Source organism: Xiphophorus hellerii, chromosome 3 (genome assembly GCF_003331165.1).
Source record: "Xiphophorus hellerii strain 12219 chromosome 3, Xiphophorus_hellerii-4.1, whole genome shotgun sequence".
Classification (NCBI taxonomy): domain Eukaryota; kingdom Metazoa; phylum Chordata; class Actinopteri; order Cyprinodontiformes; family Poeciliidae; genus Xiphophorus; species Xiphophorus hellerii.
Window position 1 is genome coordinate 31,353,908 of NC_045674.1, and position 72,089 is coordinate 31,425,996.

Below are 72,089 nucleotides of genomic sequence, written 5' to 3' on the forward strand. Positions count from 1 at the left end.
TGGATCAAATGATGGCTCATTAGAGCAATAAGAAGAACGTTGACATGCGGAGAAGGTTGTTACTACCACCAGGGAGAGAACTAAAACATGCCGAACCCCGAGGACCGGCTTTGGTCTCCACTGATCTAAGGGTTTATGTCGTGGTTTGTTCACTTGTTAAAACAACCTGTGGCTTCACGCTCTCTGTGATCAGCTCAGTGTGGTTCATAAAAATACATTTTGGGTTCAGTGTGGATAATATCTGTTGTGTAAGGTCAACATGGCTGGAACCTGATGATGGTTCCCTCCACAGTAGGGAGGAAACTGATTGTTGAGGTGCAGATAGAATATTTAAAATGCAGTCATGCTTTTCTTCACACATAAACAGTGGCATAGCAATAAGAGCAGTCAAACAGTACAAATGTACTTGGTGTTACCAGAATGTTTGGCCTGGATGTTTGAATCACTGAGATTTCTCCAGGATAGAAAGTCTTTATCAGTCTGTTTGTTTTACACTTCACACTACTGAATCTGTACCTGAGGGTGAAAAGGTTCTATTTGACCTGAGCCTGATCACAGGTGATGAAGCTGCTACCATTGATTTCCTCAGTAAATGTATTACTAATATTTCTTATGTTTACACCACATGCCAGTAATAACCTAAGCTATCAACTCAGACATAGAAATCAAAGCAAATGCCCCCATAAATGACATCATGTTTAAAAACATGTAATGATGTAAAACAGACACAATGAAACCAGTTGAAAACTGTTTAGAAAATGTTTCTATTCAAATCAATATTATGAGGTTTGAGGTTAACTGATCTATTGATCAGTTAATGTTAATGCTTTGTCATAACCAAGTATGGCACAATTACTGCTTCAAAACATAATAATAGTAAAGGTTAAATAGGCATCTCTAAACTTCTAAATTGTTTTATTTTTATTGTTTTTATTGTATGAGATATCTGTTGTTAATTGGCCCCATGTAAATAAACTGGACTGGACTAAATGTTATGGAAGACCGCTGACCAGGAGGCTAAACAACATTTTGCTTTGGAAACTTTTAAAATTTGGTTAAAATACATACATATTAAAGTTTTCATAGTGAGTGTAAACATGTCATTTTAGAACACTGATCATTTTGCATTAAGATAAAATTCAAGCTACAGTGATTATCAGTCCAATTAGCTTTGAGCAGTGTTTTAATGAGGACCTGTTGTCTCTGTGTATGTGTGTGAACTGTGTGTGTGATGGCTTTTGTTTCCACAGCGTGAAAGGAAACCAGCTCTCTGAGGAGGAACAGAAGCGGTTTGAGTCAGAGAAACGACTCCTGTTCCACTGACAGGACGACTGTGCTCTTCATGGGTCAGAAACACAAACACGTTTTCTGCTGCGCTTCAACCAACTCAACAACATCACTTCCTGTTGTCCACGAGTTGAGCAGGATGGACTCTGTGTTCACAGAAACAAGCACTGGGATTCAGTTGGGATGTAGTTTCTGATGTGAACCAAGACGCATCAGAAACATCAGTTCACTCTGAAAATGATGTTCTGGAATCAAAATGTCTGCATGTCAGTCGTCATCAACTCTGGTAAAGGGATCGACTTGAACTTGTTGGCCAAAATATGTTGTAATTTTCCTGAAAGCGTTGTGGTATGTAAAATCTCATAATTACTTAAAAAAATTGTATATCTAGTTCTATTTTTCACCTATGTAGCTTGTCATTTTTTCAGCTGCGCTATGCATGCTGGGCCGATGATGTGGGCAGGTTATATGGAGTTGAGCCTTAAACTAAACACAAGTCAAGGTGATGGAGGCTGACAAGGGCAGAAAACACCTGGGTTGGGGCAAACTGTCTCAAAGTTTTGATGTGCAGCTACACACAAGATATCTGTTGAAACTAATACACATGATTGGCTTGTGCTATACTGTTTACTATGTTAGCTAGAGCTAACCCCGTTAGCAGGAGTTGGCATGAAATCAAAAATGGGAAGATAATGAATGATAAAATTGAACTCTTTCTCACAGCCTCCTGAAAACCTTAAATACAAATTAGTGAAAAATCTTCATACAAACTTCTAATCCTTTAATATAAACTAGAAAAACTATTTTATGAATATTCATTAGTTACTGATACGAACTCCTTGACACGGACAATAACAAGTATATAGTCACCATACACCTTATGATTTTGAAGGTTTACTTCAAAAATAATTAATTGAATATGTCCTACTGAATTGGACATATTTATTTGAAACAGTAAATCCAAACAATTTCACATGTTACATTTTAATGGGTTTTTTTGTGTGAAATTGATTGTTTATACTTTTCCTACAACAAAGTTAAGTTACAATACAAGGATTTTATTATATTTTTTCAGAGTAAATGCTACATTATGAAAAACCCCAATACAGCTCAATTCATGGTTGAACCGCAAATCCATCTTGGGAACTCAGAAAGGATTACCTACAGCTTCCTGTTTAAATGAAACCACTTTTTGTTTAACTGAAGTGGCTTCCTTTCCAACTGAAACCATCAGAAAATATTTCACTAGTCTGTATGAGAGTTCTTCATTAATCTCTGTTTAAGGTTTTCAGTGTGCTATGTTCAATTTCATTTGTGTCTGTTTTAGCTAATTCTGATTAATGTCCCCATAGCAAAGTATTTGTATTAGCCTAGTGATTTCCTTTGTCACATGTTGCAGACACAGACTCAGTCCATCTGCTGGAAATTCTCCAGGATTACAGTTTTTCTTTGGTCTTAATTTGTCATTTTTCATGTGAGAGAAATTTCTTGTGAGTTTCATCCCATGTCTGACTTTTACATGAAATAGGAACTGGTCACAGTGGAAAAAAACCCCAAAACAAAACAAGAAACATGCCAACTTCCCTGTAGAATATACATTTTGGTTTTGTTTGAATACAGTTACATCTGACAGAAAATAATTCCCTTCATAATTACTGGTATTGCTCATACTTTTACATAAAAATGCTGGTTGGTTCACAATTGTGCACATCCTTTACCTGGCCAAATCACATTTGGTTCAGTTCAAAGCTTTCTGTCTTCTTTGGCCTGGAACATCTTCACCCACTGTTTACCTCAAAGGTTCTCACAGTCAGGATAGTGAGGATGACTCTGGTCCAGGTCGCCCCACAGACACAAGTTTAGTTTACATCCATCCTCATGTTAAAGCAAAGTCTATAGTAATGGCAGAACCAGAGCAGCAGAGTAGCTTCCCTAATGCATATGAAAATGATTTTAATAATGTAAGCAAGTTCACAAAGGAAGATTTACCAACTGATTGTTTACTGATTCCTTGTCAGGTTGGTTGCTTGATTACTCCAGGAGGATCAGTATCGGAGGATAGTTTTTGTCATACTGAACATCACACATTTTGTTATCACTCTGTACCATTCATGTATTTATTTGTGATTTTGTACACAATAAAAAAATATTAAAGTAAATGTTACTGGAGTTGTCTGGTTGCTTCATGCCTTTTGTGTTTATGGTCCAAGAAAATGAAATTCACTCCCATAAATTAGAAAGACCCCATGTTTAGGTATTTTCAACTGTAGTTTTGACAATTAGTAGATCAGATCACAGAAAGGCAACAGTAGCTCTAATAATCAGACTCACCAAGATATACATTCCATCACTGAACACCCAACACATTTAGCCAACCTTAATATTGATGATGATCATGTCTTTCCCTTTATAACAGTATACCCATATTCTGTAGACTTCTTCCAACAAGGAAAAATTCCACATCATGAAGCTTAGCGCGTCTCAAACTGGTTTCTTGAACATGACAATGATTCACTGTCCTCTAATGGCCTCCACAGTCACCAGATCTCAGTCCAACAGAACATCATTAGGAGGTGGTGAAATAGAAGATTTACGTAACTGATGTGTCAATGTGGACCAGAATCTCTGAGAAAAGTTCCTGACACCATTATTGAATCTGTGCCACTAAGAATTAAGCCAGTTCTGATGGCAAAAACCCAACAGGAGCTAGATGTACCTATAGGTAGAAAGTGTTTTAGCAACTGGAATAAGAACCTGAACTTGACTGCATTGTCTAATAACTACAATGAATGGAATTATAGATGTACATTTATGTATATCAATTTGAATTAAATTAATAAAGTGACTGCTGCTTGGAAACACCTTACAAACAATCAAACTTGACTGCTACATGCTGGCAGTTATCAGTAAAGTAGGAGTCCTCACTCCATAAACCAATGTATCGTGGATGGAAACATAGCAATTACAAAACACACAGAGAGACACATGATATGTTATCGGCACATCTATTAAGGCCTGTTGAACACTTCTGCTTCAATTCACAGAAAGAAATAAAAAATACAGAGTAAAATCTATCAACAAAACTCAACTGTTTGATCAGATGTGGACAGAAAAGATCAGTAGGAATCAGTAGTGTAGCTGTCACATTATAGAGACATGGAGGAACACGTGGATCTCTGAGATGTCCATTAACTCAACAGAAAGTGGAAGAGGAGACGCCACTGCAGGGAGGAGCTGGAGCACCACTGTGTGGTCGGACGGTGTATTACAGGACTCTGTTAATTTGTGTGGCATTCAGGCTTTACACGGTGAGCATGAAAAACAGAAAAACAGCAGCCCTGTTTATCCCAAGGTGGATCCCAAAACTCCACAGTTCTCTCCATTTCTTCTTCAGGAATCAAACCAGGTTGACACATTCAAAAACAGAAAAGGTCCTGTGACAGTCAAAGTGCCTTCAAGTGACTCCAGTACCTCACACGTGGCCCCAAAATCCTGGATCCACAACTGATATGTATGGAGACTGAAAAAGGGACAGTTATCAGGGGAAATACCTGAACTAGTTCATTTTGGTTGCAAACAGTTCCTCTTCCATTTCCTGTTGTGAGATTGAAGTGGGACCAGTCTTGTTTCAGTTACAATGTTTCCTGTGGTGACAGTTTGATCTTTTCAAACTGTCACGACATGGTGACAGTTTTAACAAATATGATTAAAAAAAACCCAGTTCTTACAAAATTACCTTAAATCAACTCTGTTAAGCCAAAAGTGCACGTGTTGTTTCATGTTCAGGGTTCTGCTGCATGTGCAGTTCTGAGTTTAAAAAAAAGGTCATTACTTACATTAACTGACATGCTTTAGAGAAAAAGAAAGAGGAACAAAACGTGGGGCGGGGAGTTCATCATGTTTCTCAGCAGCAACATGTGGCAACATTCACCATAAGAGAACAACTTTTAAAGTTCCTGTTGAAGAAGTTGAGAAACAGAAATACATTTTCAAAGTTTTTTTTATGGGGACAAAACAGGGGAAAGAAGGAGAGAGCTGGATTATGTACTGGAGTCACAGAAAAGACAAAAAAAAAAAAAGTTTCTATATAGTTATGGAGCTTTGGGATCAGGTGGTTCCCTTTGTCTCCAGATTCAGGAGGAGTTTGTTCATCAATGATGAGGTCTTCAGACAACCTGCGCTCCTGCAGGCTGAACGCTCAACAGTCTGATCCAGGTAGAAAAGAGCTCAATGTTTTAGCTCACTTATCTGAGCTTATTGCTGTCCAGCTCTAGAAGACAGCAGCTTATCTGCAGCTACAGCAGCTGAAGCAGCAGCTTCTCTACCAGATAGAGGAAATGTTTGCAGAAAGCAGAAGAACAGACAGGTCCAGTGTGTAACAATTACCAAAGACCCAAACGTACCTGAACTCAAGCATGTAGAGGAAAGTGTTTATGGGCTGGTAAAACCGTGTTCCAGTTGGTGTCTTAAGTTGCTTAATGAGTTCGGTTTTATTAGGAGTATTTACAACCGTTTGGTTTTTCACATCTTCTTACTGACTGAAACCAAAAATAATCTGTATAAAGCAATCATGGCACAGTAAAAAAAAAAAAAAAAAGGATTTTAGACTTTGTTTTCAATGCCATCACCTTCATAAAATAGTGGCATTAGTCATTTTTTTGCCAAAAGGTACCAGGCTCATCCACCCATATCCTCCTCCCCCTTGCTCTCTGCTGTGCTGCAGCTAGCATAGCCTGTCATGAGAGCTAAGGCTAGTTTGCACAGCCAATGATGATGGCAGACAAATGGTTATTGTTTAATGGTATGTTGTTTCTCTGCCATTAGGACATTTATCAGCAAGTACTTGAGATTGATTGACAGTAAGACCCTCCTCCTGGCTCTGATTGGTTGTTTGGGGTCAGGAGCGGTGCATTTCTTCAAATTTCAATATGAGCATAGGGAGGAGATGATCGATCTTTTCAGATTATCTGTCTCAAAACTGTCACGACATGGTGACAGCTTTAACAAATGTAATGTAAAATGCCATTTTTAAAAATAAAATTACATACAGCGCCTTTAAACATAACTGATGCATAAGTACTCACACCCAAAAGGTGATACTTTGGTTTACACTGCTATATTTCTGGCAGCCAGAGGTTCCAAACTTCTTTTGTTTGGTAATAATGGAAACCACTGAGCTTTCTGGGACCTTCCAGACTGTTGGAATGTTTTATGTATCCTTCTGTAGATGTGTTTGACTTCATTGCTTGGTTTCTGATCTGATTTGCTCTGTCAGCTTCTATAAGCATGTGACCCACTCCAGATGATGTTGGGTCAACCAGCTGGACTGTAGAAACACCTCAAGGATGACCGATCAGATATAAAACGGGTGTGAATATTTTTGCATGTATTATGTTTAAATGTTTACATTTATTGTATTTTTTTAATATGTGAAAATATGGATGTCATTATGGGCTGTTTACTATGGCTCATACTGAATGAGCCTTTCATCCTACAACATGTGGAGAAAGGTAAGGGGTGCTAATACTTTCTGCTGGCAGTGTAAATAAGGGAGGGGGGATTTTATACATCATATCAGGACAATATGAAACCTTTGTGAAGGGATGGCATCTGGGTGCAGTGTGTTGCTTCTACCACAATTCGTACCAAACTCCAGAACATGAGAGCCAGCCAGCTGACTGGTTGGTCAGAGGGAAGCTGTGGACTGGATCTTAAGGAGCTGGAAGACGTTCTGACGCATTCACACTTCGTCCCTTCCTTCTGCCATTTTGAACCGGTAGAACCTTTTTTGTCTCACCTTGGTATTCTACATTTATTTCTCATTTTAGTTAAATAATCACAACTTAATCAGATACATTTTCCTAAAAGCCCTGAAATCTTAATTCACAGTATTATCTCACAACTTTGTCTCACTCTATTACTCTTTTGCTTAGGTTGTTCTGATCCTCAATCAGGTTTTTTGACTCAAAATATGACACATTATGAACCCTGAATACAACAAAAATAACTCTGTGACCTCCTGCTGGTAAATATTATTTATTGGAGTCATCTATTCATATCTTCTGACAGAGACTATGAGCAGAACATGGAAAATGACTTTTGATCTCTGGTAGTCAAAGCGGGTTAAGAAGATTCCTCTGGTTGGAACCAAACACCCAGGGACCTGTGAAACTGAACTACCTGAGAAACCCCAACTACAGCAAAACCCGGCCGTACTGATCCACCGGACCGGAGGAAAACCAAGGAACACACAACTCTTTCCCACCAGACATGGTGGTTTCAGCTGAGCATGGGGTCGATCGGTTTTAAACCAAAATATGCAATAAATGCAAAGATTAGCCTTAGTTATGATCAATTTCAGAACAGTCTTGTGTCAAAGTGCTTAGATGTTCTTCAGTCAGGAACATAGAAGGCCTTCTGATGGAGGGCTCCCATGTTTGGGAAACGTTTCACTCGTCCCGTCTGGTCGGCCAACACCGGCTGTCAGTAATTGTTGCACACTGTTTCTTTAAAAAGTAGACCACAAACAAAGTATAAAAGACAGAAACAAAAACACATGGTCCTCTAAAACCTTTAGAAACTGCTCCTGTTGTGTTGTCTTGATGCACCAGAGCGACACGTCATCGCCGTGGCAACAGGAACTCCATTTGTTTCCAGTTAAAAATAAAAGCATTCGTCACATTATTCTCTAATGTGACAGAAAAGGTGACCACTGACGTTAGTTTATGTTGTAAATTAGGAACTTTTCTTTTTCAAGCGTCTCGTTGTGAATGCCTCAATATTTTACCTAGTGATCAGTTTCACTTTTTGAAAAAAAAAGTCTAAATAAAAGTTCATTCATTTGTTCTCTAAGTGTTTATTCCCTCCAGAGCGCTGGGAGGCGAGTGATGACAGAAACTCAGATCAGGAAACGAAGGAGCTTTTCATGTCCAGCAGCTCTAACCAGATCGTCTCTGTTTCAGGCAGAAATATTTCTACATGGTAGCAGCAGTAGAGAAATAGAAAACCAACAGAAGCAGCAGTTCTGACATGCATGCTGCAGAATCATTCTGGGAATGAAAGAACACGGAGAGAACATGTAGAGAAATGCAGCAGCATTTAGAAGCTCATTTGTTCCTGTTGAGCTCGCAGAGAGTTTGACACAAAGTGAAGCACAGCGGTGCTGGCATCATGCTGCGGGGAGGTTTCTCATACTGCCAGGTGGATCGGTTTAAAAATAATTAGAGGCCATGTTGTTTAAGTCTCTGTTAAAAATAAAACTTGTTTTCAGTGGATTTTGACCCAATGTGAGTTTGTTGATTTCTATTTAATTCTGTTACATTTTTAAGTATGTCTTATTCTGCTTTTAATGTTTTCTTATATTATTATTGTCTCTGTTTTATCTCCCTGTTGTACAGCACTTTAGGTAAACAAGCAATTTTTTTTTTTATAAATAAAATGGACTGGTTCAGAACAAGACAATCCCAGAAGTGACGGAGTGGCCGTCCATGGACTGCTTGATCCAAAAGAACGCATCAAACTGTGGCTTCTGTTAACTGGATTCCTGCCGAAATAGTGACTGATCTGGTCAGTGGTTCTGTTTCGGAACCAGCGGTCCGGTTCCCAGGTGAGCAGCAGGTCCGCTCCACGCAGCACAGGTGTGAAGCAGCTCTCTCAAACATTTGTTCAGTGATTCAGCTCTGCAGAAACACTAAACCTTACAGAGTATTTTTGGTCCTGCTTCTACTGCAAATGTTTAAGTCCACCTGAAATATAACAAAACTAACTGAAAATGATCTCAGCAAGATAAAGAGTTTGTTTTCAGTTAATAATTCCTTAAAATAATACTAAAAAAAAATGAAGCGCTAGTTCCGCTAGCAGATTATTTCACTTATAACCTGGAACAATTTCTTTTTAAGGAGTTATTGACCAAAACAAGCTGCTATGTCACTACAAGTGCATTAAAATATTAGAACTAGGCAGTAGACAATAATACTTTGTAAGATTTAGTGTTTTTGTAGTGAAAGCAGAGAGAAATGTTTTTACAGTTTCTACAGTAAACGTTGGAAAAAAAAGCTGATCCATTTCTGTCTAGGGAGAACAATTCAGCTACATGTTTTTCCCCGTTTTGCTCTGGAGCGACGCACTTCCCCAAAGTTGTTTTGTTTTGTCTCATTTTACTCACTCTTTTAAAACACTCCGCTATAATCCCTAACTCAGCTATAAATTAAAGTATCTGTAAGTCAATGCTAAAGAGAAGCCTCTTGCCAAGGTAGAGAAAGTGCTGTTGTAAAACATCTTGAAATGGAAGAATAAAATGAGCTTTTTGCTTTTCTCCTGCTGGCACCAGCAGCCTGCAGAGGCCTGAGGCTGGTAACTGATGCAGTGGGTGTTGCGCCTGCAGAGTCCTGCTGCACAGTTAGGGGTTAAAAAGCACTCATGAGACGTGTGACGGACGGTTTTCACAGTTGATTGGCACCGTTTGGCGACAGCTGCCGGCGCAGATGGGGGCCGCCCGGCTCCCGGCTGCTTTAATGGCAGTTATGGTGAGATGATCCTGCAGCAGAGAGCTCCTGTCCCACCCTGCTCGGTGCTCAGCATCGCTGCAAACAAGGCACTGGGAGAAAAAATCCGACGTTGACGGAGGAGGAGGGCAGCGGAGCTGAGCTACAGCAGCAGCAGCAGCAGCAGCAGCACCCTCCTCCTGTCCTGATGGAATGTCAGGCCTGACTGAGCAGATGTGTCCATTCACTTGGAGAAAAAAGAAAGAAAGTGCAACTCAAACATAAAAACAAAAACAAAACACACACACACAAAAACACACACAAAGTTTATATCCCTGAAGATTCCTCCAAAGAGATTTGGCATACTGCGGTTCTACACCGTGCGGTTGGCTGTTTGGGAGGGGGTGGGATGGGTCAGCCAATCACAGTGTTGGCGGGGTCCGACAGTCTGGCTGGATCCGAGCTTCATTCTGTCAGAGTGGGTTACCTGGGATCACATGACACAGAACAAAGACACAGAGTCAGAAACGACCCGCTGACTTCTTCAGATACACATCAGTTCAAACATTGGACGGTGTGCTTCTACTGCAGGACGCTGTTCCACAGAGCAGAGGAGAGTTTGGACTGTAAGAACATTTCCCCCCAGAACTCTCTGACCTTCACACTGAACTGAAAACCTGTTCCCTCCCTCAACCGTGGTGGCACTGCACCAGAAATGGAAGGAATCGGCACAAAAACCACTGAAGAAGAGACTGAATTCAACTTCCTTCTTCAAGGAATGTAAAGACAAGTGGAGCAGCATCAGATTTTAGAGGTTGGAGAATTCCTCTTTTCAGATCACGTCTTTTCTCTCACTAATGCTAGATAAGTTTGTTTTGTTTTTATTTACCCATAATGCCCTGCACTAGTTCATTTGTGTTCACATAACGCACTGAACTGCAGCAAAGTTCACTTCAACCGAACCGACGCTAGAGATGCTTTAAGGTCAAAATAAATTATTAGATTAATCTGCATTATGTAATATTATGTGGTAAATGTTTCTTATTAATTGCATGAGTTAACATTCACAGCCCTAAAACATAAACATACATTCACATGATCAGTGGAAACAGCTCAGTTCTGAACTTCATCAACAAAGTAAAGGCTGCAGAATTTTGGAAAATTTACAATAAGGGTGTAACATAACAAAAGGTGGAAATGCAATGAACTTTTATTTTGCCGACAGGAGTCACACTGAGCCGCTGAACACGACAGCAGCCAATCCTGCTGCAGTAGGCGGAGCCACAGCTCAGCATCTGTTCTGGACTCCACAGTGGAAACGCTCACAGAAACGGCCGAGATAAGAGAACGTTCCGGGAACAGAACGGACTGCACAGGACCTCCTGGTGGGTCAGTGCTTCCGCTCTGGGTAGAAGGTTACCTGTGCAAAGGAAGCTTTAATCTGCCGGGTGCTCCGGACACGATCTGTTCACCTCAAACCACTCGTCGATACAGCTGGAACACAATCAGAGCAGAACAGTCACTCAGAGCATGTTCTGCCATTAAACCTAGCAGAGACACATGGTGTGAGCTGTTAGAGGATTCTGCACCGTATGGAGCCACATGTCAACTTTTACATTTTACGATGTGTAATGAAGCGTTATGTGTCGTTTCTGGAGTCTGGTAACTTTCATGTGAAGAGCAAGGACTAAAAACGAGCTTCCCACCCTTTGTGATAGATGCAGAGGCAGGGCAGGCGGGCGATGGTGTTTCCCTGCTGCAGCTCCTCCAGGCAGATTGCACATTCTCCTGCATCCTTAGACAGGACGTCCTCTAGTGGCCAGAACACACACAACAGCACAGGCATGAGAAAGACTGATGGCACCATTTCTAATGCCATCCATACTGAAGAAGTAAAATGGACACTGCTGAATTAAAGGGACAATGCAACAGTTCATTCCATATCATTATGAAAGGTAGACCATCATAAACCAGGCAATATGAACCTGCAGGCACCTTGAATGAAAGTTGTAGTTTCTTCATATGCAGTCAGTGAAGTAACCACAGCCTGCCTGCTGCTGGCAGAGGGAGCAGGTTACTGCACAACGTTTTCCACTGATTAAATGGAGGTATTCATCATTTTAAAAAACTGATAAATTAGTCTTATATTAGGAATGTGTCTGATGAATGTCAGTATAGTTCATCCAACTTGATCCTTGGTATGTGCAGACTATGTATCAACTGGCAGTAGTGCGATGAATCGATTGCGATGAATCAATTATAGAAATAACCATCAACTAATTTAGTAATTGAATAATTGCTAACTAGAGTATACAGACTAACACATGCAATTTGCTAAAATAACACACGGAGCAGCAGTTAAGACAAAACTTTACAAATATATACATATATGAAAAGTATGCACAGCGTGCCATCCCCTCACAATTACTCAATTGATCACCAGAATAATTGATAAAATAATCGATTACTAAAATAATTGTTGGTTGCAGGCCTAAGTGGGATACATACAACACTTTGGCTTCATTAAACCCTTTGTGTGGCCTTTGTTCATTAGAAGTTGGACAGGAAGTCGGGGACAGAAAGCAGGGAAATGGTTCAGGTCCAGGAATCAAACTCACAACTGTAGCCTGGTATTCCTGCTCTGCCAGCGGGCCACAGGGCACCCAGACCAACACTGGGCAGGACAAATCTTGTTTGTTTTCAGCAAGTTTTAAGGTAACACATTTAAAAAAATTTTTTTAACCAAATAAATGAAAAGTATCATTTATAGTAGTAGAAACTACAGCCAGCTTTAGCCCCACTGTCATTGTGAAGTGACTGACGGCAAACTGCATCATTCCTTCACATTTAACATGGCATGTTGTTAGGAATAACATTTTATTGAATCATAACAATTTATTGATTGTCTGTTACTGCTGGATGATAGAGCGTGGACACTGCTAAAACAAATAAAATGATTTGGAACTGGTTTATTCACTAGCCATTACACTAACTAGTTCAATACTCAACAGTAACCCCCATGTTGCTCGCTGCTACTCATTATGCATGCTTTAACTGCCCACAAAAGTCAGTGAAGGTCTCACTGATTTACCAGGATGGGTTTAAATGTTCTCACAAATGTGTTCATACTCTGAGTTTAATATTGTGGCTTTGAAGGCCACAGGAACCCCCTAGCCCTGTTTCCAATCAGAGTGGTAACTCTGCGTGTGTGTGTGTGTGTGTGTGTGTGTTCCTATGAGTGAACCCCTCCCACTATGAATAGCACTGGTCTGGCTCTTAAGTGGAAGTCAGCATGTGCACCATTAAACCCATCACCTGCAGCAAAACACACAGAGTCATTAGGGCTGATCTTATGTAACCGTGGATTAACCCACATAGGCCGGCAAAAGCTTGTTATTATGGGCTGGAGCACATGGCATCCAGCTCACTGAGGCCAAAAGCATCTATAATACACAGACAGTCTGCTGCGAGTGGACGAGACTGTGGGTAAACACAGACTGAAACCAACTTGTTGTGTTTACTACGTACAGGTGTGTGTTGACTTAATGCCAGAACAGAAACATTACCTTAGATGACTCCATTTTTACCACACATCAATCTGAGAAGGGCCATACAGGCCGGTTCAGAGTCCATCAATCTACGACAAAAGTGATTTAAAAAAAAAAAAACACCTCGGACTAGGAGTGGATGTCCCAGCAAATTCAATCATACATTGATCAGAGTAACACAAGAGCTCCAGGTCAGACTCTGCATGCCTCAGGTAGCATGCTCAAGGGTCAAACTCATGACCAAATGAGTACGGCTGATTTGGAAGACTGGCCAGGAGAACGTCTCTTCTTTTTAAAAAGAACATGGCAACAAAACATTGGTTTGCCTAAATCATAGTTAAAAAACACCAATATTCAATTTGCTCTGCGTCCAATGGACCTGAACAAGGACCTGGACAAAAACCTGGACAAGGACCTACCATCATCTCTTCTGCATATTCTCTAGCAAAATGTGAAGCAACCTGATGCTTGTCCATTTAATAAGACAATGATTCCAAACATATTGTGAAACTTAAGACTTATCAAATGACCTTCATTCACCCTTAATTTATTCACACCAGGCCCGGACCAAAAGAGGACATTAGTTTTTCTCTGGTCGATCATTCTAAAACGGAGCAGGATGGTCTTGTTCATGTTCTGAAGACTCAGAACCAGAAACATGAAAAACAACACTGGAGATACACACCTTCTTCATGAACTGAAATCTGAAATCCTCCTGAAGGCCTTTTTTCAGCTTCACCAGTGAACATTTAACTGTCATCCACAGGAAAACTCTCTGTGTCACCTGAGGCAGACCACTTCATGGTGCAGCTCATTAAAGCGCAAGATGCAGTAAGACCAAACTTGAGTTCTTTGGTCGAGAACACTGCCTGCTGTGTTAGGAAATGACCCAAAATCAATCACCAAGGCAACAATGCAGCTTTTATAGAAGAATGACAGAAAGTCTTTGAAGTGACCGAGCCAGTGTCCAGACATCTATACTGCTGAGGATTCTGAGACCGAGGAGAATTTTAATGTTTGATTGCATAAGACAACATTTCATTTGTTTTTCATTATTTAAAGAAAACAAAAAAACACCTCACTGCATATTACTGTTGATGTCAATGTACTGTAAAGGTCTCACTAAATCACTGAAGGAATAAATATGGACCAAGGTTAAATGAACCATCAAATATTGTCTGTGTAATGAGTGCAAAAATGTTGATCTGTTATTTAAGAGCTTCCTCATTAACATGGGTAACATCAGTTCTAAAAGGTAAATTCACTAATCTGCTGATCAACACGCTGACCTCCACACCATCCATTCTGTATCATGGCTGTTTTAATAGAAATAGATGAGTGTGTTTCTGAGCAGGCTAGAAATAAGTCCGGAAAACATCTCTGCTGTTACGTTCGCCTGGCAGCTGCTGTGTGTGCCTGCTATGAACCACCAGTGGATATATTTAGGGACCAGAAGGTGCTCTCTCTGTTTGTGCGTGTGTGTATGTGTGTGAAAACAAAACATTATTTGAGAGTCCATGCTGCAGTTTTTGTTGACATGAGATGTGGCGAATTTGTATCTTCATCAGTTCCTGTTTCTGTATGAATCTGCTAGAGACCCACATTGACTGCTGAAGGCAGCAACTGCTCAGATTAGACAACACTGTGAAAAACAAATGACCACTTTGCAGATTTCTTCTGTTCTTGTTTTCGTCCCACTTAAATGTTTCCTATTTATGAAGAGGAAAACCATCTATCAAAAACTACCTGGCCACATGTGAAGAAGTCATTACCCACTAAACCCAGTAACAGGTGGTTCTATCCTTGTCAGGAACAGCTCTGTGATAACTGGCAATGAGTCTTTTTCATCACTGTGAAGGAATTTTGGCCCACTCAGCTTTGCAGAATTATTTTAATTCAGGCACATTGCAAATAGTTCCATCATTTTCAACCTGTTTAAGGTCATGCCATAGCACCTCTATCAGCCTGCCAGCAGTCTGGGTTTTTACCGGGCCACCTTAATACTTTCTGTTTTTGCCGTTCAGGATTTTCTGGTGCAGAGCTAATGTCATGATTACAGGTCTTAGAGTAGTGCAGGAGCAGTCACTGACCACCACACTAGGTTAGTCCCAAAGCCTTAGAAATGGTTTACTTACCATTTCCAGACTGACTTAGTTTCTTATCCGTTCTTAGATTTCTTTCAATCAGGGCATGATGTGTTGCCATTTCAGATGGCTTAGCCTACAAGATTAGGTCATGTTTTCAGAGTATTGTGCAAAGTTCGAGTCAAAGTTGTATTGATTCAGTAGCAGTGATGGACTTCTACAGTATGCATGATATGTGACTGCTGCAGCAAGCATGATAAAAATTTTCAACATGCCCAAAGAATTTTTGGCAGCCTGATTAAACCGTTTATGCTCCAGAGTTAGACGTGCAGCATGGCAACGGCAGAACTTATTATCCTATGACACCAAGTCAGCCAAATATGTAAACGTGTGACATGGGTATTAGTGTTGATTCAAAGGTTAACATGCTAACAGATGGGGAGTTTATGTTATACTCTGAGCCTTGAAACTGGTGCTTTATCAGCACCGCTGCTGGTCCAATGGATAGAACCATTTACACCAGGAGCTAGGGGCGGGCTCATGGTGATCAGCAGTCAATCAAAATGTTCCGAGTCCCACGTTTAAAACTCTGCAGCTTATGTCTAGTTCACTTGGCAAGACTTTGAAACAAAGACTGAAACAAAATCTCAGACATGTTGGACTGTCTTAGCTCCATATGGTAGCATACGGTGAGTTCCCCGAGGACAAACGAAAACACAGCTCGTTGAATGTGATGCATCAGAGAGTGAGGTGACGGAGACATGGGAGTAAATTCTGAATAAAGAAGACAAAACAACAGCCACGGCGCACCAGAGAGTCCAGTGGACATCAGAGACGTTTTGCATCTTTTTTTTCTCTGATAAACATAGCCCACAAACTATCGGCATTGCTTATTCCCAGTCGGCAATGTTCGTTAACACTGAGTTCACGTTTGGTCTTCAGACTTTTTGCAAGATTTCCCATCTGACATCAGATGAATGTTGGTGACAAAAAACGATTTGTGTGTGGTGTGTTGCTGCGGCCAAACCTGTTATATCTATGATGTTTTTATTGTCACGTGTAGGGTCTCAGGTTTTGAAAATAGGCCGACAATTCTAAAGTCTTGCCAAGTGATCCAGGAATTAGTTTGGTTTTTCATAGGTCAAATTTAAAACACAGTAACAGAGGGTAGGTAGGTCAATATGCAGGTTACAACTGATTATTTCCCCCTGAATCCATGAAAATGATCATTTATATAAATGTAATTTCCAACTCAGTTTAGCACTGTTAATTTTTTAATAACCATTGCTCTAAAAGCTGGGTTTAACGCCCAGATCAGAGATCATCTTATCAGGACTGTCAAGCATTCACAAGCACTGCCAGTTGTTTATAATGTTGAGATGTTTATAATGTGGCTGTGATGTGGATCTCTGGTTTTGGAAAAGTGGAACCAGTTAAGACCAGGACTGCTTAAGAACTGGAACTGGTAGAAAAACCAGAACAGCAGCCATCCGCCCCCTCAACACTGCTCCATCACCTACTACATTAATGGCTGCCTCTCCTTCTGCTGAGGCTCCAAGTGTGGCATTTTCCTCACCTTCTCCTCCATGCAGAAGCAAGCTAATAACACCACAATTATCATATGACTGACACAGGAAGACACAGAGGAATCTGTGTCAGCTGAACAGGAAACCCGTTTTTTTTTGTTTTTCAAACAGGAACTAGACTTGGCCCCGAAAGTGTTCAGCTCTTTTGTGCAAGTACAGTGGAAATGTGGAATGATTACGGTTTCAGAAAGGAACAGTTTCACAAGTTTACAAGCTCATGTTCATGTTGAACAAAAGGCGACAAAGCAACTAAACCCCAGGAAGAAAGCAGAGTAATGAGAAAGGCGTGCAGGGCACATTAATCGTGATTCTGCCGTCCTTAAGTACACAACAGTGAGAATAACAAGGAGAAGCTGCCCTCAGGCAACCACAGCATTAGTCTCTGCTTTTGGAAACATTACAGGCAGATTACACAAGATTTCACAGGGAAGCGGGTTGGAAAAGGAGCCTGCTGTTACATAACCAAAGAGCTGGGAGCGCTTCATTTTCACACAGACTCAGTCACTTTTTGAACATTAGAACCTCTTGGTGTTATTAGCTCATACGTTATGCTCGTCTGCCTTCAATAAATGTTTTTTTCCTCTTGTTTCAGTAAAACAACTCTTCTGGTTTAAAAAAAAAGCAGCATTTCTGGTATGCTTGATGTAGCTTGATGTTGAACTGATGTAAGAGAACGGAGTAAATTATCAGCCACTACAGAGGATGTCAAATCAGCCAGGAAAAAAAAAAAACTGCATCTGATCAGTCTCACTGATAGTTATTCAAATTTATTTCATACAGTTGAATTAACCTTAATGGAGAAAAATAAGGAAATCTTTATAAGCAAATATAACAGTTTATTAAAGATATTCAGAAATGGAGCTGCACCTAATAATTATTTTGTAGTTGATTATGCCATCGATTATTCTGACGTTAATTATAAAAAAATTGGCAGGTTCTGCAAGTTTTTCATTTAAACACTAAGACCTTTTTATATAATATTGGAAATTTATTTAAATATGCAAAGAAATAATTCAAATTCAAGAAAGTATTGAGATTTAAAGATCTGTTTGTTCTGAAATATTCCCACCAGACTGTCAGAGATGCACGGATGTTAATGCCCAAAACCCGGGTATTATGAGAAGAAGTGATGTTTTCTGGTTAAGGGTTGGGTTTAGGACTAAGGGTCTGAGGCATGTCCTTGTAATGGGTAGCTGCAGGGTAAAGGTCAGGGTGTCAGACATGTGCATGACAGAGAACTGAGAGATGGCGTGTGTGTCTGTGAGGAAGTGAAAGGAGAAAGAGAAGAAAAAAAATGGGTGCCAGGGAGACACACATATCAAAATTACAAACAGTCACATGTTAACGATAAAGTTATTAAATGGCAATAAACTACACCTATCATCTTATCAGTGTTTGCCATTTAAAGTCATGGGATAATCTGCTGAACCTGGAACATTTACTAAAGATCCAACCTTGGACCACAGCACGTTTCCTCCACAATGAGCTTCTTTACCGGAAACATCCCACATATTATACTTGAACAATCAAACATGTTATTATTTCTAAACCAGTAATCAGATTAAAAGTAGTTAACCAAGTCACTTTTTGTCATTTTACATAGTAAAAAGATACACTGTAGCTTTCCTCCTGCGTCTTGGCCACTGACGTCTGCTTTATCAGAGAACTCAGTCATATTAGCATGAGGGCAATTGGTCATTATTTACAGAAACATGTAATTAATGGACGGAAAAGAGAGATGCACATTTTGTAGCTGGAAATACAGGCAATATTATGAGTTAGTGAGTTGAAGTTGATTGGACAGTTGAGGAATTTCCTCAAAGATGTTGGCTGTCATTTTTATATTGAGGAGATGGTAGCTCTAGTAGGCAGCGGCTGAAAGTAAGTAATAAATTAACTTGTAATCTAACCTAGTTACTTTAAAATCAAGCAATTAGTAAAGCTACAAAACTACTCTTTTCAGAGGTCAACTAAGTTACCTTTTTAAGGTAACTATGCCACTAACTTGTATATGCAGACAGATAAAATTTATGACCTTTTGCCTGATGATGGTGAGCTGAAGCAGCAGGCGAGGTGAGACGGGTCGATAATCTTCACACCTTGGTTCAGAAAGTCGGTGTTGTGCGGCTCGTTAATGCTTAGATAAGTTTAGATACTGCTCTGATAACTCTAATCAGAGTTGGACAATAAATACATAACAATATACATCATAAATATCAATAGATTATACATCTGATAGAATTTTCAATATACAATATAAAGAATATTCACGTAACGCAGGTCGAGAACCGCACAGTATTCTGGGGTTTGTTGGTAAAGCATACCGTGGAAGAAAGTCACATCTCTATCAGCGCTCTATAGAAGCGCAGCATGCCAGTAGCTAGTAGTTTAACTCTAATTAAAAAGGAGGCCTCATTCTTACCGTTATACGTGACGCGTGGTTTGGTTAAACACAAAACCAGGTGAAGATCCATTTCATCCGAGGACACATACTTGGAGCACACTGGACACTTGAACCCTGACAATAACAGAGAAGTAAATATAGCAACAGTGAATGATAGGTGGGAGGTGGAATGAGAAGAAACTGTGAAAAAACAGAATTAGAAATAAACTGATAAATGTGACAGTTCTTCCTGTGGATTTGAATTAGGCGTTTTTACATTTCCTTTCTAGTTTTCACATCTCAATTTATCTGATGACTTCATGTTATGGTAAATAATAATAATAAAAAAAGAATTTTAATGCTAAATGCACATGTGGACACCCTCACCCTTTTGTCTTTTCAACCTATAGAACTCTGAACTATAATGAGATCTTCAACCATAAAAATGTTTTATGGAAAACTAATAAAAATAGGTTGCTATTCCACATATTGCTTCGAAATGTAAACAATAATTGCGAACTGGAAAGGGAAAAAGCTTTTAAATTATTACATACAATATAACATAAATACCCTACAAATATAATCAACATCAACATAATAAGAGCTGCCAGTCAGTGTTTGTACAGCAACAGCTCTAATCAGTCATCATGCACAGCAGATCTCAGGAAACTATAAATTTCTATTATTAATAGAAGGGAAGAGCAATAAAGGAGGAGAGACTCATCCATCATTTATGAAGCTATTACCTGCATCAGCTATGTCTAAAGGAAATATGGAAAATTAAACCAAAACCTAACATGTTACAGACATTTCTGTTGCTCATCTGAGGGGGGGGAAAAACCAGAAATCACACATTTGACCCCGAGGTGTTTAATCTTTTGATCAGCTAAGCTAGGCGGCCACAGATTTCTTTGGCCATTTTGAAAATTTCTGCAGCATTAGTGCCGCAATTGTAACACGTATAGCTATGCACCACTGAAGAGCATTTACGCAACGGCAACTCTGATCGCTTGGCAATGACACAAGGCAACTTTTTGGTTTATAACTATAACTGGAATTTTATCCCTTTTCATTGACAGCTCTACAAACCAACAAAAAACATTCTGTCAATCGACCAGATGGTGGTCTGTTGACAAAATTCAATCATGGTGATGATGATGGTAGGAGTTTGTAGCGCAATCAGTAGGTTGCTGGTTCGATTCCCATACCGTCCACCTCTGTCATTGTGTCCTTTGGCAAGACGCTTCACGACGCTGCCAAAGGTGAAGTGAGGACCTGACAGACTGCCCAGGGCAGATGTGGCTACTATCCAGAAGCTTACACCAGTAATGCGTTTTTGAACATGCAAACACACAGAGCAGGGTAAGAAACACTGACAGCAGCTTTAAAATGATCCATCCATCCATTTTCTGTACACCCTTGTCCCTAGTGGGGTCAGGAGGGGTGCTGGTGCCTACAGCCCGAAGCTAACGTTTCGGGCAAGAGGCGGGGTCACCCTGGACAGGTAGGCAGTCTGTTGCAGGGCAACACAGGGACAGACAGAGCAAACAACCATGCACACACACACACACACTCATACCTAGGGAGAATTTGGAGAGACCAATTTACCTGACAATCATGTGTTTGGACTGTGGGAGGAAGCAGGAGTACCTGGAGAGAACCCACGCATGCACAGGGAGAACATGCAAACTCCAGCTTTAAAATGATTCAGTTTATTTTTTTGCCATTATTTTAAGCTTATTTTAAGCTTTAAAATTATTCCGTTTAAATAAGCTTAAAATAATGGCACCCAGGTAAGATGCTGGCATCAAAACCACTGCACTGCTCACGTGTTGTACATTAAATTTTAGAGGGAGTGTGTGCTTGCAGAGGAACGTATGAACTGTAAAGAAGAAATAAAAGGTTCAGGGAGATTCACAGGCAAGAAGTCTCCTGTTCCAGGGATGTAACCAACACTGGATTTCACTCAGCATCTTAAATATGCTCTTTACCTTCAGAGTGATGCAAATCAGACAAAATTTGTATGCATTGTGTGCAGGGCTTACAAAAATAAAAAAATAAAAAAATCAGCTATCCTGCTGTTACTGATGGACTGAATAGATTAGGGCTACCAGCAGCGGGCTCTCTGCTGATTGTCCGACCTATTTAAGTAAATCACAACGAGCACAGACATGCACAGCAGTGTCTAACAAGATTTCCCAGCCATCTGCTAATAATCAGGAATGTTCTGAACATGGTAGGTGTGTTTATTTGAAAGCTTGCTGAGGTTGAACTGCAGCCCTGCACCACTTCTCCTTTAGGCTTCCTGATCACAGAGCTGTGTCCCCCCTGCCAGGCTGGGATGACTCATTCAGTCCACTGAATGGGACAGTCTCCGGAGGAAAACAGATCTGCCACGCGTCTCCATGCACGTCTATCGCAGGTCATACCTGCAGCTGGATCTAGTGGATTTGTCCTTGAGAAACTCACATTCAGGCTGGAATATGGTCATTAATGACGTTCCTATAATTATTTAACCTGGGGCGATTTTAGTTTTTACTCCATTGCTACTCTTCAACATAAAATAGTGCAGTGAATTGAGCTGAAGACCTAATAATAAAATGGTCTTATTAAGTCTTGGGGATTCCTTCTTTTTGACAGTTCTCTGACTTGTTAGTTTTGCTTTTAGAAAAAGCACAAACAAATACATATATACAGTATATATACACACACAAACTGAGGCCTGGAATGGTCAAAAACTGGCAGAAGTCCTATTAAGCCTGTCATGATAAGTAATAGATCAATTAATTGCATTCATGAAAATGATCTTGACAACTTTCATTTGGACAACTATATCTAAAAAGATGCTTAATATTGTTAAAAAGTCAGGATTTTGAAAATTGTTGTGAGCATTTGAGTTAGTTAGTTAGCACTTTTTATTTATTTCTTCATTTTCTTTTTACAAAAGTTCTAACTGGCATTTTGCCTTTTTTCCTGTCTAAGCTGAATGATTAATATTTTTTTCAACAAGTTTGGCAACAAAAATAATCATAATACATTTTAATTAATGTTGTTTTGGTTGTTTGTTTACTTTTTATGGAAAACAAACCATAAACAGATATGGAGAGGGTTAGATGATGGACCAGAGTCAGTGTTGGATAGGTCTAAGTGCTGCACTGACAGCAACAACAAGCCGAGTCCATCAGCAATCATCTTAACGTTCAGTCAGAATAAAGCTAATCATGATGACTGACCACCACACCAAACAAAAGACTGATGCAATAACTGTGTGCTTGTTTACATTCAGAATTGTATTCAACTAAACTGATAACTACATACAGTACATTGTAGTAAATTAATTTGGTTGCAAAAGTATGCAACTTTGCAGTACAAGAGAGGACAAAAGAAAAAATAGAAGAAAGAATAAAAAGGTTCTGCTTTCTGCAAGCATGGGGCATAAAGTGAACAAACCGAAGGCTCCAGACTAGCTCTGCATAAACAGAGCTTCTTAGGTCAATCTGTGTGGAGGCGTTATCCAAAATGTCACATAGCAGCAATTGAAGAGCCAAACAGAAAGTGTTTCTGCATGAAAGTCTGGGAGAATTTAATAATATGCGACTGTATTCCTGATCTAGCAGCTCTTTGTTCTCTCAAAAGAGCAGACAGTCTGTTGATGAAAAGGCTACAAAATGTGAAACTGTCAGAAGGATTTTTTATAGACCAATGGCATGCATTGTTTCTTTTCTCATATCCCAAAGCAAAGTCACACTCTTCCTGAAACTCAGAGTGTTTCTTTCTAAGCATGGTGGTTTCAACCCACGTTCCAAAATTGAAGAAGTCATTCGGATGAGACCAGAGACAACATCAAGTAAGGAGAAGTCTAGTTACCCAAAAACTCAGCGACTGGGATTCTAATAGGCAATGGATTCTTTACCCAGACTATGTGTTAAGAACCAGAATTCCTGAACTCTTCTAGCTTTTATACAAGTCTTTATTCTCTTGATTGTCAGTCAAAAATGTATATTTATATTTAAGAGGTTTGGTACTCTTTTGTTCCAAAACAGACTCAAATCGTCAACTTAGACAATTTACTCTGTCATCTACTGCAGGGTCCTAGAAGATTCATGAGAGTTTGCCCAACAAGTCTACATGTGTTTTGTGGACTTAGAGAAGACGTTTGACCATCCCCCTTGGGGAGTCCTGTGGAGTATTGGGTACCAGATCCTTTGATATGGACTGTTAGGTCCTTGTGTGACCAGTGTCAGAGCTTGGGTTGCAATGCCAGCAGTAAGTCTGGCTCGTTTCCAGTGAGAGTTGGAGTCCGAAAAGGTTGCCCTTTGTCACCGAATCAGTTCATATCATTTATGGAAGAAATTCAAGGCATCCGAGGTGTTGATAGGAACTGATTTGGTGGCCTTAGGATCACATCTCTGCTATTTGCAGATGAAGTGGTTCTATTAGCTTCATCAGGTCGGCATCTCCAGTTTTTGCTGGAGCAGTTCACAGCCGAGTGTTAAGTGGCCGGGATGAGGATCAGTGCCTCCAAATCTTGAGTCAGTCTTGAGCCAGAAAAGGGCAGAGTGCCTTCTCTGGATAGGAGAAAAGTCCTACATCTGCTGGATGTAGGACTTTCTTGGAGACTTGTTTACAAATGAGGGGAAAATGGAGAGGGAGATTGATAGGCGGATTGTCTGTCGTGGTAAGGAGAGAGCTGAGTCAAGAGCAAAGCTCTCGATTTACCGGTTGATCGACTTTCCTATCATCCTATAAGGTCATGAGCTTTGGTGACCAAAGGCAACCAGCTGTAGTGACTTCTCATCCTTAGTTATAGGGTAAGAAGATCAGTCATCTGGAAGTGACTCAGCCACTGCTTCTCCATGTTGAGAGAAGCCAGTTCAGGTCCCTCAGATGCCTCCCTGGTGAGGTGTTCGAGGCACATCCCACTGGAAGGAAACCCAGAGAGAGACCCAGGACATGCTGGAGAGTCCACATAGGATGGAAGACCTGAAGCCAAACCTCCATCTACCTACCAACTTTTTTTAAATAACCCTGGGAATGCCAAGGTGCTCCAAGACTAAAAGGGATTTAAAGTGTCTCCAGTGAGTTCTGGAAGTGTAGGAGAGACTCTAAAATAAACAACTTTCGGCTTAGTTCCATTTTCACCATGAGGGACCAGGGCAGCCGACATAGGTTGTAGACATGACAACAAGATAACGGTACTCCTTTTCCTGAGCAAGAGACTGATCTCGACCTGGAGGGGAAGTTGTTCTGTTTTAAGCCTGAGAACTGACCAATCGCATCACAGGATCTCCAGTCAGAACTGGAGAGGACAACCATATGAGCTGCCTCATGACTCAGCTGCAAACGCCTACAATGCAGACTGAAGATCTTGGCATGGAGAGCCCAATAGGTCAAATATGACTGTGAATTTGTGGGATACGTGAATGAAGTGAGTAAGCAGGATCATGGGGCTGGAGCATTTTGTTTTAAAGCATGACAAGACAACTGAACGTGAAAAACTCCCAGCTGACAAAAATGATAATTTTTCTCCTTCAGTGATTACAAACTTCACACTATTACCCAGACTATTACCCAGACTTCCACCTGTTTATGACCGCTCAGCATTTAATCTGCAGCTTGGAGAGCATCCCAGGGCTCCATGTTTATTACCCACAGTCCTTTACTGTGGGTACTGCTGCAGCTCCTGAATCAGCACATCTTCCACTTCATGCTATTAAATGGGATTTATGAATTACTATCGTATTGATCAGTTCACTGACCATCCACACTGCATGGCAGCCCTTCATTCTATAACTCAGGGAAGCACACACAGACATCAGGAGGAGCTGAACGACTCCCGATCCTTTCTGTATGAACTTTAGTTTTCCTCATGGCTAGGCAGAATCTCGGAGTGAAAAGTAGCTGGAGCAAGGAGCAGGTCACCCTCCTGGGCCAATTAAATCACCTCGTTTCTCTGCAGTCGGCCTGCAGTTTGGAAGAGCTCGACTCACAAAAAGATGGAAGACACTATCTTTTCTTCCTTTCTTTAATACAGTTGTATTAGGCTGTATTAAAACAGTTTTAAACAGATGCTTAATATAAGCTGTATTAAACAGCTTTAAAATCAAGACCCAGTTACCTTTTTTAAATAATTTTATTACAAACAGAAGTCACACCTTTCAATTGCTAGTTATTAAAATTTTATACAAAAGTTAAAAAAAATAAAAAAAAGCAAAAAACACACAACGAAATTGGTTAATGGGCTAACTCCGAGTATGGGTCATACTTTCCTTCCCTGCAGTATTAATAAACATGTGTGGGTGTGATTTAATGCACACCCACAAGTAATCTGCGAATACGTGAGACCACCTCTAGAAATGCTTAAAACTGCCTAATTCAACAATTCAAATATCAAATATTCCTTAATATGCATAAATATATTCCAAACCAAGTACAGCCAATCAGTGCCAAGGAAAATAAATGGTGTTCCAGAATCGTCTCCTTTACAAAAGGCCAACCGATAGCAAGTCAAGCAGCACTGTTAATATGTATTTTGACTCTGTTACTTTTGAATGACACTCAAGAGGTGGTGTTTCAATGTTACGATCTTTCTCGTTTAAACAAGAACACATTTTGGTTTAAATGAAATATATATCCATTTATACTGAGTCTTATATTTCCTTAAAATGACAAGGTTTCTCGTTTTAACAACATACGGGTCCCTGAATTTATTTCTTCGATCTGCCTGTTAAACTCCTCTGTACTTTAACATTGCACCCTGTTAACATTCAGAAATATATCAGTCCGATATGAACATTTTAACTTTGATTGGTTAAAACTGCTTAAATCAGCTGAAACAGAAGCTGAATGTCTGACAAGCTGTGAATTTATTTACCTTTCCAACAATCTGACAGTGAGAGGAGATCTGTCTACTATAGAGAAGGAAACTGCACAGAAAGTCAGTCCAAAATAACTGGTATTACCTTATTAATACTGTACCTTAGTACAGCAGAGGGTTACTGTGCTGATATTAGAGCAGACAATCATTCACATATAATTGATATTACTGGCACCTGCACTTCAGGGGGAAGTGTGAAAGAGTAAGTAGAATGTGGGGAGAGGTTTGAATAAATGTGCTCTCAGCCACATGAACAAGGCATGTCTACCTAATGTGGCCCAGCCCAGATGCCTACCTGAGTCAGGATCTTTGTCTCCTCTCAGTAAATATTAGCATCATACACAAACACAGCACTGGGAGACTAAAATACACCTCCTGGTTAATGGAAAAACACATTCCAAAAAGTGGACCCAAAACATGACCTTCATCACTGTTAAGCCCCGATTTAAAACAATGACGACAACAAGTTTGTCTTCTCATTTAGTGACGCAAGTTATTAAGAGAGGGACAGCATAAAATCAGTTACAAGACAAACTCTTAAGCCCTGAAATACAGTAAGAACAGAATATATCAAAGTAATTCCACTAACTTTAGTTTTTTTTAATTCTCATCAACTGAACTCAAGTCTTAAAAAGATTCTGACTGGGGGTGCTGTGGTGGCGCAGGTTTAAAGCACAGCCCACATATGGAGGCCTTAGTCCTTGACGCAGACATCACAGGTTCAATTCCCGGCCTGGTGACTGTTGTCACATGTCTTCATCTTCTCTCATTACCCACTTTCCTGTCAATTCACTAACAAATTAAGGCCACTAGAGCCAATAAACCCTTAAAAAAAATTCGGACTAACAATCTAGTTTTCCAGTATAAAAGTGTTCTGAAACACTGACATTTTCAACTGTATCATTTCTGTGCTTTAAATTCCTCATAATAATAACCACTTATTTATATTTGCTGATGTCTCATGCAGATTTAAATCTTCACTAGTAAAGTAGTTCTGGCACTATGCACCTCGTTTAAGCTGCAAATAAGAGGCAAGCCTTCTAATCACGCCACTGTCTCCCAGATAAGGTCACAACTCCCACCTTCAGCTGATGGAACACTAAAGGTGAACAGCAAAACATGAGGAAAAACTAAAAGCAGTCATGTGACTGCATGAGATCATGTGACTTCTTTATTTGTGTGAATGTTGCAGAGGGCCCAGCATGGTCAGACCGAAGTCCAACCGTCACATAATTGCAGGACACTGGTTTTTGAACACACCCATCACGGTCCACAAGTTCCGCTACATCGGACCAGAATCAAGAGGGCTGTTCAGTGTTGGTGTCAAACAATTGTACTTCCTTATGGCTTCGGACAATTGCGCCTCAAAACTATGGAGCTGGTTTCCACATAACTAACCACGATTCTGACTAATCATATAATAGTTTTGCATGCAGATGGGGGTGAAAAGTTATGCAGAAAGGCTGCGGTAAAAAGAGGTGGAAGACATGAGGCTGAGATCAAAATTACGTGATTTTCGTCATGCAACTTGGACACTGCAAACCGATTTAGGCAGTTTTGCTCGAACATGTAGTTCATGATTGCTCTTAAGACAGATGACCACAACTGATTGGACAAACTTTCCAACAGCATTGCAGAAGAGGATCTCATTCAAAAACATAACAAATTCAACAGCTCAAACGTGGAAGTTGTCTCTACCGAACCTTTCCAGATGGCTGGATGCCACAGTGGAAGGAGAAAAGGTGCAATTTTGTAACTTTCAATTTAGGGAGCAAACTGGAAACAAATACGTAAGAAATGAGCCTTTGGTGTCCAGCTAAAGGCCCTTAGCAGGAGATACTAGGAAGTCAGGTTAAGCTGCCACAAGCTTATCTCATCAGGACAGATTGCAGCTAACTAATACTGACTCCACCATAGCTCATCATTCCCAACAGGCCTCACACTGACCTGCAGGGCTTTTCCCAAGCAGGACACTGTTGATTCCCCACTCTGTTAGACACATGGGCAATAATGACACCAAGAAACTTAATAGAATAAAGTTAACTTTAAAAACATGCATATATAAATCAGGCATTGTTTTACCTCCTCACTGGTTTTTAATAACTGGTCTGGTCTGGAGAGGGAAGAGACGGTCCCTTCTGCTAAAAATAATGATTCAAAACAGGAAATAGGACTGTTACCTCTCTAACAAAACAATGAAAAAACAATTACATCACAGAAAGAGTAGAACAATATTATTGATAGTATTTTTATTTAAATATAGTAAAACAAAAGTTCCCAATAATCAAAAGAAAAAACCTTTATCCATATCATAGTGATCAAATCTTCTACTTGGTGATCAGCTCTATGTAATGATCGCCAAGTCTTGGTCTGGAATCAGCCAGGATCTCCAAGTACTACATCGTCATTAAAGTTATCAGATCGCGCTCTGTGTGACAAAAAAATGGGTGAGATTTTTTTGTCAGCCTGGACAAAAAAGGCCCTGGACAATGCTTTTCTAAAGTTCTCAGGGGTCAGGGGTCATGGTTATTAAGACTGTAACATTAATAGTTGCAGCATAACTTCAAGTTATCACTGCACAAACACACAGATATTATAGATTGTGTGGATGATTCTTTCCGACTGCATCAGCCCAGAAATCCAAGAACACAAAGCACCATGCCAAGTTCAAATTACTCCAACACTTTCTCCAACATGGGCCTCCATGTTCCATCAGTTTGCACAGGATAGAGTTGGAACAAAGTCGTAACCTTTTCATGATGAAGACTGAAACTTTACTAGATTCTGGTGTTTTACAAGTGAAAAAGCTTTGCTGCTTTATACAACTCACAAATTAAAATGTTTATCAGGTTATTGAAGTTTGATTGTTCTTGGTAATGTAGGCGGTTTGGAACAATACCATGACTGAATCACATGCTGAATGTTAGGTTAGATCAGTGGTTCCCAAAGTGTGGGGCGCGCAGTGAAATTGTTGGGGGGGTGCGGGAAGCGGTATGGATAAATGAAAAAAAAAAAAAAAAAGTTACATAAAAGTGTTTCACTGTAAAGATGGTTTGTAGTGTGTTTTGTTGCAACCTGAAGGGTGAAATAAACTTCAGTGGAGTTTGAAAACAAAATATGTGTATAGGTTTATGTCTGGTTGAACGATGTGTGTACCGAGTTGATTTTCTTTTTCTTTTTATGGGGGAATTTTATTGTAATCCATAGGGGGGCCCAGAAAATCCTTGGGAACCACTGGGGGGGCCCAGAAGAAAATCTTTGGGAACCACTGAGTTGGATGAAGAAAACTGACCAGATGCATATAAACTAAGGTGCACTGAGAGATTATACAGTTCAGAAAGACAGCTGTGTTTGTAGAAGTGAGTGAAAGCTCAAGATTCTTAGAACGGTGTTTATTCCCACAGTAATTGGGCACACTGTATTCTTTATTTCTACTCAAAACAAGAACATGTTCTCATTCTACAGACAGTAAGAAACACACAGCAGCACCTGCAGTTTTCTTTCTAAACTCCAACATTTACTGTGGAAACTGAAAAATGCCTACAGACTGATCTTCGCTGATAACTGAACTGAGGTTTGGTCATGTTCCACTTATTGATTACTCATGGCCATGCTAAGAGGGCTAGTTGAGGCACAACGCAAAATAAAAGTATACTTTCCACGCAGAATATGCCAACAGAATACAAAAAAACAATCCAACTGCTATACTGTTTTTGTGATCATATCCCATTCACACAACTGTGGAATGAAACCTCTCTGTGGACAGAAGAAATGCAAATAGCACTGCATATGCCAGGCCTGTAGGGGGCGGTGAAACTTTGTGTACATTTATATCCAGAGCTGTGTTATTGTAACCCTTCTGAGGTTACACATGTGATCTTGCTTATGTAATCTATGTCTATGTTCAAACAGCAAGTGCTAATGCTCAATTCAGATTGAGAATTTTAGCAAAAAAATTGCTAAAATCCTTTTTTTTTTTTTTTGCATTTTTGTTCATCCGTCATTCAGGCTTGTGTGAAAGGTTTATGACCCCTCATGCGAGGAACAAAAACATTGATGTTACACATCAGCAAACTATTTATGGAAGTAATAATGGATGCCATCATCTACAGATCGCTTTTAGATAATAAAAAGAAAACATAACGACTAGTAATGGCCATTTGAGGAGAACTGAAGTCTGGTGAATGTGTCGTCAGAACCAAGAGTAATGGGATTGTGATGTGATGTGCTTCACTGTCACAGTCTTCGTTCATAATTTCATAATCATATTTTCAGCCACTGCTTATGTCTTCTGGTCTCACGTCAGTGATGTAAAAGTTGGATAAATTGTCACATGACCATTCAGACTGCAGACGCTTTGAAAAGTATTGGGTATATAACCAATTTAGTACCATATGGAAGCGGCACAGATTGGATTATTTTTCTGGGTTTTTTGGTTATTCAGACTGCCACGATAAAGTTGAATATGGGTCAAAATTGAGCAAAAAAATCTGATTTGGGTGGAATTGCCTGCTGTATGAATGTAACTTGTGTCTTTGTGCACAAAGACACAGGCTACAAATTAATATTGAGCAATATTAATTTGCTCAATATTCCACAATGAGCAAATTTTGCTTTAATAACAGAATAATAACTACCTTGTACTGCTGTTTGTGCAGCAGTACAAACAGAAAGTAGAGGTCCGCCATTGTTATTATGCTATGTGCAAGTGAAAATCGGGTAAGCACAATATGACGTAACTGTTTCCAGATGTTTTTGGTTTGCGTACGGACACGATTCACGTGAAGTTTCTAAAAACGTCCAACATAGAGCCTCTTGTCAATTGTTTGTGGATCCGGCCAAAACGGATCAAAACATTACTGTCCTCTTGCTCACATGTTGTGAACACAGAACCTGGGGCTGTAGAGTCTGAAAAGGACTCCTTGGGTTCTTTTAAAGTTCTCTGAACCTTGAACAGTTGGATCCCTTGCCTGAATTTGTAAGGAATCTTCACTCCTTGGTCTCTTGGCAGCTGTCCTAAATGCTTTTGGCTTGTGGATAATCTCATTTGTTTGGAAATGGCCTCATGAGGTCGAGGAGAAGCAACAATTGCTTGTGTAAGGTCATTGGTGATTTCTTTCCTTCTTGGGATTGTGCTAACACACACAGCTGAACAATCGGCAAATGGCCAAATCTGCTTTTGAGTCGCACGTTACCTGAATTCCTCTGAACGCAGCAAAGCTAGCCTATTTGCACAACGCTTTTTCTTTTTAGTTTGGCCTGCTTATTGAAACAAATTATGACATAATGCAATATGTTATTCATTATGTAAGGGAAAAGGTGATTATATCATAATATCTGTATGCTCAGGGGTAAATGTCTTTAGAGCCATTTTAGAATAAATTATTTATTAAATTTATTTAAATTATTTATTTAAATTTGTTTTAGAATAAATTTTGAAAAGTGTTCATCAGGTGCTCCTTGAGTGGTTTTTAAGTAAGATCCTTTATTCTTACTGGACATAAAGAGATAAATCTGCAAACATGTTTAACTGCATGAGTGTACATCACTGATTTAGTCATAAAACCTTTTATAGAAGACCGAAACTTAGCAGTTTATGTTAATTATTGAGCTCTCAGCTGCTGAGTCATGCCCAACCTGTTTGGTTTGTTGGATACGGCCAGTTCAAACCAAAAGATGGAAAGAGATAATAAAAAGAATTTAAAAAATACTTTGCCCTGGTGTGACAGGGTGCTGAGAAACCTCTGACTGAATGCATGCCTATTTAAATGTGCAGGAAATTCAAAGGTGTTGCTCATATCAAAGGTCACACACCCACACACACACACGCACCTGAAGCCTGAGTTTAAGGTCCACTTAAACTCATGTCCTTCCTGATCAGCTCTGTCTCTAAACTAAACATTTCTCTTACCACAGTATGACTGAAAGTAAGGCTCACTGAATCAATAAAACCACCAAAGAATGAATTTGGGTTTCATTTATCTTTTTTTTTTACATGTGAAAATAAATGCTGAAACATTAAAACAGAACTGAAGTTAGGCTCCATCTGATTCTCACTGACAGCAAAACTTGCAACCTTTCACATTCGGTCCTGTTACAACCACAAACTTTAATGTCCTTTACTGGGTGAAAAAAGATCAACATGAAGCTGTGAGGTGGAAGGAAAATGGTTCATTGCCTTAATTTATTTTTTTTATGTAGACAAACAAAACATGATTTTACTCTCAGGCCCTTTGTACTCTGATGTCCTAACAGAATATCCAGTCATTTAACTTCCTTCACTCAGCTGTTCTGTCTCTGGAGATCAAGGAACACCGTGGGGAGAAAGTTGTGGAGAAGTTAAAAGCAGCATTAAGTTCTAAAACTTTGAACATCTCCCAGAGCTCTGATCAATCCATCATCTGAACGTGGAAAGGATAAAACTACAGACCATTATAAAACACTGGAGCAAGTTGGTTAACAAATAGATAATCAAGTCTCCTGGTGGTACTAAACTACAGGTTGTCAAATCATCACTCTGCAATAAACTTACAACCGCCTGCAATGTATACTTCACATCATACCAGTCCATGTAGTGAGAACCTTTCAGAGCATGCAGCTCGGATTGCAGAACAAAGGGGGAGGAGCTTACAATTCCTTTACTTGTTTTTGCTCTGGGTTGATCCTCACAGGCAGTCCAAACACTATGAGTGTTCTAAACGCAAGCAAGGTTGTAGCATGATGTTCTCAGCTCATTATTAGCAACCTAGCTAGTGACTAAGTCATCAGTATGTTCATATATTGAATCCCTGTTGTTCTAATACTGAGTTCAGTTTGAGTTGGTGAACATGGAGTCTATTCTTTAAAAAAAAAAAACAAAGGCAAATTCTTCTTTTCGTTTCTACGCTCGAATTTAATGCAATCTCCATTTAACCTGTTTTACATTTTGACATGAAAGAAAGAGGTTTCTTGTTAAAATGAAGTTCTAAGGGTGCCTTGACACAGATACGAGCTCTTCACCCTTTTTTTTGTTTTTGTTTGAAAAAAACAAAAGCAAAAGACTCCACATTTAAAAATGCAAACTAAATGCGGTGTCAGAACAACAGGGATTAATTTTTATTTTGGTGTGGCAATACATGAACATATTTTTACTGTGGCTGGATTGATTCTGCTCTTCCCTTCAGCGTCTTGCCACACTGTCTCTGCTGGTGAGCGCTGACCAGGAATTGTAACTTTGTGCCGACCAATAGAAATGCTCACACTTGCTCCACACTAACCAATAGTAGTAGTTGCGAGACCTGTTGTGGCTCAATATTGGTCCATATATAAGGCGCACCGGATTATATGGCGCACTGTCGGCTTTTGAGAAAATTGAAGGTTTTTAGGTGCGCCTTATAGTGTGGAAAATACAGTAATTATTTTTCACATTAAAATTTTTTTAATTTAGTTTTTGCTTGCAATATTATTGGAAGAAATTTCTCACCCCAGTTCCGAAGTCTGTCCACAGAGAATAGACTTTAAAATACTTCGTTAGTTTGGAAATCACTGAACGGTTTAGTGCCACAATACATTAAAGATGTACTGTTGTTTCAACCTTCCTCTGCATCCCAAACATAGAGAAGTCAGCATTCAGTTTTTATGCTCAACTATTCTCGAACAAACTTCCAGAAAACTACAAAACTACTGAAACACTGAGATCCTCTAAACAAAGGCTAAAAAATGTTTAGTCGACTTTGATTATTAACAGACATCATTACAAATCATATCCAGATATTTTCTCAGATACAGGGAACAGTTACTTAAAATATTTCACCTCAAATAAACTTTTTTCTTTGATCATCAACAAGATTTATCCTTAGCACTACAGAAATGTGGTGCCACCGGTGCAGAGCTTGCTCAAGCTTGGCAGGAGGATCGTCTTTCCTGTGGTCTGAATATCTGGGAAAACTTTTTCCTGACGGACAAAGGACAGAGCTTGAATCTAGGAAGACTATGTACACACCAGAAGCAGTGAAGGAGACAGCTGCCATGACTCCTGTGTGGCCCCAGCTGTGAAGCATCCACATAAAATCCATGTGTGGCCCTCTTCATAATCCAGGTTGGCGATTATGTGTGGGTTGTTCAGCATGATGCATGCTGAGGCTCAAGAATCAAAATGCTATGGACCTGTGGCACTCCTCAGATCTGGACCACACTGAGAATCTGTGGTCAGGTGGAGGAACAGGTCAACTCCGAGCACCGACAGGACAACAGCTGCAGTTACAACCATTAGAGGTGACCGACTGCGGTTTTCTGGCCAATTGGCCAATTCTGATTTTGTTTGGTCCGAAAAGTCACTTAATATAGCGACAAAGTTCATAAGTAGACAACAGCGGGGGTAACCTTTAACAGCACACACATGCATATGTGACCTGGTGGGCAGGTCTGTCAGTCAGCTCTCTCTCTCACAGCAGAGAAAGAGGAGACAGAGGCTGATTTTCAGATCTTTTAGGAACCAGATAAAACCTGAACTAAACAGTTGAACAGTCAGGGGAGCAGCACAGCGCCGTGTCCTCCTTCTGCTCACAGCCAAACACTGGGCGCCCCATCCTGGTCATTCAGACATTTGTTATGTATTAAATGTTATGATAACCTGAAACTTTCTCATCTCTTTTTTTTTATTCCTCTAGGTTTGAGTAAACGTTCTGGGATGTTTGGTTCTTTTGGAGAACATTTATGAAGTTTCACTGATATCACTGTTGTAAACCTCCAACACATCCTGCCTGTTGGAAGAGCCTCCACTGCTCATAGGTTCACTTAAGAACAAAAAATACTTAGAATATGACAGTACATAATTCCTAACTGTACAGATGTTTACTTGTAAAGTTGTTGTCGAGTTTCTACAACAATTACAGACTAGGGTATTTTCTGAAGTCCCTCATCATTATTTGTCATTCTGACGGGCTTAATTAAGGTAATTATTTTTGGAATATGAACTGAATAGAAGCCTTTAAACTGTAATGGTCTAGAAAACGCTTTAAAATTAGCTTTTTTTATTCTACAGATTAAAACAAAGAAGAAAAACTTTAAACATACAGGCCCTCTAAAGGCAGCAAAATCTGGTTTAAAATAAGGTGGCTTCAGTTTGCAGGTCTGGTAAAGAAAGGCTTTTGTTTGGGCAGAACTTTAGTCTTAATTTTGGAAACACAGAACCGAACGGAACTTGGACCTCGGATAAGAACCTGGGCAAGCCTAGCTGTGTAAAATGATCTGCGGGACACTTGTTGGGTGTCCTCCTCTGTGGACATGTAAATTAAACTACACCTGACCGAACCGCTCGGCCTGTAAACAGAGTCACCGCAGGTCACTGAGCCGTCAACAGAGCACACCACTTACCTCCGAACAGGTGAGGCGACAGGTGAGCGGGTAATGATCCTATCACCAGCCGATGACCATCGTTCCCTCTTCGGTCCCTGTCCGCCGCCTCCTCCGGGCTGCTGCCACCGGACTCCGGTGAGCTGTAGACGCCGCCGCTGCTCGGTATGCTGATGCCGGACTGGGCTCTGGCGACGGGACCCCCGGCGACCCCCGCGGACCTGGGCCTGGCTCCGTGTGGGTGACCGGAGTTGGACGCGGCTCCACTGGCTCTGGACACGCCGTGTGCTCGGTACCGTCCCCCCGCCCCCGCTGCGGCGGTCCTGCCGCCGCTGCTGGAAGTAGAGGACGGAAGGTCCGAGCCGGAGTAGGCTCTGGTTCGTCCGTTAGCGGCAGAGTTGGGCGAGGGGCTGCTCTGCTTCGCCCCCATGTTAACCTCCGCTGTTTGGCTGTGATATTTAAAGAGGCAGTCTACGAGCCGCAGCGGGACAGTGCGCCAGATTTCCGCCCGGGACAGATATCTATACCGGGACAAAGGTGTTGGAAGAAAACAAAAGAAACAAAACTGTCCGTTGCTAAGATCCCATCAGCCAGGGAGAAGTTCGATCAGCCATCCGTTACTCCAGCTGGTGATGCGTGGGAAAGTTTAGACGCCGTGACCATTGTTGCTCTCGTGCTGCAGGTACCGTGAGTCCCCTCCTGGTCTGAGCTGGCCAAGCGCTCCTCACTGCCCGCTGCAGCATCGCACTTGAGCGGCCGGCTCCTCGCAGCTCGCCCCCCGGCAGCACATTGCTGCCCAGGAGGAAGTGATGGAGGAGAAAGTCTGAAGCAAACCGTTTCTCAGCGGCACCAAGGAGACTTGTGCTGACAAAGCTCGAGGTACTCACGTCAACGTCCGTCGAGACACTTCAAAATAAATGCAATGTCACATTATGTTACAGGTTATGCACAAATAGTTGTTAAATTACCAGGGTTTTGGGTGTAAAACCAAGACAATGTGACATTTGTTCTATTTCATATGAAAACCTCTGAAACTTTGTTTAACCACATTTTGGTTCACTTTCAATAAGGTAGAGAATCTGATAAAGTTCAGTCGTCCCGGTAAGATCTTCAGGAATTCTTTCATTAACATCCCTTAGATACAGCTATACAGATACATAAAATAAATTAAAATATTAATAATAATAAAAAACATGTATTTCTATAACTCCATCACCAGGTGAAACACATTATATAGACACAAAGAATGAGGAATTTTATACCTTTATTTTTCTTATGATGATCTTTCTGCTAACAGCTAATGAAAACAGGGCATTTAAAATGAGAGTATTGAATCAGATAAGTAAAACTATTTTAAAAAACAGAAATGTGGGCTTAGTGAAAAGCATGTTTAAGACCTGCTTATAGGTTGTTATTTTAAAAAGGTACTTTTAATTGATCAAACGAGACTCACCAGGGTGTCAACAATTTGAGAGATTTGAGGAACATTTGTAAAATGGAAAATTTCAAAGAAGAAAGACCAAAAGGTTGTTCAACAAACCACATACCTAACTGTGTGTAGGTTATTAGTTTTCACATTTTTTCCTCAAACAAATTAGTTTGTTGTTGCTTACATTTTACAGGATATCAATTTTTTAAGATTAAATGATGAAGAGGCTAAGTTTTCTTTTAAAGAGTTCAACATGTTCTGAAACAATGAAATCGATCCATCCATCCATACATACATCCATCATCTGAGCACATGTAAGGTTTGGTCTTGGTCCGATTCTGACTTGTGATTGGCTGGGAAACAAATGTGTTTCATCAAAAAGAAGACGCTAAAATAACCTCCTTTGGGTAAGGTATTGATTGCTCATAACTGCTAAACAATCCCCACCTTTTAAAAATCTCGACAATCTATTTAATTCGGGGTGAATTTTCATCTGTCCATACATAAGCAGCACTTTTTCCTATTAAATAGTAAATGTCATGCTTTTATTTTGAAAAGCATGAGGGATTGTGTTATGTAGAATAGTGTATATTTCTGGTTACTTGATTGCTAAGGACAAACACGTCTGATGACGTAAGCACAGCAACGTCAATAACAGGCAGTCTATGCATGAACTGCTGTCAGTTGTGTGTTTAGTGTTCACCTGCAGCTCACGAGGACACGTGGTTGAGTTACGAGTGTGATTTACACTCGTAACTCAACCTTTTTATTTATGCATGCTTTTCAAGCTCAAACCTGTTCCTACAGGATGGCAGTGAACTGCATTCTGTGCTGGCACCTTGACACCCATTCCATCATCCTGATCATGCACCACATAACACTCCAATAGGGTCTTGACAGGGTAGGAGTTCGCCCTGTAATCCCTGGGCTGTCAGTTCGATCCCTGCTCCGTCTGCCTCACTGGTTGTGTCCTTGGACAAGACCCTTCAATCCACCTTGGCTGCTGCTGGTGGTCAGAGGGCCCGGTGGTGTCAATGTATGGCAGTCTCACCTGCCTAAGGGCAGCTGTAGCTCACCACCATCGGTGTGAGTGACTGTAATTCACACCGATGGTGTGAATCAGCTTTACTTAGACCTCTGGTCTTCATAAAGCTACACACTACAGGGTATTTACCTTTTGTGGTGTGGGTGGTAAGCAGATGGACGCTAACACTCAGCCAGGTTCTGGTGCTGCTGGAGGTTACTTCCTGTTAAAGGGAAGTTTTCCTTTCTGCTGTCACTCCACGTATGAGCGATTGCTGTAAAGTCAGCGAAACAATGCAAGTGATTGTCCACTGTCGCTACATACTCATGTAGGAGGACTGATTGCTGCAAGTCAGTGTCCCAATGCAATCTGCTGAGTTTTTTTTTAGATAGAAATCAGTTTCACAAATTTGAATAATAAACTGATCTTGACTTCATCGTATAATGCTTACATACAGTCCAACTTTATCAGTTGGACTGTATGTGCTTGACTGTTTAGTTTGAAGCTATAAAAAAAGGGTCAGGTGGAATTGGACTTCATCTGCTGTAATGCAGGAACTGATTTGTTCTGTTGTGGTGAAGAACTAAATGCACAACTCTCAATTAACGGTTCCTCTACGTTTAACCAGTGGCGAACTTAAGTAGACTTTTCATGTATATGTATTTCACTTAAGTATATTTAATTGTCCGTACTTTTGACATTTACTCCACTACATTTTGTGCAAAGTATCTGTACCTTCTACTTCACTACCTTTCTATAAGGTGTGGTGTTACACATTACATTCAAGTTGTATTGCTTTTTGATTTGTTCATTAGTTTGAAAGTAATCAATGGCAAGAGGGGAATTGGTCCACTGAACCACAGTGTTCAGTGGACACGGGACACGGGACTGCAGGAAAGTAGAGGGCAGCGTCTCCTGCCATGAATGTCCCAGTAACGTTTAACTCCACGTCCTGGTTATCTGAATTATCTCCATCTCACATCAAAATTTACAGTCATATTCAATAAATTAGAATGTGGGTTCCAATGAGGCTCGTGTGTCAGATTTTGAAAACAACCTAGTCAGGTATTAAACATATTTTTCATTAGACCCACAGTTCTGCATTAAGTTGTTTTCATTAGCTGTAAACGACAAATCATCATCATTAACAAATAAAAGCTTTAAAACCGTTTGTGGATAATTAATGTGTACGATGTGTTTAACTTGTGAGCTAAGTTACTGAAATGCATGAACTTTTCATAAATATCCTAATTTATGGAAAATGACTTTAGTTAAGGACTGCTAGAGTGACGCAGGCTGTCCCTGAAATTCTGATGAATCACAAATCTAAATCTAAACTGTCACAGAGAGTAAACACAATAAAACATGCTTTATCTGCAGCATTGTTCATTAAAATGAACTAAATTTATTTATTTATTTATTTTGAACATGATAGAAAATAGAAATACAATAGCTGCACTTAATGTTATAGCCAGTAGGTTATACATTGAACAAGTACTTTTACTTTTAATGCTTTTAGTATTCACGCAAGGAAAAATGTTAATGTGGTACTTTTACATTTACTAATGTTCATTTTTGTCTGTTTATTTGTACTTTTACTTAAGTACATTGTTTGAGTACCTGTTCTAACCCTCTCCAGACCCCAGGGAAACACAGGGGTCTGGGGCAGCTGGTATTTTTTCACCTTGATCTAGCAAAGTTCATAGTGGTACCACTCAGGCCAGCACACTCCTTGATCTAAACTCATTAAATTGCTCATTTACAGGGGTTGGACAATGAAACTGAAACACCTGGTTTTAGACCACAATAACTTATTAGCATGGTGTAGGGCCTCCTTTTGCGGCCAATACAGCGTCAATTCGTCTTGGGAATGACATATACAAGTCCTGCACAGTGGTCAGAGGGGTTTTAAGCCATTCTTCTTGCAGGATAGTGGCCAGGTCACGACGTGATGCTGGTGGAGGAAAATGTTTCCTGACTCGCTCCTCCAAAACATCCCAAAGTGGCTCAATAATATTTAGATCTGGTGACTGTGCAGGCCATGGGAGATGTTCAACTTCACTTTCATGTTCATCAAACCAATCTTTCACCAGTCTTGCTGTGTGTATTGGTGCATTGTCATCCTGATACACGGCACCTCCTTCAGGATACAATGTTTGAACCAGAATGGTTCAGTAGTCCTTGGCAGTGACGCGCCCATCTAGCACAAGTATGGGGCCAAGGGAATGCCATGATATGGCAGCCCAAACCATCACTGATCCACCCCCATGCTACACTCTGGGCATGCAACAGTCTGGGTGGTACGCTTCTTTGGGGCTTCTCCACACCGTAACTCTCCCGGATGTGGGGAAAACAGTAAAGGTGGATTCATCAGAGAACAATACATGTTTCACATTGTCCACAGCCCAAGATTTGCGCTCCTTGCACCATTGAAACTGACGTTTGGCATTGGCATGAGTGACCAAAGGTTTGGCTATAGCAGCCCGGCCGTGTATATTGACCCTGTGGAGCTCCCGACGGACAGTTTTGGTGGAAACAGGAGAGTTGAGGTGCACATTTAATTCTGCCGTGATTTGGGCAGCCGTGGTTTTATGTTTTTTGGATACAATCCGGGTTAGCACCCGAACATCCCTTTCAGACAGCTTCCTCTTGCGTCCACAGTTAATCCTGTTGGATGTGGTTCGTCCTTCTTGGTGGTATGCTGACATTACCCTGGATATCGTGGCTCTTGATACATCACAAAGACTTGCTGTCTTGGTCACAGACGCGCCAGCAAGACGTGCACCAACAATTTGTCCTCTTTTGAACTCTGGTATGTCACCCATAATGTTGTGTGCATTGCAATATTTTGAGCAAAACTGGGCTCTTACCCTGCTAATTGGACCTTCACACTCTGCTCTTATTGGTTCAATGTGCAATTAATGAAGATTGGCCACCAGGCTGGTCCAATTTAGCCATGAAACCTCCCACACTAAAATGAGAGGTGTTTCAGTTTCATTGTCCAACCCCTGTATATCTTCTATTATTAAGACACATACATTAGGGAATCCCAAAATAAACAACATAAAGTTGGGCTAGAAACTGAATCAGTCATATGATGTCAAAACTTTGATGAATCCACTCACAGACATCATGCATCCAAATGTCACATGAAGTCTTAGCCGCTTTGAGAGTTTCAGCTCAGTTCTGCTCGTGGGGCTCTTCTATTGGTCCTCTGTTCAGATAACGAAGCAGCTCATTTCATTGGCTGAGCAACAGCTGAGACAGACATGAATGAGGTCTGCACGTGTAACATCCTGAGGTGTGTAACCTGGCAGCTCACTGTGCCTGCTTTCTGGTTTCACTTCATTTTACTTGAAAATCTAATCAGAATCACAGAATCTCTTTGTGTTTGCCAACACTGCGATCCAGTCAGAAAGTCTGAACGCCCCAGTTCAGTCTGACCCAGCATGTTAGTCTGAACATGCTGACTGTCTGCACACTCAGGTTTGAACATCTTCAAGCTTCTCAGCTGGAAACTTAAAAAAAATCTAAATGAAAAGTAAATAGTATTTACATGAACCCTCTTAAAACTTTGTCATCTGAGTTTTTAAATGTTGTTTTTTAAGGTTTATTCCTTTCTTTTTTCTCCATGGTGGAACAATACAGCTTACTTCTGCAACCATTCTTTAAGAATTAAGTTCTAAACTTTGAATTTCTTGTAACTTTTCTCTTGGAAATGTGATTGGAAATTTGGCCTGTCTTTTCCAGCAAGAGCTTGTTGAAGGTCAAGTCACACAATCCGAAAATTAAATCTGGACTTTGACTAGGCCACTCCAAAACCTTCATTTGTTTGAGCAACAATCATGGTTCCATCAGTTACCATAGACTATTTAGATCCTGTAGGCTCAGACAATCACAGATATGACCAAACCAAACAAAGTCTGAATGTTAAAAATAAATCAAAAAGTGCTTCAATAATGTTTTAATTTGATGTTTTAGTGTGATTTAAGCAACAAGAGCTATTAAAACTTTTTTCCCTTCTATGAGATTTTTCACTTAAATTGTACAGAATGCATGTTACATTATTGAGACAAGTTTTTAATGGGACAGTATTATAACTTTTTGAGCTTTGCATCATTATATTTTTATTCCCTCATCACAAACATACCTGGAGTGTTGCCTTGATTCTTTCATGCATGTTTGAGAAATCTTTTAATCTCCATGACAACCATTAAGCTGTGCAAAATACCTGGGTGAAGCTAGCCCAGCCTTTGAGGATGAAGCTCCCCCACAGAGATGTAGTTTCCAAGCTTTGGAGCTTCGACCTCAAAGAGCAGCCATCCCCGAATCCTCCACTTAGCTCCTTCAGACTAGTCAGGAGCAATTAGCAAACACTGCTGAGCTCATTGTACAAGCTATTCTAAGAGCAACGCTGGTAAAAACTTTGTTAAAGGGTTAATGGAGCCATGGTGACTCCCTGAAGACAGAGTTTCAGAAAAAGCAGGAGTTTTTAATGAGACAGAGGCCCAATTTCAAGGCGTCAAATTGCTTTTAAGTCATATTTTATATATATATACAGTATATATAAACTGTATATATATATATACAGTATATACTGTATATATATATATATATATGTATAGCTATTTTTTTAACAACTACAGTTACCTGATTGTGCTATAAAATGACACTGTGACTAGAAAATATATAATACTGCCCCTATGAAGTTTTTGTTATGGTCTTTATTTTTTGCATTGTAAAAACCTGGATTTTGCATTTTAACTCATCTGCATACTGGTTTGAAGACTTGTGAGCCACAGCTGGGAAGATCCACACCCCCGCAGTAACACCACATCGCAAAACATAAGGAAAGCACAGACAAAAAAAATATACACTACTATATTGTTGTAGATTGCATTTCTTATTTTTCTTTCGACCTCATGTAAAAAGAGCAACATGCAGCAGTGGATAGTTTAACGGGTCTTACAATAACAAATCTTATTTCTCTGTCAGTAATTTAAAAAGGAGCTCAGATTTAAGTTAAATCCATAACTGCTGGTATATTCTGGGTGAGAGTAGCTTTATAAAGTCACTATTCATTGTGTAATAATATACACTGCAGTTGAAAAGAAAGAAGGAGTAAGATGAGGTAGAGGGATCCGATAAGGATGATTTTCTACGTTCGAAAGGATTCCAGAGCAGGATTTTTGGCTGACGTGATTCACAGTATTTCACAGTTTTAATTCTCTCTTACCCCCATCATCAGCACCTGATCATAACAGAAGTGGGACTTTATGTTGCATCACATAACAGCACGATGTTACATCATTTATACATCATAAGTCCTTTGGTTGTGTCTGCTTTGGCTGAGTTCAAGCAAGTGCTGAAAAATAAATCAAGTGGGGGTTTTGGGTTTGGTGTTTGCTCATGCTGATGTTTCCAAGATGTGTTTTTTCCACTAAGTTAAATTTAAAAAATCCATACATTGATGTTTTCCAGCTTTTATTTTCTGATAATTTTCTGCTTACACTTGACAAAAAAAATGTCAGTGAAGATTGGAATATTACAATGGAAACATTCTCACTACAGAAGTGTGTGTTTAAAGAGAATAATGTTTAAAACCCCCATAAAGGTTATTATTTTTGAAAGAAACTTTTATTCTGACAAATGAGCCTTATTAGAACATATATTCTAATTGATTGAATATGAATGTAGACACTAACTAATCAGTGCTTGGTGATCTTCAACTATTGGTTTATTGATGGTAAAATGCTCCAACAGTTGACTGACATCACTCCACTCCACTCATAGTGCCACCTCTTATTTTATCTTATATATTCATTCCATACCAATAGTCCATGTTCATTTTTATCAAATGTATTCCCTTTACAGAAAAGCTTGCTGATTTTCTTTATTTTAAAATCTAAAAACAAACAAAACAAGATAGTTTTGTTAAAAAAAATAATATAGAAAATCACTTTGTAGTACTAGATATTGTGAAATTAAGCTATTTTGTTTTGTGAAAGCTTGAGAGTCTTTTAAACATCTTTTGTGTTCTTGTGCAATCTGCTCTATTTTTTTTCAAACCCTGAGCTGGTCATGATAGATGGCAGGTTCTGGTTCTGCTGGAGGTTTCTTGATATTAGTGGGAGTTTTTCCTCTCCACTGTCGCTACATGCATACTCTGTATGAAAGATCGCTGTAAAGTCAATGATTCAATGCAGCCAATTGTTACATTCTTGTCCAGTAGAAGTGAGTGATGCAAGTCAATGATTCAATATGCTGGGTTTCCTTACAGAAAACTTATTGAAAAACTACTTTGAATAATTAATTTAGTATAATTTACTATTTGAGAACTTGGATTTATTGAAATATATTTATGATTGAATTCAACAGATTTTTCTGCAAAGTGCCTCTAGACAACGTTTATTGTGAATTGGTATTATAAAAATAAACTGAATTGAATTCATTGAATTAAACTGAATTGTTTAGCTGGGCCAAAAGCAATAATGGTTCTTAGGGTTGTAAAGGTTGTTGACCCTTGCTCTAACATAATACGATGCAATGTCACTGATGCAGCAGCAGGTGGCAGCATTGCTTGAGTAAAGTGTTACGTACTGTCTGAGTCAAATGGCTATAGAAAAACATCTGCTGAGTAACTTCACTTGGAGTCTGAAGGTAATGTTTAGCATTTTGTAAAAGTAACCAAGGTTTTCTAAGTAAAGTTAAATTTTCCTCTAGCGCTTGTCTTCCCTAGTTCTTGTGTAATAACAATAATAGAGGCCCACCGTAATGTTCTCTTTTTGTTTTTAGCCTCTATTTTCTCAGAATGGCTTAGATACAGGCATAAGCTTTATAATGTATACATACGCTATCTGCATGTTAGCATTCAAAAAGACAGCTGTGTTAATGTATTTGAATATTTAGTGTAAAACCAGAAAAAACTGTTTTTTGTGTTACACATGTCGTCTGCTGTCCCTGTTCACTAATTTCAGATTAGAACTATAAGCTGAGGATGTTAAAGTAGCTTACTACTTTACTAAAACCCTCCCTGTAACAACAGACATGGAAAAAAAAATGACTATAAACAGTGAAAACTCAACATGTGTGCTAAATCTAACTGCAACCAACAAGTCTGAAAAAGGACAAAGAGAAACTCAACAAAATATCATACCAAAGTAAAAAACAAGTTTTAAATCAATCACAAAGCTTTACAAATGAAGATAAGAAGAATTTAAGAGGCAAACGGGGCAGATATACATCCGTCAATCACCACTGTCGATCAGCGATCACAAGGGCCGACATCAAAGCCATCTTCAAGCCTTTGAATCTTGGCAGGAGAGCAAATATTCTCCAAATAAACTCCCTCTGACTTAGTCAAGGGTCCAAGTTAAGCAATCAGGACCATCATGACTGTATGAAAAAAAAAACATCTTTCAGAATCAGGATGGTGCTTCCTTTCTGCTGGTCTCCAGTAATAACTGATTCAAGAGAAAAATTGGTCAAAGCTCTATGACTTCTAGATAAGAAGTGAGATCAAAGCCATGACAGTGCTTAGAATAGTTGGTTTTGATGAGTTTGATTTGGTCAAATTTCTTGTAGGACTAGGAGTGCAGTTAGCCATTTGGGTAACCTAAGCACAATACTTTGTGACCTTTACCCCACTAGAAATTAACAATAATTTGGCATTTGTCACTACGTTTCTCCATTTTTTAGTGGTTTAAAATCAAGCCTCACAAAGACAACAGATTTGAAATGGGATTAAAAACAGAAAACAAACATCAGTATTCACAAAAGGTAACTCCAAGTTATTTGGGGAAAATTCACCTTTTTGCAGGTTTTCCACTAAGCTTAATATCTAAAATATTTGAAAGAAAATGAAGCTTGGGGAGCTGAAATACCTGTGTGCAATGCTACTTAACACACAATTGGCTGACTGGCTAGACAGTCAGTCTAGGGTTGCCAGTCATTTCCGTCGGCTTTGATTTGCTGTGTCCAAGACATCCATTGGCTGGGTTTATCTATGTGGTTTAAAATCCAAAAGCAAATAACTTTTGTTTTGTAACTCCAAAAATATAATACATTTAGAGTACAGAAAACACCAAAGAAAAAATATCTGCCTGGATTGTCATGATGACATGTTTATGCTAGTATTGGATCTAATTACACCATTTAATCACAGCATACCTTCAATGTGATGAAATTGGTTTCTGTCCATTAACTAGATTTATAGCAGCTCTCTCTGTTGGAAATGTAACTCTGGTTGTGAGTCATATAATAACATAAGATTACACAATTGACCACTTACTGACCCCAGTTCTACATCCAGCTGTCTGTGAGTTTTGACTCTCGCCATCTGCATTCCAGACAAAAAACTTGAAAGGAAGAAAAATGGACTTAATTAATTGGTTGACATATTTTCCAGACTATTTCCTGGACAATTTGGTGGGGGATGTCAATCAGACGGATTAGGCTTGTTTTTCTGTTAGTCCTCTGCTGACAGTAGAAAATGATTAAAAGGCTTATGTGACAGTAAATCCATGTTGATATTATTAAGTTTTCATCATGGGCTGGATTTAAAGATCTAAATTGCTTATTAACTTAGTTTTTTATGGCTGTTCACCTATCAACACTTCAAATAAGTCAGATATCAGAGGCATATCCCCCCAGCCCACTGATTTAGATACCCTGATTCTGCTGGGGGAACATCCTTTCTACGATGGAGAAAAAAGCATCGACACAGACAGGATTACTGAGGAATGTGTCCAGGTCAAGGTAGACTCTCCCCTAATATGAACTTGGAATGTCCTAAAAAAGGACTTACAGGATTGTTAAAAGGACGCAGAGCCTAAAGTTTGCTGAGGGCTGGCTAAAGCTTCAGTTAGCAGACTAAAAACCTTTGGGGTTTTTTTCCACAACTGTTCCTCACAACATCAATAAGGAGTTTCTGATTCTTATACTTGTTCTACCTGAATAGTGGACCATGTAATACTTAGAGAAGAAACAAAACAATCGAATTTTGTATGAACCAAATAACAAAATAAAAGACTTCTAGAACATTGTTATTTAGATTTTTTAGATCAAAGTGAAAATGTTTGGCTAAAATGTGCAGCAGGTTGTTAAAGACAAGCAAACAATGTCCAAAGACTTCAAAACACCCGATAAAGGACAGATGTGGAATGTGGATGATTTGGTCTTACCTAATGGCCAAGACCTTGAGAAGTCTACCATATTGTCCTCCTTGTCCATCATCCATGATCACATTGGCGGTGTTTGGATTTTGTATGAGGGTTAAGCTGAGGTCTCAAAGATAACTTGAGTAAATGGATCACTTCATTTATTAAATGAAAAATGGGAAATTGTGAATTAACAGTGTTTTCACAGCTGGTAGTCTGGTAGAAACAGTTTGACTGAGGACCAAAACTGCAACATTTATTAGTTTTTCAGCTGCTGTAGTTCACTTTCAAAGTACACTGAGTCAAACCAACAAACCTGTTCCCTTCCTCACCTGTGGCAGCGCTACAGCAAGAAGCACTGAAGAAAATGACCCGAAAACTTCAGAACAAGACATTGAGCACAACTTCCTTCTTCATGAAATGTAAACAAACTTTGAGTGGTATCAGACTTTAGCAGTTGTAGGTTTTCTCTTTTGTCATTGGTAAAAGACCACCAGCCATTTCTCTCGCCAGCGTTGAAGGGATCCAAGGTTATTTGAACATATTGGCCTAAATATGTTGTCATTTTTTAATTAACATAAAAAAAAACCATGCCGTTCGTGATATGCCAAAACTCAGAAATACTTAAAAAAAAATGTATATCTTTTCATGGAGGTCGCTGTGTTTTCACCCAATGGGTCCATTCTGTACAGGAATCTACAGAGGCTAACTTCACCTGAGTTGTTGTTTATCATACTGCATTTGACTGGTGCAATTTTAGATAATGCTACACTGTGTCACTGTTGGCTGTAACAACCCCCCCCCAAAAAACAAAAAACTGTGAGGTGAATCTGGATTCCTTTCCAGTTGAAAAAAGAAAGAAAAGGGCAGTGGGAGAGAGCCGGAACCAGACACAACTTCTGAAGGACTTACATTTGTGCTCTCAACATTTCCCTCCAGAAGACTTTGTCATTTGTACCAGCAAAACCCACTTAGGCTCTAACAGGTGATTGTTACCTTAAAAACAAATACTTTGCCGACAGTTCTTATCCACACACGCGTAAAACCTGCTTCCACCTGAGCAAAAAATGCTGTGAGAAACATCAGACAGACAGCACTGGAAGCTCTTTAAATGCTAACGGCGTAGTACTGGTGGCACTACTGCCATCTTGTCTACTTCCAGTCTGGGAGATTGGACCTTAAACCGTTGCTATCGCACCAGACACAGAGCTATAGAAGTACTAACCAGATCACACAGTCCGACCAGAGGTCATTCATTGTTTCTTATATGAAGCTGAAGGCAGCAGCAGCAGCTCCTACGGCCAACTCTGTCCTCTTTCTCCATTTTCGTCCTTTTTATCTTCATTACCTCTTGTGATTTCTACATTCCCATCTATTCCAATGTGCTCCGGTTCAATTTGAAAAGGCTAATGACATTACTCATTGCTGTTTTGACTGGACAGAGTTAGAGCAGTTAGACCCATCATTTACACAGAATGCATTGCAGCATGAACAACATGGCAACATTCGTGTGACAATATTTTATTAAAATTTATAAAAACTAAACTAGTTTATAATATATTATTATACTATAGTATTTATAGTATAATATATTATTACTGTATTGTTTTACATCTAAAATAAATATTTCTCAAATAAAGTGATTGTTACAAATAATAATGTATCCTTTAACTCTTGCATTTGTTTTGGTTGTATTTACCCAGAATGCTCTACACTGTAATCCATTTCCTGGATTTGGACTGGTCTCCAGGCAGCTTGGCGTTCACATATGGATTCAAACCACTCTAGAGTTCACTGGATAGTGGTGGCTAAGAGATGTTAGCACAGAATAGGCAGAAATATATTTCTGGCTATACTTTCCATAGCCATAAATATTTTCTGCCTATGAGAAATATGTTTCTTATGTCCAGAAAAAAGATAACCTCTAAATACATCTTATTGAGATTTTAACGACTTTTCTATCAGATCAAATAAGTGTGAATAAACAGATAAGCCAGTCTACTCATTTTTAACTGACCTCCCTGAAGTGTGATATGCAAAACTTTTCTGACCAACCACATGTTGAGATTGATCAAGCTGTAAATTTTATTAAAACAACAGTTTTTATTTTCTTTTTCTTTGACTTCAGTTTGCTATGCAGGTTACTCTTCATTGCTTCATGGTTGAAACATACGCTTTCTAAAGGTCATTGTGTCTTTTAGTTTCTAACAGATTCACCTTTCTTTTAGCATTATGCTATAACTGTTTGGGGCATTTGTTAGTTATGTGCTCTAAAATCCAATTAAAATCACTATTAGTCATTTCTTTACTGTCAAAACTGTCACATTTATGTCTGTTAACTGTATAGAAAAATTTTTTTTAGGAATGATTCTGTTCTTGTTAACATTGGAACTGATAAAAGCTTGCCCAGTGAGCACTTCATTCAAATCTCATCCATGAATGGTATTATACTGGTACAATGGATTGATGGATAGTTTGTTTTATTGCTCAGATACATGTGTAGTTTAATTTGATTTATTGCCTGCCTGCCATTGACATTCTCATTTACTATTTCTGAATTACGTTGCAGAGTATATGAGTATATATCTTAGTAAATGATTAATTCATTAATTAATTTAGCTGACTGTTCCTCAGAGCTATTAAAATCCCAAGATTAGGGTGTCTATCATCTAATCCGCAGTCCCATGTCTGAGTTCATGCTGCAGTCGATGGGTTGCTGGTTCGATTTTCACTCTGTCCACCCATGTTGTTGTGTTCTTGGGCAAAACAATTCGTTGCTGGTTCGATGTCCACCTCTTGTCATTGCCTTGCCTCACATCTACATGTTAAGATTGTTAAAGTCAATCAAGCATAAGTGACCTCCTTTCCTTTAAGATTTAGCATGTTATATTGACAATTTGACAGCTAAAACCAAAGGTAGTCATTGTCAGTGAGCAGCTTTTTGCCCTCCAGCAGGGAGATGTTGCTTCTGTGATGTCACACTGCAGGGGGTCGATACAGTATTCCCCTTCTCTTAAAAGTCAATTCACTACACCATACGCAACTAAATGTCAATTAACTGTCCACGTAAAATAAAAAACAATGCTACAATCTACTAAAAGCTAAAGGCGATCAAACAATAATTAGTGCATAATTTCTTATTGGACAAGCTGTGGCCATTCAACTGATTTATATAAATAAACATTTTCAATAATAATCCAATTCATTGAGATGCAGACACTTGTTGAAATCCAGAGCATTCCTCCAATAAAAATTTGTGCCATCTATCAGAATTTTAATGGACATCCACATGTATAGAGCACTCCAAAAGATCCTACACTGGATTGTTAACCTGAACATACCATTACCTAAAAATAAAAACACACCAACATAGTCATGCATGTATGTCTTTTGTCTCAACATATAAATTCTTCATGTAAAGTTCTTCGATCACATCATCTGCTGTGAGGAATGACAGCAGAGCTGGGACAAAGCTCCCATTTCTGCTAAGTTTGATGGCAGCTCAGTAATGTATGGATACAATGAAAAACCCCACTAAACTCTTCTCAACACATGCATGTGTGCCTTATGTCAGTGATCTTCAGATGAAAAGTGAGCAAGACTTTCCTGCGACAGACCTGCTGAAGGCACAAAATCTGCCAAACGTACCCAGTCTCATTTACATTCATGGATGGCATAGTATTAGCATAGTAATAGAAAAAAGTGCTAAGAACTAACAGGAGATATTTGGCAGCTGATACTCAGGGCCCAATTACAAGCGTTCGCCAGCATTCTCCTTTACTCAGGGGCTTTCTCATCTCACAGCCCTGTGCTCTGCTCGGTGCTGCACAGTGGGCCTATCTTCAAACTGTCAGCCTGCTTAGAGCTCCAAAATGCTCTGCGTGTGCGTGTGTGTGTGTGTGCATGCGCATTTAAAAACAGACCAGCTTTGCACTAATGAGGACAGGGACAGAGACAGCTAGAAACGTGTGTGCTGCTTCTCCTCTGCCGCGCTGCTTGCAGGATGGAGAACGTAAATAAGCTCTCCATATTCTGACAAGGCAGTGGGCTGGAGGCTGCAGAGGAGCTGCAACGCAAACCTGACCTGGGATCAAAACCTGAAGTTACCCCGGGTCTTCTATTTAAACTGTTTCACAAATTGTGTTCCTCACTGACCTGGAAGATGTTTGGAACACCAGTGCAGTGTGTTAATGGAAGAATGGCAGACCAATTAAAATACAATGATATGCAATGATAGATGCAAGAAGGAGCTGGGTTTAATCTATAGCATACAGTTTCCATGCATGTGTCGGATACTGTGGAGAAAGATGTGTGTGAACCAGGTTTTTACATCCTTGTGGAGACAAATTTCTGCCTACAATATGGGATTGTGGGGCCCAATCCTGGTCCCCGTGAAGGGAAATTCTGTTTGTGGGATAAGGGTTAGGCTGTAGAAAATGAATGGAAGTCAATGTAACGTCCCCACAAGATCCGAAAACACGGCTGTGTGTGTGTATGTCATTTCTGTCTCTGTGATGGCCCTATAATGGACTGAAACCAGTTAGGCTATTCCCTCCTGCTGCCCTATGAAAGCCTCCCTCATGTGAGCTTGGTGTAGAAAGTAGCTGGCTCAATGGTTTGCAACCATTTAAAGCGTGATAGTCTGAAAATAATATACTTTAAGCATTGAACTGTTTATTAGATGCTTATATAGGCGTGCATTGACTAATGGAAAGAAGGTTTGTTGCCGTTTATTTTTACATGTTTGACCAAGGTAGTTAACCTATTTTTTTTTTGACAGAATCAGTTCTTTTATTATTTATTTTGCACTGGCTGTTATACTCCTAATAGCCCTGACTGAACAAATGGCCAGTTTTGTGTTGTTTTTACATGTTTGACCAAGCTTGTGAAGTTAAGTGAACTGCACTGGCACTGGTGCGGTTATCAAATAAATTTGTAATTCTGTACATTTATGTCTGTAAAAACAAATAAACAAATTTAAAAAAAGCTTTCCTTTTTTTTTTATTCAATTCTAATCAGTCAAAGCTAAACCTCAGATATTGGTATTGGTATGACAGTTTGGACCCTCTGCTATTGGCAAGCAATTCTGTGGAGAGAAACAAACCAGAATTGTACCTCTAATGAAACAAACATGTTGGATTTTTCAACAAAAGTGTTTCCTGTACTAACACAGTGCAGATGCATTAGCCAATTTGTTCTATAAATGAACTGATTTGGATTTCTACAAACAGAGTCTGTAGAAATCACAGTAAATGTTTGATGAGCCCACTGTTGTTCTCTGGATTTCTTTAGATGATTGAACTGCAGCGTATAACTTCTGAATAACTTCAAGAATCCCATCATCTATTGCCTGAAGACTGGGTCATCATAAGAATATTGCCAAGTATGAAAGCTCTGCCAGATACAAGCCCTTACTGCACCAAAGGCAGCCTGCTTAAAAACTACTTTTGATATGAGACTGAAGCGCCCCAATTAGTAAGTTGAGAATTCCTCCTCCATTCATTGGTACCTGGCTTTAGATGGGGCTGTTGCTACATGAAGAAGTCAAAGGAGTGTGATGTCTTTTAACATATCACCTTGCTGTGGGGTAAGGTCCTCAGGGTAAGATCTTCTTCTTCTCCATCCCAATTTGGACAGCAAAAGGGGCCCTGCAGTCCTACTGAGGAGTGGGATGATAAGGTTCCCTGGGATAAAGGGAAAGAACAAAGAAAGAAACATCAATGGGCTGTAGGTTAATATCAGAACAGAGAACCAGTTGTTTTTACACACCATCACCTCAGGCTTTGGAACAAAAGATTGGTGAAATACAGAAACAAAAAACTGCTTAAGCAACATTTAAAGATACATTCATGAAATGAAACTACCACTAAGGAGAAAAGTTTAGAATCCATTCAACTTCCACAGATTTTGATTGCCTTTAGCTCAAGTGTATCTCTGGATTAGGGTTCATCACTGCATCCACTTCACTCTGAAGGGATTGGTAGAGTTTCCTATGGCAAACTGAAAATGGAGTGATTGAGTGACTGGAACATTGCCCGAATTAACAATGTTACAACATCTTGGAGCCTCCTGAGTAGTAATTGTGAGCGTTTTAACTTTGACTTTCTTATTGGATGTTGTAAAGTGAGACCTCTAGGGGTTACTACCTTTACAAAATTGTATTGTTAGCCTAACAGCGCAAGCTAATCCAAGTACAACAACATCCTTCATTTTAGTCTGAACACTAAACACTTCATACCCACATGTTGTTGTATGAAGTAGGCCACACATTTTCCAACATTCCTTCTTTGCTGTGTCCAAAAAGACAAAAAAAAACATTTGGTCTTTCCCTAGTCAGTAGAGATTGCTGGGGTGATTAGGAACAGATCATATTTTATCTAGCACTGGGCCTGAACCACGCATATGTTTATAATTAGCCGGGAGACGAAGGTCCGGCTGCGGTCAGCTTGTGGGGAAGGAAATCATGAGTTCATGATCTTTAAGGGATTAAAGCTATGCCTCCAGAGCAGTGTGTAAGTATGTGAGCTGGAGAGAGGGAGAGAAGGGACATCCCATCTGTTTTATGATCACAGGGCTGTCTGCTTTACGTGAGGTTTTCCAGGCGATGTTGCACCTCATCACAGCAGGTATTAATTTATAATGTGGGCTACAACTGCAGATCTACTTTCCACTGCCGGGCTATTGTACTGATGACAAGAAGTTCTGATGATGTTTTGCCTTGTAAAAAATTACTGAAGTCCTACAAACTTTTAAATAGCACATGTGGAGACCTTTTTAATAATTTGGGGTCTTTGGTGTAGTCATTCATAGCTTTTTTTTGCACTCTTTGCTTTCTCTAAATATCTCAGCTTGACAAGGCAATCATTTGAATGAAAAATGTTTTTTTTTTTTTTAACCAGTCTTCAACGTAGTGGTGTAGCCCGTAATTGCTTTTCTGGAAGGCCTTTCAAATGTTTCAATGTTTATTTGTGACTTTCACTGTTGCAAAAATTGGTGTACTTATAAACTGACAGAAACAGCTCTGCCTGGTGAAAACCAGCCAATTGCTCCACACTTTGCTTCATCCAGAGGGTCTGGAACTTCAGGATTGTTTAATGGAGCTCCGGTCTGTTGAGGTAGTACTGGTTAAGTAGTCCAACTGGGTTTGATTTTAACTGAAGCACTGGTTGAAAACAAACTAGTTATGTTCTCATTTAAAATGTCTTCCACTGCTTATAGTGAAGGGTCTTGTATGTTGTTTCTATACTGTTTCTGTCTGTTAATTATTTCTTGTATAAATGTTTTCTTTTTTTGATGTTATTTTTGATGCAGTCCAACATTTCCTCATCCAGTTTATCGTGAAGAAATGTGTGATACACAAGTTATTGGAATATTTAAATCTCATTTGATTTTTTTTTTTTTTTGGCTGTGTTCTGTTAACATATCTTACCTGAACTGCACAGTTCATTCAGTAGAGTTTGCCGTGTTTTATTTACAGCATCTCGGTGTTATTTTAGTGCATCAGATGAACAGTGTAATTTATGGAAAATCCAGAGAGTAAAAATAGGTTTGCTGGAAGCTGGCTGAAACCGGGTAACCTAGAAATGCTGAGAGTAATATGAAACCCTAATTAATGCCAACTCTTAATGATGAGCCAATATCACAGCTGCCTTTATATACCATGTTTTTTTTGTGTGGATGTGACAAAAGTCTGGCCAAAGGCTTTCTTCTTTTACAGAGTTTAAAGTCTTCCCAAATCCATCAAAGTTGAGATTAACTCAGATGATTAATTAATCCAATTACACTGAAAAATGGAATTCCTTTCGCGAGCACAGCACACACACAAAGGCACAAACATGGCACAGCTCAGCTTACTGCTGGCTCTGAGGCTGCTGGTGGACTGGAGCCCCAATCCACCAGTTGTTTCCATTTTTCTTCCAGTACCCATGATGCATGTTGCAATTTCCACTTCAAACTGACCCAGTGGGTTGATTAATGGCAGCAAATGCGAGCCAAACACGTAATAAAAACCATGCGTGTACAAATGATCCTTGCTCAGATTGCATTTTCTGCTGCTAAGGTCTGTGAGAACACTGCTGGACAAATAGATAATTGAATATCTTTGTTTTTCAGATTTAAAAACATGCAGTAACTATTTGGGGGGGAGGAGTCTCGAATTTCACTGAAACGAGTGCTGCCTGTGTTTGTGACATGGAGCTGCTTCGGCTGTGCACTGTTGAGCTAAAGCAGATGGAGAACAACACAGAGGCCCCAATGGCAAGCAAGGTCGGTTTGTGTTGCAGCCCTAAAGGTCTGGAAATACACAAAGCCTGAACTGAGAGAGACTCAGAATACAGAGATACACCCAGAGGAGAGGGGGGGACAGACGATCATATTCCCATTTTCATATGTTTTACTTTTTCCTGTTTCCATAGGAGAGCTGCTTTAACTGGATGTGTTAGGCTTCCTGAGTCATATCTGTTTCACTGAAGTGAAAAGAGGATAAATTATCCTCTGAGAAAAAAGCCTCCAGTTCTGTTAATTATTGCTTTAGATTGATGCAAAACTGCTTAAGAAGGGCGACAATCTTGAAGGTTGGGGGGGTGAAAATAGGTCAGTTTATGTTGATTTTTACAAAAGTGAATATATTTGATTAATTCATGTTTTCAGTGAGTACAGTGCCTAAAAAAGTATTCATCCCAGAGGTTTCACCATTATTTTGCTTTTACAAATCAAGATGATAAAATTTGGCTTTAAAAAACAAACTCATGTAATGTCAATGTGAAAACAGTTGCTTCAAAACAATCACAAATTATTTTTTTTTTTTTACATAAAACACTAATACATCTAACTAATAATAATAATAATAATAATAATAATAATAATAATAATAATAATAATAATAATAATAATAATATTGCATGAAAATGCAATATTTCTTGCCGGTCATTTCAGAAAGTGAAGCTCATGTAAATAGTGTAATACATTCCAAGCCTTTGTTTTTTGTAATGTTGATGAACAGGATTTACAGATAATGAAAACCCCAAACATTCAGGATGTCAGAAAATCACAATACTGTGAAAAATGTCATTTAATTTTAAACAACTGCAAAGGTTTCCTGAGTCTTTAAACGTTTCTTACTCTGGGTCAATCGGCTACACTATCATGAGGAAGACTGCTGACTGGACAGATGTCCAGGAGACAGTCTTGGCACCCTTCACCAGGAGGATAAGCCACAAAAGGCCACAGCTGAAGAAGCTGCTTGTCCATAGAGTTCTGTAGAGATAATATGCTTTTCTGAAAGCATATTAACAGAAAAGTAAGTGGAAGGAAGAAGTGTGATAGGAAAAGGTGCACCAGCAACAGAGAGAACCACTGGTCTCTCCTGAACAAGAGACAACACCAGAGGCATCTGACCCAGGCTAAGGAGAAAAAGTACTGGTCTGTTGTTTGGTGGTCCAGAGTCTTGTTTTCAGATGAAAATAAATTCTGCATTTCATTTGGTTCCAGGGTCTGGAGCGAGAGGAAAGAGGATCAGAATTCACCTGGCTTGAAGTTTAGTTGTGTGAAGTTTCCACTCAGTGATTGTTTGGGTCGCCATGTGAAGTGCTGGTTTTAGTCCAGTGGGTTTTCTGAAGCCTACAGTCAATGCAGCCATTCAGCAGGACGTTTTAGAACTCTTCATCCTTCTGGAGATGCCGGTTTTATTTTCTAGTAGATCCCGGTACTGGCCCACACTGGAAAAGGTACCAACAGCTGGCTCAGTGACCATGGTGATCCTATTCTTGATTGGCCAGCAGACTACCTTGACCTTTAACCCCAAAAAGACAATCTGTGGGCTGTTGTCAAGGAAGATGAGAGACCCTAGACCCAACAAAGCAGATGACCTGAAGTGACCTGGGCTTCCATTGCAGCTACGCAGCACCACAGGCTGATGGCCTCTATGCCACACTGACTGAAACAGAACTCTGTGAACAAGCAGCTTCTTCAGCTGTGGCCTTTTGTGGCTTATCCTCCTGGTGAAGAGTGTCCATGACTGTCTGCTGGACATCTGTCCAGTCAGCAGTCTTCCTCATGATAGTGTAGCCAACTGACCCAGAGTGATAAACATTTAGAGGCTCAGGAAACCTTTGCAGCTGTTTTAAAATGAGTGACATTTTTCACAGTATTCTGATTTTCTGAGTCTCTGAATGTTTTTTCATTATCTGTACCCATAGTCATCAAAATGACAAGAAACAAAAGATTGGAGTATATTACTCTGTGTAATGATGTTGTGTCATAAATGAGTTTCACTTTCTGAGATGACTGGCAAGATTCTAAGAATCGGAAATAATAGTGACAAAAGTATGAAATTTGAAATGGAATCACTTCAAACGTCCAGAGTGACGTACACTACACTTACTTAGGTAAGATCTTAAGAGGAAGCTTTGCAAAAAAGAACAGTGAACTAAGAAGAGGTTTCATATGAGTTCATCATCACCCTGACAACCTTCACATATTTCTGAATTGTTACCCACCCACTGTTCTTTCTCCTTGTGGGCACATGTATCTATTCCACATGCCAACACCCAAACCTGGGACCGGGTCTGGCAGGCAGACACAACTGCAATCTGATAAATATTCAATGATAATATAACAGAAAAATAAATGTTCTATCCAAAATCAAGGCTAACAGTCTTGGGGTTCACAATCTACGAATTCAGTTTTATGTTGTAAACTAGACTCCAGTGTAGCTCCTCAGTAATTACCAGGCAAGCACAGCGATGGTGGTGCTGCAGGATTAATGTGCCAAGTGCCTTGTGTGCAAAGCTCCCCACATCGTTGTCTTGTTTCTGCCTCTGTCTGAATGCAGTGTAGCACTCTGATGATTGCTGCTGTGTTCTGCAGTATGTGTGTGTGCGTGTGGGGGGGGGGGGGTGCATGTGTGTGTGTGTGTGTGCTTGAAAGAGACTGGGAGATATTCCAATGGTGAGAAAAAGGCAGAGCTCAGACTTCAAAGGTGTGTCAGGGCATGCAGCGCTCAGCCAGCCCGGTGTAGATGCCAGCTCCGTATGACCATGTAAATTACATGACAAGTATCCGAGTGCTGTGTTATCCACCTCTAATCTCTCTGCTTACACATTCACATTTTTCACTCCCGCATGTCTTTGGTCTTGCAGGTTTTTTCAAACAAAAACAGCCGCTCTAACTCATTAAAGTGCATTTTATTCCCTTCCCACGTCTCTTCCCCTCCGTGGCCGTCCCATCGGTGTATTGTGTTTCTCCCAGCTTGCCAGCTGTCAAATCCAAGCCAAAGCCTCACCCCACCTCTTACTTTACCCCTCCTCTCCAGCTCTTTCTCTTCATTGGCCGTCTGTCTTCCACACCTTTGTGGCGCTCGCCTCCTCAGCTCTCTGAAGCCAGATCCTCTCTCTGGGGCTGAGCTGTCAAGGTGAACTGAGCCCTGTAGCTGCTCTTCTTTCTGCCTCAGAAACATAGAAGTTCTCTTTACAACTGTAAAGTTCAGGAATTTGATTACTGAAATGGTATAATAGCTTTGCATTCAATGAGGAGGTCAGCTTAATGTTTTTTTTTGTTTTTTTTCTACATAATTTTATCTACTTACAAACTTTGACAAACTCATTATGACTGTCACGTCTTGTATAAACAGTACATGACCAGCTCAGGTCAAATGTATTCCCTGTCATCGTTTTTATCATGGTACATAATTTTTTGAAAGCTTTTAATCCTAAATGACTTTTAGCATGTTTTCACATCTGATAGTCCAGTGGACCTGGTCCAATTGAGTTGAGACATACCTGTCAAGATGTGGACTTGAGAATACGCAAAATATTTATCTGTCCGCTGTTGCTGTCGGAATGGGGGATGAGTGTTTTCAGTAAAGTTAAGCTGACTGTACAGGAATGGCTCAAGGTATTTAATATTTGCCACAGTTTCTACAGGTTGGCCATTGAGTGAAACTACTTACAGGTCTTGATTAGGTCACTTAATTAGCTCTACATCCTTAAAAAATGAAAAAAGTATGGTGTTTTATTAGAGAATTTAGCTTTTTAAGTGCCAATAATGTCGGAATTAAATAATAAAGACTTTGTAGCATTCCGATTTAGTTGTCATGGTTTGATTTAGCTTGCGGACCCACATGCAGAAACCACACGCTGGATGGAAAAGGTAAGTGATTTATTTACAACAGGACAAATTATATTCAGTTCTCCGGACTTCGGCAGGAGGGCGAGGGTCGCCCGACCAGGTGGCCTGAAACGAGAGCTGAATTATAATGGGCTCGGAGTGAGAGAGTGTGGAGGAGGAATCAGGAACTTTCTTACATTAGGCGTGGATCTTTCAGAGCGTGGGGGAGAGGTGCCAGGGTCCGGTGCGAGGGAGTGCTACGGTGCCTAGGGCGGGTGCGAGGCGGAATCGCGGGTGGTTGGAGCGAGATGGGGTCGGTGGAAACGGCGGAGCAGGCAGGCAGGTAGTGATGTTACGTGATGTGCCGAGGCTTCGAGGCGTGTGTCGAGTAATGGAGGGGGCGTTTCCGTAAAGCGCGTATCGAGGCTTGCTTCATTTAGGGGAGGAGCCGAAAACGATGACGTCCGAAGCCTCGCTGCCTGGCTGTACCACGTGACTGCTTCGGGAAGTGGCTCAGAGTTTGGCGCGGGGTTTGACAGCTTTAGAAACCCCACAGGCTCCATTCAAAATGTGGGTTGTTGTAGGCGAGTTGCGGTCAGTTGAGAGAGTGGATAGAGTTTTGATAGTTTGGATAGCAGAGTTTGGATAGTGGTTATTTAGTTTGAGACAGTTAGTTTGGTGTTTGGAGAGTTTAGGAGAGAGATAGATAGATAGGAGATTTAGGAGCGCGAGGACAGGATAGGAGTAGGATGGAGCTGGCGAGAAAGAGGAGGATTTCCCCTATGTGGGAACATTTTGATTTGATAAGCCCTAACAAGGTAAGGTGAACTGAACATTTGCAGATGCATTAGGTTTGCTTATGAGGAACTGTATTTTTCACTGTTTCTTATTTTCTGTAAAGGTGAGGTGTTTATTGTGCTCCAAGGAGTTGGGGTACAATAATAACACCTCATCCATGTAGTCTCAAAAAAGAGAAATCGTTTGAAACCAAAAACTGTGGAGAAATTGTTGTTTCTTAATAAAAATGCATGAAATCATCCAAGTTACACAAGCATTAGCCTATTCACTGCCCCCTCCCTAGTTCCACAAACACTTTCACTGTCCTCTGCCTGATTAAGCCCAGGCCATTTTTCTAGAGTCACAGAAAAACTTTATTACACAACATGCCATATCACATGACACTACTATTTTGGGAATAATTACACACAGAGAATACATTCAAACAATATTTTATTATACACATATGTGTATACATAATTTATGTAGACAAATGATTTCGTCCTACACCTTTTGTGAAGTCATTCCCAAGAGCCATAATAGACAAAAATTCAATGCATCACACGTGTTAAGATACAGCTGGCTGTGATTATACACCTGGCCAGTAGGTGGTTTCGTGTGCACATGAAGCTTCAAGAAATGAACCCTTTCTCGAACCAGTTGGCTCAAGTGGTTCAATGCCTCATGAGGCTTCATCTCACCATCACTACAGGCAGGTATTCTCGGCAAGTTCGGTATGCGTTAACCATCTAGCGAAGACTGAAGGGTTCTGCCGCTCCTATATTCCAGCACGCTGATGAGGCAGATCAGCTTCACCTGCGCTGGCTCCACAGACTCCTCACGAAGATCCTTGCTGAAAGAAGATGCAACACTCGCACTCACACTCTCATGCACACGCTCTCACACCGGAACTCTGACATTAGTGATGTATTTAGTTGCAAAGTTTCAACATAAATGCTGTACAGTTATTAGAAAAAGCAAACTACGATCCAAAAGAATGTGCAACTGATTTAATTATTTTTCTATTTTTTTAAAGTTTAAAATGTGCATTAAAAAGACAATGGACTATAAAAATAAAATCATAGCAAAAACTGTGGAACAGCATCAATGTGCAGATACCATCAGAAATGGTACTTAAAATGAACAAAGATTGTGCAAATACCAGCACCAGCGTAAACAAGTAGAGTTTCTTGCGAGCACTGATGGCTCTGAGTCTAACAGCTGCTGGGAGGAAGGATCTGCTGTAAAGCTTCTTTGTGCTCTGAGGATGCAGCAGTGTGTCACTGGAGGAGCTCTGCAGTTCAGCAGCAGCTTCATGCATGGAGTGGCAGACATTGTCCATCAGTGATGTTGTTTTAGCCAGAGTCCTTCTGTCTCCCAAAAACTGTGGATCTGTAATGTTGAAACCTGTTAGTCATGACCCGGTGAACTCAGTACTGAGCCTCATTCCATCTTGTGATCTTGACGTCAGCGTCGGCCCTACAGAGAGCTGGAGCTGGGTTTTACTTTGTCTTTATGTGTACAGAAACTCAGTGGTTTTTGCTGCGTGTGTTTGGAGTGCTGGGAAGCATCGATGATTTATATGGTTATAATACTTTTGGTTATGCTTTTACATTCCACATTCATCCTTGCTTCATATAGAGCATACAAACTGAAGGGAGACGGGAGCCGTGTGCCCAGTTATTATATCCGTGCTCTTGTGGTCTACGTGTGCAGGGTGGTCTGGACTGTTGTGCCCCAAAAGCTAAAGAAAGCATTGAAGAGAGAATTTCACTTCTACAGAGTGAATTAACAGAAAGATTTGTACTCTGATCAGCCATCATTTTGCTACAACTAAATCAGTGTTTCAGGAGACCAATATCAGTCAGTCCGTTCCTTACTCATTTATCAATGGAGATTATTTTTGACTATAAGATTATCGTCTCCATATGTTTGACTATTGAGGGTCCTCACTGTTGACCTGATTTAAAACAGCTGTTCTTGTTTTTCTGTCCTTCCCCCCTGGCAAATTCAAATATAAGTTTTCTACTTTGCTCAAAACCTTTGAATGACTGAATTTACTTGTGAACATATATTCAGTCAACTGTTTGTCCTGTCTATCTCTGTGTTGCCCTGCGACACACTGGAGACCTGTCCAGGATGTACGCTGCCTCTCACCCAAAACGTTAGCTGGAGATAGGCACCAGCACCCTTTCTGACCCCACTAGGGACAAGGGTGTACAGAAAGTGGATGGATGGATGGATGGATGGATGGATGGATGGAAGTTTTTCATCGTAGCAAAAAGGGGAGGTCAAGTACTGTAGGTCAACTGTCCAAAGACCAAAGGAGCTCGGCATTCGATTTCAAACTTTTCAAAACTGACCTGATCAATTTAACTTAAACTAGTTAAAGACAGAAACATGTGTCAGTGTTAGCGCCATCAGTTGAGTATCTTCCATTGTCTGTTGCACCACTGCGCCCGAGCTCAGGGTTTTTCACTGGAACGTAAAGAAGGTAGTGTTTCTTTATCTATAAGACAAAAGATGCGCATGGAATTTCTGTAATAAAAGAAAACAATTCTAGGGAATAAGGAATGTTACACATTAACCTAAATATTAACATCAGTGCCAAGCTGCTGAACAAAATGAAAGACTCAGAAGAGTAATGGAAGCTCACCTGGGGATTTGGCCAGCACAAGCCTGCATAGACTTCAGAAAAAACTCGTTGTTTTAGTAGCTGCCATATATTGAACCACTTTTGCTCAACTACTGCATCAGCATTACATCAAGCACATCCAACAGTGTTGAAATGACATACCCATAACTCTTGGAGGTATCAAGATATGTTTGAAGATGACTAACTCTGCACTTTGTTTTACTGCAGAAAGATCGTCCTCTCTGAATCATCGTTATCAATTTTTTAAACTGTTTTGTAAATAGCTTTTGCCAATTCACAGTATGGAGTTGAGCCAATGTACCAGTTAAATGCATCCTGTAGTTTATCAGTTTTTTCAATATGTGCCCACCTCTTTTACCACCACCACTGAGAATCATTGCTCGAGACATGTGCTCCCCCCAGCACATCCCCTATTAAACCTCTATCTCACTCCTATCCACCAACCTCCACGTTTAGCCCCGGGGCTGGATATCTATAATTCATCTTTTATCTGGCGCTCACAGTCCTGCTCGCTGTTCCACACAGCCATTGCCCACTTCACAGGGAAAGGCCGCCTGCTGCCGCTTGCTTGAACGCAAATCTCATAGGGCACCCATATATTGATTGTAATCCAAAGTAAACAGCCTGGTTTGCATAATCAAGCATTTCACAGGCATGTACCGAGGCAAGTGAGGCAGCAGAGCTCAGGCTTTGGTTTCTTGGGGATATGGCACGCCAAACTGGCAGCAACAGAGCAACTTTACAGCGTACTAAAAGCAACAGGGGTCCTGACCACGAGAGATATCAAAGGAAAAAATGTTTGCGTAACAAAGTTAAAGGGGGAACAGGTAAAAATCACAAAAAAATGACTTTCATGTGTTGAGCACTTACAGTAAAATGTTTTTCTAGCCAGAACCCATGAATATATCCATCAGAACCCTGCACTACTACAGGGCAACAGGTGGAGTACAACCTGGACATGTTTCAAAACCAAAATATGGAAATATGAGTTATTTGGATAAATTAATCAATTTATTTAAAATGGGACAATATTGAACACACATAAATCACTGAATGAGAGATGTACTGTACCAGATGTAAATTCAAATTTCCTAAACATACAGTAATATTCAAATTTAATATACAAAAAAAAAATAATGTACAAAACTTCAGGACATTTTAAAGCAATCACACCATAATAAGAGCAATATAAAGACAAATAAAAGAGTCACATCTAAACACACAAGGACTGCAGGCTATATATTGACAGTTATTTTGAGCAAATATCATGTGAACAAACTTGAATAGAAAGTCTGTGCATAGCAATGCATTGGTGGGCAAGGTTCCAAAGCTGTAATGTCACACAACAAAATGCTGACTTCTTAAAGGAAGTTCTATGCTTAAAAACGTTACTCTCACCTAGGGGCGGATCGAGTGACCTGAGATGTTTTAGTAGAAATGAACGACACATTTGTTTTTCCAACAGAGGGGCAGTGGAACCATGAACAATCTTATAGGGCACACATAAATTTGTATACCGGATTAAATAAGCAAAAGTAAGCAAATTGTATTTTGTGAAAATAATACAGTGATGGAACAGACTTGTTTTCTTATCATGGATCTTAAGAGCTCGTGCATGTAAGAACTCCAAACTCCTACACCCGTGAGACCAGATTGTCTCACAGTAGAGAATTGTTGAAATATCATTCTGCCCTGGATTTTTATCAGTTGGCCAGGAAAAGGAAGCCATAATGGAAGAAATCTTCTGTGTTCACTTGTGGACATCCTGAGACAAACATTGCAATAGCATACTCTGGAAGGAACAAATGCATGGCAGAAGTCTTCAGTATTACTGTATTATTAACTATTTTAGCCACGAGGATTTAAAAGAACCTACAAACTGGAATTAAAAGACACATTCTGGTTAGTGACACCACAAACAGTTTCTACATTAGTACTGGAGGACATCTGGTTCAATTCAAAGGGTTAGGCTTAGGACTGGAATGGGTGTACAAGCTGGAAAATGGTTAAAAAGAGTCCCCAATTGTATCAAGTCCAAAAGTCTTAGATCTGGAGAGCCAGAGTTAAAGATCCAGACTATTAAAGCTATGTGTACTGCATAACCTATAATGTTACATAAAATATTCAGTCTGTTCATTTGATATTTGAAAGAAAACTGAAGTAGAGTTTCATGAAACAAGCAAACAAAAAAGTTCTGGAACTGTCTTTGTTCCAGCTGTCCACCAGCAGTGACCTTGGGTGAGTTTAATTGGTTTCCGCTGGTCTGCTTTGTAGCAGAGGCCGAGTCTCTCTGAACCGCAGCCAGATCTGTTTGGCACCCCAACCCCTTCACTGACTTCTGTTGCCTTGCAAAGGTCAGATGGATTAACACATACCTTTCAACTCCACAGCAGTGCAAGTCATGGCCTCTGTGCTATTTCCAGTGTCATACATTGCTCCCATTGTCACAAGGAGCCCTTTGAGCACACACTGAGAACCTAACACCATAAATAACTCAGAGAACTTCATGTGTTTCTGTGTGAGAGGTGCATCACATGTAGACCGGTCCTGGATTTGCTTTATAAAATGTTTTCTTCAGCTCAAATTCAGTAGTAAATTTCATAAATGAATATGGGCACACTGACCGGAGACATAAAGCATGCCCTACATAAACTGATGAGACACTTGTTTTTTTTTTTGCTTAATTTGCATTTTTTAAGTCAAAGTTTTCTAATCATAACACAGTTTATACGTAGATTAAGTTTGATGAAGGAAGCACTGAAAAATGTGATATAAAAATGAGATGAACTATACTGGAAATCAAATTTTAGATATTATTTCTTACAAGTGGATTCACATATGACAAGGATGCTTCACACAGCATGAAGACGAGTTCCTTTTGGGTGTATTGCTTTAAACATCCACAAAACCTCCTCCACAGTAAGGATGCAGTGGTCTACTGTCCTGGTGGCTAACATCTGTTAGCGTTTCGCATAGAATGTTACCAGCATGCTGGCAGGTTGTCCACGGCACAGGCTCTTGGGAAATACCTTAGCTTCCTTTTTATGAATTTCAAAGACAGGACAGACGCACCACTTCATGCTGGTGTGATCTGATCTCCTTGCACTTGTATCTACATCCCAAATGGTCCAAGAAAGAATGCATGTGGGTTTTCCAGATGGTGCTGCTAGCATGTAGCATAGACTGAGTGTGCAGGAAATGTACCTTGTAAATTACCAGGAAGAATCCATGTTGGCAAGAAAGACAACTAACATTCTTAAGACTAGAGTCACATAGAAAAAAAAATTCCTTCTGAGCCCATTAATAAATCCTGTAGGGAAATGGCTAAAGGGCGATTCCAATTTTCACTACCTTAAGCATCTTTAATATGTTCTACTTTAAAAGTTAACATACTTAAAACCTGGACTAGATAATTAATCTCTGATACAATCAGAAGCTAACATCAGCTTCATTCCAGACAGTCAGTTAGGAACTCTGCCACATCTAGAGGATCAGACTGACATTTCATTCTGTGCAGTCCCATTCTGCTTGGGATCCTGCTCAGAGTGTGGATACTCTTAATGAGTTCATTCACAGTGCAAAGCAGCATCAGTATCAGTATTTGACCTGCAGATAACAATTTTAGATTTATTCCAACTTCTGTTTCAGAACGATAATATAAGAATATATAAGTTCATCTGCCTTTTATACCACAGACCCACTATACTGTTTTTGCCACAAAAGTCACACAAAAAGTACAATCTCAACAGGATAAAACGAAGCACCTTTGCTGTTTAGGCTGTTACCTGCTGAAAGTCTGGCTGTATCTTGATCTCTTGTGGCCTGAATGATCCTAGAAAATACAATTTCCATTAATATAGCTGTTGCTTGGAGTTTGCATTCATGTGTTTACAGATACACTGTGTTTATGGCTACAGCCGCAACCAAATACATCTTGCGTTAATTACTTACTGCATACTCTTCAGGGATGTTGTTGTACAATCATATAATATTTGTCTCTGGTTTCTCAGTTCTGTTTTCTTTTCTCTCTTTTTGCAGGTGTAGAAGCAGACTTGTTTTCTTGTATTTTCTCTACCTTTCGTTCTCTCCCTCTTCACCCTTTACATTTTTGCTACATTTCTTTCCTTTTATTGTTTTTTGTCTTGCTTTTCTGTCTCTGAATTTGAAATAAACCCAAAGCAATTTCTAATAAAGTTTTTATGTACAGTACAGACCAAAAGTTTGGACACACCTTTTAATTCAATGAGTTTCCTTTATTTTCATGACTATTGACATTATAGATTCACACTGAAGGCATCAAAACTATGAATAACACATGTGGAAATATGCACTAAACAAAAAAGTGTAAAACAACTGAAAATACCCCTTATATTCTAGTTTCTTCAAAGTAGCAACCTTTTGCTGTGATTACTGCTTTGCACACACTCTGCATTTTCTTGATGAGCTTCAAGAGGTAGTCACCTGAAATGGTTTTCACTTCATAGGTGTGCCCTGTCAGGTTAATAAGTGGGATTTCTTGCCTTATAAATAGTCATGAAAATAAAGAAAACCCATTGAATTAGAAAGGTGTTTCCAAACTTTTGGTCTGTACTGTATATATCAAATGGAGTAAATGGAGTAAACAGTAAATTTGTTGAACTACTTCTTGCCACTCAAACAGATCTGAGTGTCCTGAGTGTTTTACATCTCTTGACATTGTGCTGAATTATTATAGAATAGAATAGAATAGAATAGAATAGAATTCAATAGAATTCAACTTTATTGTCACTGCACTGTCAGAAGTACAAGCAACGAGATGTAGTTTGCATCTATCCAGAAGTGCTCTACGAGATATAAATATTTATTTACAGATGTACAAGACTATGTATGTATGGACTATAAGGGGTTATAGCAAAAGATATAGATATTGTGTATAAATATAAATATGGGAGCTATATGCACAGATTATACAGATTATACAGAATATACAAGAATGTTAGGGAATGGAATAAAAATAAATAATGGCAGATAAAATTTACAGGTTGTATGTGTGTGTGAAGAAAACAGTCCGTGATGTGTGTGTGTATGAGGATAGTCCATGTGTTATTGTTGTATGAGAGGATAGGGGAGTACAGTCCTTATAGTTTATGTTTTATGTCAGGAGGCATTCAAAAGCGTGACAGCTGTGGGAAAGAAGCTGTTCCGGTGCCTGGTGGTTCTGGTCCGTAGGCTTCTGTAACGCCTCCCAGAGGGCAGGAGGGAAAAGAGTGTGTGTGCTGGGTGAGTGGAGTCCTTTGTGATTTTCCCGGCCCTTTTCAAACACCGCTTCCTGTAGATGTCCTTGATGGCAGGGAGCGGTGCCCCGGCGATATACTGGGCAGTTTTCACCACCCTCTGCAGCGCCTGCCGGTCGGAGACAGAGCAGTTCCCGTACCAAGCTGTAATACAGTTGGTGAGGATGCTCTCAATGGTGCAGCGGTAGAAGTTCGTGAGGATCTCTGAGGACAGGTGGTTCTTCCTCAGGGTCCTCATGAAGAAGAGGCGCTGATGCGCCTTCTTAATGAGTTTAGAGCAGCTGGTCGTCCAAGTCAGGTTCTCGGAGATGTGGACTCCCAGGAACTTAAAGGTGTCCACACGCTCCACCACTGTCCCCTTAATGTGGATGGGTGGATGTGGGTCAGCGTTCCTCCTGAAGTCCACGATAAGCTCCTTGGTCTTCTCGGTGTTCAGCTGCAGGTTGTTTTTGTCACACGACTCAGCCAGACGGTCTACCTCCTCCCTGTAAGCGGCCTCGTCATTATCTCTGATGAGGCCGATCACCGTGGTGTCGTCTGCGAACTTGATGATGGCGTTAGAGCCGTGGACAGGTCTGCAGTCGTAGGTGAAGAGGGAGTAGAGGAAGGGACTCATCACACAGCCTTGTGGCACTCCGGTGTTTATGATGATGGTGGATGAGAAGTGGTTGTCCAGCCGGACATGTTGAGGTCGACTGGTCAGGAAGTCGAGCAACCAGTTACACAGGAGTGGACTGATGCCGAGGTCTGTGAGTTTGGTAATGAGTTGTGATGGGATGACAGTGTTGAATGCTGAACTAAAATCTAAGAACAGCAGTCTGGCGTAAGTGTTCTTACTGTCCAGGAGAGAAAGGACAGAGTGCAGCGCTATAGAGACTGCATCCTCTGTGCTCCTGTTCTGCCTGTATGCAAATTGGTGGGGGTCTAGTGGGGGGGGGGGGGGGACAGGATCTGAGGTGTGCTAGAACCAGCCGCTCCTAGCACTTGGTAATGATGGGGGTAAGGGCTACCGGGCGGTAGTCATTGAGTCTGGTTGGGTTGGGATTCTTGGGGATTGGGACAATGGAGGTAGACTTGAAGCAGGTCGGTACCACAGCGCGGGCCAGGGACAGGTTGAAGATGTCCGTCAGCACTCCTGCCAGCTCCCCAGAGCACGTTCTGAGGGTACGTCCAGGTATGCCATCAGGACCCGCAGCCTTGTGGGATTTAATCCTGCTCAGAGCCGCTCTTAAGTCAGTGGGGAGGAAAGTCAGTGGCTGTTGGCCTGGGGTGTTAGCTGCTTTGGTTGCAGTTGTGGTATTCCCTCTCTCAAAACGAGAATAGAAGTTGTTAAGTTCGTTGAGGAAGGAGACATCAGTAGAAGCGGGGGTGGTATTGGGGTTCTTGTAGTCTGTGAGAATCTGAAGGCCTTGCCACATACATCGGGGGTTGGCGTTAGAAAAATGATCCTCCACCTTCCTTTTGTAGTGGTGTTTGGCCTTCTTGATTCCCTTCTTCAGCTCAGCCCTGGCTGCACTGTAAGTCTGTGCATCCCCTTACCTGAAGGCGATGTTGCGGGCCTTCAGCAAGAGACGAACGTCTCGGTTCATCCAGGGTTTCTGGTTGGGGTACATGGTAATGCGTTTGCAGGTGGTGACACGTTCTATGGTGGTGGAAATATGGTTCAGTACAGATGAGGCGTACTGATCCAAGTCTGTATGGTGGAAAATATTCCAATCTGTATTCCTGAACAGGTCCTGGAGCACAGCGTCTGAGCCCTCTGGCCACACCTTTACTGTCCTCACGGTAGGTTTCACACGTTGGATGAGTGGTAAGTACCGAGGTGTGAGGAACAGGGAGAGATGGTCTGATTGTCCGATGTTGGGGAGGGGTGTCACATTGTAGGCTCCAGCCAGATTGGACTAGACATGGTCCATGGTCTTGTCTCCTCTGGTGTGGTAGGAGACATGTTGGTGGAATCTGGGAAGAACTGTCTTCAAGTTGGAGTGATTGAAATCACCTGCAACAATAAAAGCCAGAGAACGGACATTGGCGAGGAAAATGCTGGGTAAAGGGATCCGGTGTGGTGTTAGCTTTAGCCTAGCTCGCACCCCTCCACGCTTACCCCGCCTTTGTTTACGTTCTCGTCATGGCCTGCGTACACTTCCACCCGGCCGGGAGAAGTGAGCAGCCTCCGGTGTTCTGGAGATCTCTGGGATGAGTCGGAGATCGGCGATCATAGAGTCAAAATTGTAGCTCCAAAGGTCCAGAAGTTCGTGTCTGCTGCAGTGCAGCAACGCTGTGCAATTCTGAAAAAAAAGTCCAGTCATGAATAGATAAAAAACCACTAAAGAGCAGATTCTGGAGAGACGTTGTTCACGCGCCGCCATCTTGGTCAACAATTATACATTAGATTGAAAGACCTGTGCCTGTCTTTAAATACTGAGGCTCAGGGAATCTCTTCTATTGTTGCCTCACAAGACCACAAAACTTTATTCAGCAACATGAGTCAATGTATAATATCCTCTAACTTCTGTAATTCATATAAATCAAAAAGGATTGAAGACAAGAACTGATTTGTATCTCCTTTTTTAAACTTTTATTTTCTAAAGTTGGTCAAATAAATTACATATGATTCTGAGCTGCACAACACAGCACTTATTTTGCAATGTGTTTCTTTAACTATTCACCAGCATTATGTTAGTCTTTAAAGTTGCATGCAGTCTGTGCTACAAAAAACCAAATGAATCAATTCTTGAAAAGATTTTTTTTTCTAAAAGATGTTTATTTCTTCCAGTAGTTTCAGTACTGTCAGATAAAAAGCACTCTTGTACCTTAAATAAAATTTCTAATATTGAGGTGATTTTTGTTTCGTCTCTTGTTTTTTTTCCAGCCGCCCTTGTAGATATACTCACAGAGAATGGGAAAGGCACAAAGGTGGAGAGGAAAACCAGCATGTACTGTAATCTATCCAAGTGAAGCAAGCAGCTGAACTAATAGATCTGCTGCCAGATAGACAGGAAGACTGGATAAGTCATTCAGCAGCTAGGGGTGGGAAGAATGGTCTGGAACTCATGTAAAAGAATAAATACTTCCTTTTGTATGTTTGTTTAAAGACAGCCTTTCATGAAAATCTGTACACACTCCACTTTGAGAGGTAAACAGTGATGGAGATCAAAGAACATTTAATTGATTAAAATTTGAGTTACTAATGAGCCTTGATTTAGCATTTTAACCTTTCAATAAGTTTGGGAATGGAATGTTAAAAGATACACTTCAGGAAATCCCACTTTTCCTTTTAGTTACAGCTAAAGTAGTTTGAGTTCCAGCAAATGCATCAGTAATTTCCAGATCAACAGAATATCTCTCCTGTTGCAATCTTAATGACAACAGTGTGGCATTAGCTGAAATCAATTAAATGCAACCACTACACCTACACTGCACCTTCACTTCGAGTGTCCTTTTAGTCTTTAGTTTTTAGGCAGGAGAAAGCGTGATTAAGATGTAATCTAACTTCAAAATAGGTAACCTCTTCAGGAGGGCTCATGTGGTAACAATTCTCATTTATTTAGTACAAACTGTCACAACCTGTGTCTAATCTTGTTTTCATATAATTCAGTTGAATGTCTATGTTCAGTATTCCATATTTACATTTAGTTAGCGCTTTCAGTAACTCAGGACCCAGAGGTTTTGGGGCATCAAAGTACTTGGTTTTTGAATTTAAATAATGGATACTTTGTTTTGTGGATCTATTGAACACTTACCGCCCTGGCTACTGAAGTACTTTGTGGGGTTGCTGTTATTTTCCTGGGGTTAGCTTTAAGGACTATGCTTAAAGCTATCTACTTTGAGGATGCTCAGGTTCACTGGAACACTGTCAGATCCAACTCCTGTAAGTGTGACCATGCATCTTAACTGGAAAAAGATGGATTGCTTCTTCTAGATTTGGGGTTACTCTTTGCCTCAATGGAGGAGTTCAAGTCCTTGGTGTTTTGTTCACAAGTGACAGCACAATGTAAAAGCAGACAGATGTATATGCAATCTAAATGTCACTGCAATCTGTTGTTGTGAAGAAAGAGCTAAGCTAACAAGCAAAGCCATAGTTGC

The 72,089-nt window shown here is 40.1% G+C and overlaps 2 protein-coding genes and 1 long non-coding RNA gene across 4 annotated transcripts in view; 1 reads left to right on the forward strand and 2 right to left on the reverse strand.

The window, feature by feature from the left end:
• The window catches only part of nod1 (nucleotide-binding oligomerization domain containing 1), a 13,253-nt gene extending 9,807 nt beyond the window's left edge, over positions 1-3,446 (forward strand). For both annotated transcript variants that reach the window (XM_032558868.1, XM_032558869.1), the window contains one exon: positions 1,251-3,446. In XM_032558868.1, coding sequence (XP_032414759.1) covers positions 1,251-1,323 — 73 coding nt within the window. In that variant the 3' untranslated portion in view covers positions 1,324-3,446. The remainder of the gene's footprint in view (positions 1-1,250) is intronic.
• Positions 3,447-7,304: 3,858 nt separating this feature from the next.
• znrf2b (zinc and ring finger 2b) lies at positions 7,305-36,447 on the reverse strand. The gene is made up of 5 exons (XM_032558888.1): positions 35,603-36,447; positions 19,411-19,506; positions 11,477-11,582; positions 11,191-11,264; positions 7,305-10,257 (listed from the first exon to the last, which is right to left on the reverse strand). Exons 1-4 carry the CDS (start codon positions 36,009-36,011, stop codon positions 11,207-11,209), a joined length of 669 nt encoding a protein of 222 aa, XP_032414779.1. The 5' UTR covers positions 36,012-36,447; the 3' UTR covers positions 7,305-10,257; positions 11,191-11,206.
• Positions 36,448-59,331: 22,884 nt separating this feature from the next.
• LOC116717468 (uncharacterized) lies at positions 59,332-59,622 on the reverse strand. Its single transcript, XR_004338742.1, has 2 exons — positions 59,495-59,622; positions 59,332-59,423 (listed from the first exon to the last, which is right to left on the reverse strand). It is a non-coding gene; the product is annotated as an uncharacterized LOC116717468 (long non-coding RNA).
• Positions 59,623-72,089: the final 12,467 nt, after the last annotated feature.

Excerpts from the sequence above, each read along its gene's own strand:
- znrf2b (XM_032558888.1), bottom strand. The coding sequence starts at position 36,011 with ATGGGGGCGAAGCAGAGCAGCCCCTCGCCCAACTCTGCCGCTAACGGA. Across the intron at positions 19,507-35,602 it reads GTCGCCTCACCTGTTCGGAG|GGTTCAAGTGTCCAGTGTGC; the intron begins GTAAGTGGTGTG and ends TGTTATTGTCAG. Across the intron at positions 11,583-19,410 it reads ACCACGCGTCACGTATAACG|AGGACGTCCTGTCTAAGGAT; the intron begins GTAAGAATGAGG and ends TCTGGCCACTAG.